Source organism: Molothrus ater, chromosome 17 (assembly GCF_012460135.2).
Source record: "Molothrus ater isolate BHLD 08-10-18 breed brown headed cowbird chromosome 17, BPBGC_Mater_1.1, whole genome shotgun sequence".
NCBI classification, from domain to species: Eukaryota; Metazoa; Chordata; class Aves; order Passeriformes; family Icteridae; genus Molothrus; species Molothrus ater.
The window spans coordinates 2610232-2661521 of NC_050494.2; the positions used below are offsets into that span (position 1 = coordinate 2610232).

The 51290-nt window shown below is 53.7% G+C and overlaps 3 protein-coding genes across 3 annotated transcripts; 2 read left to right on the plus strand and 1 right to left on the minus strand.

The window, feature by feature from the left end:
* Positions 1-3879: 3879 nt before the first annotated feature.
* ZNF341 (zinc finger protein 341) lies at positions 3880-25998 on the minus strand. Its single transcript, XM_036395983.1, has 15 exons — positions 25763-25998; positions 21699-21809; positions 20469-20656; positions 19248-19400; positions 18116-18349; positions 16698-16893; positions 15900-15984; positions 14744-14934; positions 13276-13463; positions 12119-12327; positions 9412-9508; positions 7810-7942; positions 6941-7052; positions 6104-6174; positions 3880-4955 (listed from the first exon to the last, which is right to left on the minus strand). The coding sequence occupies exons 1-15, from the start codon at positions 25791-25793 to the stop codon at positions 4456-4458; spliced, it is 2499 nt and encodes an 832-aa protein (XP_036251876.1). The 5' UTR covers positions 25794-25998; the 3' UTR covers positions 3880-4455.
* Positions 25999-26260: 262 nt separating this feature from the next.
* Positions 26261-35484, plus strand: PXMP4 (peroxisomal membrane protein 4). The gene is made up of 4 exons (XM_036395623.2): positions 26261-26385; positions 26701-26763; positions 27288-27486; positions 29176-35484. Exons 1-4 carry the CDS (start codon positions 26270-26272, stop codon positions 29437-29439), a joined length of 642 nt encoding a protein of 213 aa, XP_036251516.1. The 5' UTR covers positions 26261-26269; the 3' UTR covers positions 29440-35484.
* A 5424-nt stretch (positions 35485-40908) lies between these two features.
* E2F1 (E2F transcription factor 1) lies at positions 40909-45354 on the plus strand. Its single transcript, XM_036395622.2, has 7 exons — positions 40909-41103; positions 41811-41901; positions 42453-42672; positions 42987-43139; positions 43256-43370; positions 44117-44321; positions 44705-45354. The coding sequence occupies exons 1-7, from the start codon at positions 40909-40911 to the stop codon at positions 44971-44973; spliced, it is 1248 nt and encodes a 415-aa protein (XP_036251515.1). The 3' UTR covers positions 44974-45354.
* Positions 45355-51290: the final 5936 nt, after the last annotated feature.

The following is a 51290-nucleotide window of genomic DNA, read 5'->3' on the forward strand; positions in this document are numbered from 1 at the left end:
GCAAATCACACAAAAAATCACTGAGGCTGATGGAAACACTGCCAGGGCAGGAAAGCTCCAGCTGACAGCACAGGAGGCTGAGGAGAACAGGGGAGGGATGGCTTTTACATGCTTTGCTTCCTCCCACACAAGTGTCACTGCTGTCACCTTTGCTCTGATCCACTTCTCCCCAGGCTTGGCTCTGGTGCTGGGGTTCTCCTGGGAACTTCCAGAAAATGCCAAGATGCTTCTAGAGCTGGGTTTGTAAAGAAAACAGCAGTGCCTAGGTGTGGAAACCCAGGGCACCACTGGGAATATTTCTGTGTCTGCTCTGGGGTGCCCTGACCCCCAGGGCAGCACTGACTTTGACCCTCATCCATGGAGAAAGTTTCCCAGACTTCAAGATAGACTGGAATCCACAAAAGTGTGAAATAGATTGTAGAGAGCAGTGTAGGTGTGTCACTTGGTGAGAAATTGAGGGTTTGGGATTTTTAGTGAGTTGTGGATGGAAGCAAGATGGATGGCACAGGGTGTTGTCCTGGGCTTCTTCTTCATGCTTCTTCTTCCTTCTTCTCCATGGGTTTGGGTGGCATTTTGTAATTGGGCAGAAAAGTCTGCATTGGGGGCTCTTGGGGATCAGTTATTGGGTTAAAAGGGAAAATAATCCAGGTGTCAGTTCTTAATTGGACAGTTTAGTCTTAAAAGACCTTGGAACAAGAGATTGTTGGCCATTTTGTGCCTTCTAATGACAAGCTGCTGAACTCACAGCGGTGAGACTGTTTTACTGATAAGAAATAATAAACACCTGAGTCCCAACATGAATTACTGCCTCAAGTGCCTTCAATCCAGACCCAGAGAAACCCACAACTGGGACCCCCACACCCAGGACACAGGGAGAAAACCAGTGCCCTGAGCACCTCTGATCCACCTAGCCAGTGGGCAGGGCTGTGCCAGGGAAACAGAAACAGAGGGAATTTGGGCAGAAATCTTCCCTGCAGCAAATGGAAGAGCCTGTAGACATCTGAGTTTGCAGGAGCTGAGGCAGCTGGACAAGAGCAGGGCAGGGAGGACAGTCACTCCAAGGTTTACTCCAAGAGGACAATCATTTTGTCCAGGATAAAACTTGTTGTGGTTCAACACCACCCCATGTGCAAACACCTATCAAACACCCAGGGTGGCATCTCTGAGCCCTGGTGTGCCACAGGTGTCCCACAGTCATGTCAGGGGAAGTCCCCAGCCTTGTACTCCTCAGCAGCCACACTCAGCTGGGTGGCTCTGCTCCCATCCCCAGTGTGGCCAGCTGGGTTCCAGCATCCCACTGAGCTGGGGGAAAGCAGCATTTGGGAAGGGCAGGCCAGGTCTCCAGACAGATCCTTCCCCTGAAGCCAGTGCACCCTGTGGCAGTGCAAAAGCAGAGGCACTTTCCAACACTTCCATTGCCCTGCCAATGGAATTTTCAGTTTCTGGGTTTCCTGCTCCCATGCTGGCTTTGGGACTCCTGCTTAGGAAATCACAGAAGCCAAGAGGACAACAAATGTCCCAGTGACACCAGCCCAGACAGGGCTTCTGAGCTGGAGGAGCTGCACCCACACATCAGCACCCCAAAATAGACCTGAGTGCACAGGACACATAATGACACCGACAGCGTGGGACAGAGGGCAGGGAAATAGGACAAGTAAATTTAGCCAACTGTTTCCTGATCCTGTTCCCTTCCTGGGAGAGCAGGGTAAAACAAACACTGTGGGTAAATAAACTGCCCTTCAAAGCAGACAGGAGCTTTCACAGAAGCACAGGCACACCTAAGGAGGAAGGACCACCTGGATGTCCCCAGCCCAGTCAGCTCATGCCAAGCATATCCACCCAGGGCAGGACAACCTGTGCAAATTGGTAATGAGGTCTCAGGACCTCTCTGCAGCCTCCTTCCTTATACTGAGTCAGATGATGGAATCAAGGAGTGGTTTGGGTTGGAAGGGACCCCAAAAATTATCTCATTCCACCCCTGCCATGGCAGGGACACCTTCCACTGTCCCAGGCTGCTCCCAGCCCTGTCCAGCCTGGCCTTGGGCACTGCCAGGGATCCAGGGGCAGCCCCAGCTGCTCTGGGCACCTGTGCCAGGGCCTCAGCACCTTGACAGGGAAGAATTTCTTCCTAATACCACATTTTAATCTTCCATCAGCTTGAGGCCATTCCCCCTTGTCCTGTCACTCCAGGCCCTTGTGAAAAGTCCCTCTCCAGCCTTCTTGTAATCCCCTTTAAGTACTGGAAGTTGCCATGTTTCAACACATCCCTGTCACCTCTCTTCCCATCCCTGTGCACCCCTGCAGCCTGGCTCCACCTTCTCCACCCTCTTCTATGAGGCAGGGGCAAGACTTCTCCTTAGGCTCATGTAAATCCTCTATAACCCTTTCTCCCAGCCTCCCCTGGAAGCCCTGAGCTCCAATTCCTCCCACCCACCAACAAGAGGAGCACAAACAGCATCAAAAAAGTGAAATGAGCAGAAAGTAACTCAGGAAGTGAGGGAGCAAAGTGATCTGATGGCAGACCCATGCAGACTGTCAGTGTGTGACAGTGTCCCAGGAGTGACAGTGTAAGCCATCATTACACAGAGCAGACAGGGAGCACAGTGTACACTCCTCTGCAAGCTGCTGGTTTCAAGATTTTAAAAATTAAATGAGACAAGAACACCTTGAGGTCAAAAATGGGTTGGATCAGACCAGTCAGACCAGTAATGCTGGGCTGACTGCTGCAGTGGCCAGAACAGCCACAGAGTCCCAGACACAGCCAGGATTTCCATAGCCAGGACTGCCTGAACCCTGCCAGGATTTCCATAGCCAGGACTGACTGAACCCTGCCAGGATTTCCAGACCCAGGACTGATTGAACCCTGCCAGGATCTCCATAGCCAGGACTGACTGAACCCTGCCAGGATTTCCATAGCCAGGACTGCCTGAACCCTGCCAGGATCTCCATAGCCAGGACTGACTGAACCCTGCCAGGATTTCCATAGCCAGGACTGATTGAACCCTGCCAGGATCTCCATAGCCAGGACTGACTGAACCCTGCCAGGATTTCCATAGCCAGGACTGACTGAACCCTGCCAGGATTTCCATAGCTAGAACTGACTGAACCCTGCCAGGATTTGCAGACCCAGGACTCACTGAATTCTGGATAACCAGGCTGGGAATGCAGCACTTTGCAGCCACAGACACCTCAGCAGCTCATCACACAAACTCACCTGGGAAAGCTCAGCTTGGCTTGCCCTCCCCTTGGAGCAGGGAGAAAGTGTGGGAGAGCAGAGCATGGGGACACAAATCCCAGCAGGCAGCAGGGATGAGCAGCTCTGGGTGCAGATCCTTCCCCTAAAGCCAGTGCATCCTGTGGCAGTGCAAAAGCAGAGGCTGAGGGCAGCACTGGAGCAGGCAGCAGCACCCCTGCCCCTGTGGCTCCAGACCCACCCCTGCACAATGGGAATTTTCAGTTTCTGGCTTTGGAGCTCCTGCTTAGGAAATCAGAGAAGCCAAGAGGACAACAAATGTCCCAGTGACACCAGACTTCCTTGCTGCTGAACCACACCAGCTCCCACTGAAACTGCTGACAAGCACTGAGCTGAGGGAACGTAGAGGCTGGGAAGCAGCTGCCAGAGCTTCTCTGCAGCACCTGGCCCAGAGCTGACACTGGAACATTGGCTCCTGGAGGCATCACAGGTCCAGGTCACCTCACCCAGCCCTTGGTGAACAGAGGGGTCACATTGAACTGTTCCCAGGGATTGACTCATTGATGTTAAAGGCACTCAGAAATCCCTGGATCTGGGGAAAAACCATGAGCAAACACTGTGGAGAGAACAGTACCCAGGTTCCCACCCACACACACACACAGGTTCCCACACACTGACTCCACAGGTGAGGTCCAGGGTGTTTATAACTTGTAGTACAGACACGGTGATCTTTCTACTGAGACAGACAGAGAGAAGATACCAGACAGAAGTCTATTGGGATATTTCTGAACAGTGTTCCCAAAGGATCTCAGGATGAACTTGCTTCCACTAGGAAGGATGTTTGCTCTCAGAAGGGCCACCCAAATACTGGGCAATACAGTTTTTAGGCCAGAAAAACCACAGATGGGACAGGCTGTGATTTGCAAAGCCACCTGATTTCAGCAGCTCTGTTTGTTGCAAGTCTGCATGGTCCTTCTTCTTCCCTGATTCAGGGATCTTTGTCTTTCTTGCCCTAAGCTGACCCGTGGTACAGAGGGACAAGAAATAAGGGAGCCACCCTCTCCAGTGCCTTGTAGGCATCAGTGGCCTCCAAGCAGTCCTCTGCCCAAGGATGGGAAGAACCAGTGGAGATGGAAGCCATTCCCTCCCATATCCATCTACCTCCCCAGAAGAGCTTTGGTCTTTTCCACAGGGATAAACTTGAGCACCAAGTGGGACAGTGCCAGCAGCAGCCCCCAGCCACACAGTGGCTCTGGGCATTGTCACTCAGAGGTCTGGATGTACACAGGCACAGCCAGCATGGTGCAGGGCCCATCTGAGGCTGTCTGCAGCTCTGCCAGGGCCAGGTTGGAGCCCATGCTGTTGGGCTGCCCTGGAACTAGCTCAGGGTCCGCAGCTCCTGACCCACCAACCACGATGGACAGGACAGCGTCTGACTCCTGGAAGGGCTCCTTGGCGGGGCCCCCCTCGGGGGAGCTGTCCCCAGCAGCGCCGTCCTTGAGCTCGGGCAGCCCCAGCGGCAGCCCCGCCTTGCGGCCCCGCGCCGCCCGCTTCTTCTGGGCCTTCCTGAGCTGCAGCTCCTTGTCCTTGGGCGAGCCCAGGCGGCACTTGTGCTCCCTCATGTACTTGTGGCGGGTGAAGCCCTTGCTGCACGTGGGACAGCGGTATTTGTAGTTGCCGGTGTGCGAGCGCTGGTGCTCCACCATGTGGGCGCGGCGGCTGAAGGACTTGTTACAGTACTGGCACTTGTGGATCTTCATCCCTGCACACAGAGGGAGTCGAGTTACAGCCAGCCATGCCCCAGGGAGAGCAGGACAGCTCTGGGTGCCACACAGGCTGTGCCACACACAGTAAATAAAGCTCGGTGGCTACAGCTTCAATGTCTGTGTTTAACCATAACCACTCGTGACTTTGTAAAGTCAAAACATGTCCTGGGCTGGGAGGGACCCCCAGGATCACCCATGGCAGCCCCAGCCCTGCCCAGACACCCCAACAGCCCCAGCCTGGGCATCCCTGGCAGCTCCTGGAGCTCTGGCAGCCTCGGGGCCGTGCCCATTCCCTGGGGAGCCTGGGCAGTGCCAGCACCCTCTGGGGAAGAGCCTTTCCCTGGTATCCAACCTAAACCCCTCTGACATAGCTCCAGCCATTCCCTGGGTCCTGTCACTGTCACAGAGGGCAGTGCCTGTCCCTTCATTGTCCCTCAGGAGGAAGCTGCAGTCTGCAAATAAATATTCTTGCCTCAAGTAAGAGCATTAAAATATCACCAGAAAAACATGTCAAGTTAATTGTGATGAAAATGCAAAACAATCTTGAAGTACTGTTTTTTCCAAGTGTATTTAGTAAATAAATATTCACTTTTTTCCCCCTCCAAAATATGGGAATGTACAGTCTGAAAGAACCCATGACTGCACTATCAGCCCATCCCATCTGATCCCACTCTGCAGGGCTTTGGGCACAAGGAAAGATGCCCAGTTTTACCCCAAGAGATCAAAGTCTGATTGTTCCCTTGGGGCCTAGGAATAATTATTGTCTTTATAAGAATTGGGAGCATCATTTTTAGAACACAAGAAGGGAATCAAATCCCGTGAGATTTTCTTTTGCATGTGAGAAGGGACTGGGGAGGAGTGGACAGAGCACTCTGAATGTTCACTTGATAGCAAGCAGACCAAATAATGCAGCTCAGCTCCTGACTCTCATCTGCAGGTCCTGCCTACAGATTAGATTGTCTTAGAAACCAGCCCAAAGTTTAGACATAATCCTGAATAGACACTCACTTAAACAGGCCTGCAGCAAAACAAAGAGAAAAAATCTAAAGCTAGTAAATGATTCCTATTTCTCAGACTTAGTCCTTCTGTCACATGCTCCTACAGCACCACAGGGAATCCCAGTGACTGCATTCCCATCACTCACCTGAATGGGACAGAATGTGAGCCTTCAGCTTGTCAGGCCTGTTGAATTCTTTATTGCAGCCTGTGTGGCTTCTGCAACAACAACAAATGCTGGTGAGGTGTGGGAACCAGCTGAGGAGCAATGTACAGACAGACCCCAGATCATAAGGACATCCATGACCCCCCTCCTCAGCAGCACCTAGATGTTCCTCTTGGTGCAGCCTCAGCAGGAGTTCCACTATCTCAGCCTTTCTGGGGAGGAGCAAGGACTAAACAGGCTGCCACGGGGACATGTGGCTTTTCCTAAACTACACATGGTCTGTGTCTCACTATGAATGCTCTAAAATGCAGCAGGTTCAAGATCCCAGGTGGAGATAGAAGCATTTTGGAAGGAGGCATGAGGTTGGTTGGAGCAGGGAGAAGCCAGTCAGCCTTGGCTCTCTCAGAAAGTCCATGGATTTGGGACTGCACCTGCCAAAACTCGGCTCCTCTGGCTTGGACATTAGGTCCTAGGTTGTCACATGCTCTTGGATGTGACAAAATCATGTCACATGATTTTGTGACAGTGAGTGAGAGCTCATCATCCAGGGAATATCTGTGGTCAAATAATGCTCCTTCTCTCTCTAGTGCCCCCCCCCCAAGCCTCCCATGAAGGTAGCAGTTATTTTACAGAGCTGATAAAGCAATAAAATGTGGCCCTACAGGAAGTCAGTGACAAAGAATTGAGACTCTTGGGTTCCCAGTTAACAGCACACAACATTCCAACCTCCCCAGGCAGCCTGGGAGGTGCCACAGTGTCCCCTAGGACACCTGCAGGACACATTCCCCCCTCCCAACCCCAGTCAGACATGCTACATACGAGAAGGGACATTTGTATTTCTTGAAGGGCTCGTGGATGAGCATGTGGCGCTTGAGCTTGTCCTTGCGATTGAACGCTGCCTCACACACCGAGCACTTGAAGGGCTTCTCACCTGGGGAGGAACAGAGCACGCCTCAGGGACACTGCAGCCACACAGGCTGCTCTGGCCAGGGACAGGCCAGCTGTGCCACACTAGAAACTTCCCTGCCCTATGGATAAATCACACAGAATTTGGTTGGAAAAGACCTTTGGGATAGAGTCCAACTTATAATCTGTAACACCACCTTGTCAACTAGACCATGGCACTGAGTGCCACATCCAGGCTTTTCTCAAACACCTCCAGGGATGGTGACTCCACCACTTCCCTGAGCCCATTCCAGTGCTCCATCACCCTTTCTGTGAAATTCTTCATATGTCCAGCCTAAACTTCCCCTGGTCAAGCTGGCACAGCTTTATGCTGTGTCCTCCTGTCCTGTTGCTGGTTGCCTGGGAGAGGAGACCGACCCCTACCTGGCTACACCCTCCTGTCAGGGAGGTGTAGACAGTGATAAGGTCTCCCCTGAGCCTCCTTTTCTCCAGGCCAAACAACCCAAACTCCCTCGGCTGCTTCTCAATAAAATAACAAATGGATGGGCACAATCTGTGCTGCACACTGCTCCTGCTCTCCAGGGCCAGACTCCTTAGCTCTGCCAGCACAGCAAGTGGGAAAGCTCCCTGTGTCCCCCCTTTCTAACGAGTGCAGTGCTGAACCAAACCCACTGATCTGAAACCACATTACAACAAACAACTCTGTCACTCCTGCTGCCAGGGCACAGGGCAGCCAGGGCTGTGGCACAGAGTGAGGAGCACTGGCAGCAGGGCAGGCGTACCCGAGTGGATGTGGGCGTGCAGCTTGAGGTAGTGCTCCCGCCGGAAGAACTTCTTACAGATCTGGCACTTGAACTTGCTGCCCCCGCCATGTGTGGGGATGTGGCGGCGCAGGTACCGCTCACAGGGGAACACCTGGAACACACACACACACACAGAGATCAGGGGACAGCTGGAACACACACACACACAGATCAGGGGACAGCTGGAACACACACACACACACAGAGATCAGGGGACAGCTGGAACACACACACACAGAGCTCAGGGAACACCTGGAACACACACACACACACAGAGCTCAGGGGACAGCTGGAACACACACACACACACACACACACACACACACACAGAGATCAGGGGACAGCTGGAACACACACACACACACAGAGCTCAGGGAACACCTGGAACACACACACACAGAGATCAGGGGGACACCTGGAACACACACACAGACAGATCAGGGAACACCTGGAACACACCCACACACCTGCAACATATAAACATAGAGCTCAGGGGAACACCTGGAACACACACACACAGAGATCAGGGGACAGCTGGAACACACACACACACAGAGCTCAGGGAACACCTGGAACACACACACAAACACACACAGAGATCAAGGGACACCTGGAACACACACACACAGAGCTCAGGGAAACACCTGGAACACACACACACACAGAGATCAGAGGACAGCTGGAACACACACACACACAGAGCTCAGGGAACACCTGGAACACACACACACACACAGAGATCAGGGAACACCTGGAACACACACACACATACACACAGAGATCAGGGGAACACCTGGAACACACACACACACCTGCAACACATAAACACAGAGCTCAGGGAACACCTGGAACACACACACCTGCAGCACACACACCCAGGGGGAACACCTGCAACACACACCTGGAACACACAAACACACAGCTCAGAGCCAGCACCACACACAGGACACCACAGAGCTGGCACAGGGGGTGTAGCCAGGATAAAACACGTAAAAATCATGGAATGGTTTGGGTTGGAAGGGATCTTAAAGATCAACCAGTCCTGCTGCTGTAAGCAGGGACACCTTCCACTATCCCAGGCTGCTCCAAGCCCTGGCCAGCCTGGCCTTGGACACTGCCAGGGCTGGGGCAGCCACAGCTTCTCTGGGCAACCTGAGCAAGAAGCTCAGTCACTGCTTTCCCAGGAAGGATGCACTGTGAAAACCTTCAGGACTGTATAATGAAAGTAGAGATAGGGCTTTAAAAATAAGCCAACAAAAATTCAAAACAGAAAAAGCGCCAAAAATTTCTTAAGAAACCCAGAAGCTGAAAGCTTGCTGTCAATTATGTAACACTGTGCTGAGCACCAGCATCTCAGAGGGATGCCCAGTCTGCCACCAAGCCAGCAGCAGGATGGGCTGGGCAAGGATCCCCAGCAATTCCTACCTTCCCCACAGAGTTAACTTCACTTTCTGCTTCATCATCATCTGTTATCCAAGCTCCTACTCATGGAGCTGAGGGTTCCTGTCCCCCTCAGAGCCCTTGCCAGGTGTCCAGGCCTGGCTCAGCAAGCCATGCTGACCATCCATGGTCAGCACTCACCTTCTGGCAGTGAGGGCAGGGGAAGTTGTGCGTTGCTGTCTGCAGATGGTGCTCCAGGGCTTCTGGGGTGGAGTATTTATTGACACACTTCACACACCTGCATGTGGAGAGAAAGGACAGAGCCTGTGAGCAAGGCTACTGCAGCAAACCCCACACCACAGGCACACCTGCCCAGCCCAGCCACCTTCCAGGGTGATCTTTGACAGGACTGATACAGAAAATAACCACTCAGGTGCTCTAAAACCTCAGCAACCCACATGCCAGTTCACACTCACACTTAGCAGCCTTCAGAGAGGGAGATGCTGGAAAAGTGGGTGGAGAAGCCTTTAAATGCTAGTGCACTTGCCACAGGCTGCCATGGGAGCAGCCAGACTTGAGCACATATTCCACACTGCTTCCTTAAGGAGACAAGCCTTAGGTAAGGACTTCACTTTCCTTCAAACACCTCCTTCCATCTTCACTGCTTGAAGGCATCAGCCCCCAGAGAAGGAGCTGAGAGTGGGGACACAGCATGGCAGGGTCACACATGCTGGCAGTGCTTCTGCCAGAGGGCTCTGCCAAAGCTGGCTGACAGCAGGCACTGGGACAGGCACCACCAGCAGTGAGGACAGGAGCACTCACACCCTGCTCCTGCTGTGAAACCCCTTCTCCCTAGGACAGACTAAAACCTCCTCAAGCTCAAGCAGGGCTCTGATCTCAGGGATCTCCACACAGAGATCAGGGAACACCTGGAACACACAAAGCAGTAGAACAAAGCTCTGTAGTGCAAGGATAACTAGAAACCATGGTCTAGGCAAGAATTAGCAGATATTTATTCCATGAAGCTCCCAAGTGACTCCATTGTCTCCTGGGCTTCCTACTCCCCCTGAACATTTCCATGGGCATTCCAAAAGCTATGTGGAGCTCTTTGTGGAACTCCTCACACCTTCCCTCCACAGGAGTAGAAAAGCTTTCCAAGGAACAGACCCTTTTGCAGCAAAGGGATAGGAAACTTTTTTCTGGGCACGGCTTCTAAAACTGTTCCAGAGTGCCAGGCAAGCTGTATTCTATCACCATCTGTGTGGCAGTTCTCTTCTGGTCAGTGGGCAGTTTTCCTTATCTCTTCCACACCCACTCCTCCCTCAGGGGGACACCTGCTATGGAATGTCCCTGCATGGCTGATAAGAACTACAGCATCCCATTGGCAGATGTGAGCCCAGAGGGAGGAGCCAAGCATTCCTACCTGGATAGAATCTGGAGCTTCTGGAACACCAGCACAGCTTCTGCACTGGATTGCCCAGAGGAACAGCAGCTGCCTCTTGCCCTGGATCTTCAGAGGAAGAGACTGCACCTTTCTCCAGGATCCCTGCTCCAGCAGAACCAGCCCTGACACTGCAGGAGGGCTGAGCCACAATTCCAATGGGACTGCTGCCAACAGCCTGACCCACAGGGTGTCAGGCTGGGTTCTGACTCTGGCAGTGTTGTTTTGGTTTATTGCATTGTTTATTTTATCTTTTTATTTTCTTCCCTATTAAAGAACTGTTATTTCCTGCTCCTATATTTTTTGCCTGAGAGCCCCTTAATTTAAAATTTATAGCAATTCAGAGGGGTGGGGAGGGTTTATACTCTCCATTTCAGGGGAGGCTCCTGCCTTCCTTAGTAGACACCTGGCTTTCCAAACCAAGACAACAACCCACAATCCCTTTGCTGCAGGTGAAGAATCAAGGAAAGGCTGGGAAGGGCTTCCCTGGCTCTCTGACCCAGCCCAGGGCAGGTTGAGCTGCGTGTATTTGTCCTGGTTTAGGGTCCTGGTTCCCTGGGAACTTCACTGCCTCAGCCAGCAAAAACTAACTAAATGCAAAGGAAAGCTCTCTCACTGTCCACAGAAAACACTGTCCAGGAGAAGGATTGTGGAGGAGTGAGTGCAGCTTCTGAAAACAAACTGTGCACTACTTCTCTCCCCCCTCCTTGGCTCTCAGAACCAGTCTTAAAGGTGCAAAACTTATTTCTGGGCTAAACAGATGAATGGGGATACAATTCAGCGTCATAAAGTCACCCTAGGACACCATCTCACTCTTGACTGGTGATAAGAGGAGTTGCAGTGACAGGATCTTCCCATATAACCAATTCCAGCTTTTCACTCTCATTCAAAGAGACTCCCTGTAGCCATGATATTTTCTGAAAAATCCCTTTGCCAGGATTTTTCTCCTGAGAAGCTGAGAAGCCTCAGAGGAAAAGAAAACCAATAATTATCTGCTGCTGTGGAATGCAACAGGTGCATCTTTGATTGGTCTCATGTGGTTGTTTCTAATTAATGGCCAATCACAGTCCAGATGTCTCAGACTCTCTGGTCAGTCACAAGATTTTATTATCATTCCATTCACTTCTTTCCTTGCTAGCCTTCTGATGAAATCCTTTCTTCTACTCTTTTAGTATAGTTTTAATATAATATATATCATAAAATAATAAATCAGCCTTCTAAAACATAGAGTCAAGATTCTCATCTCTTCCCTGGTCCTGGGACCCCTGTGAACACCAGCACAACTCCCTGCATTCAAAGTGTTTGGCCTTTGCAGTCTGATGGAGGGAACCCCCCCATGTGCCACCTGGGTGTCCAAAACCACCACAGCCACTGGACACAGGGCCCCCTGTTCCCTCTAAGGTCCCACCAAGCATGCTCTGCACCCACTCACTCCTACAAGCCTTGTGAGCAGCGATTGTACTGTACTTGTACACGGCCATGTCCTTCTTGGGGCTGTGCTGGGGCAGCAGGCTGTGTGAGTACTGGTGCACACCCAGCTCGTACAGCGAGGGGAAGTCCTTGCTGCACAGGTGGCAGCGGTAACTCAGCTCCTCCTGGTGGCTCTTGATGTGCTCAAGGAAGGACTCCAGCTTCTGGAAGGTCTGGGCACAGGTCTTCACCACACATTTGTACACCTGGGGGAAGGGAGAGCAACTGGAGAGGCTCACCATGGAAACAGGCAGGGAAAGCCCTCTGCCAACAGGCAGAACTGCCTTCCTTTCTGGGAAGAAGCACACACTGTCAGGGCACACCCCTGAGAAAGCAAGGTGAGACATAAGGGTGTTGATGTGAGGGCCTGAAATCACTTGAGTGGGTGGGACCACAACACCCCAAAGTGATTGTCCCAGGACCCAAGAGCTGCCACTTACACTGAAAATTTTGGACTTTTACAGAATCACAAAGGTTGGAAAAGACCTCCAAGGTCAGCGAGTCCAATCTTTGACAGAACACCACCTTGTTAACTAAACTACAGCACCAAGTGCAGTCAGTTACTGAACACTTCCAGGGAGAATGACTGCACCAGTTCCCTGGACAGCCCAGTCCAATGCCTGACAACCCTCTCACTAAAGCAATTCCTCCTGATGTCCAACCTGAACCTCCCCTGGCACAGCTTGAGGCTGTTTCCTCTTGTCCTGTCCCTTGTGGGAACTGAGCCTGACTCCCCTCAAGAGTTGTGGAGAATAAGAAGATCCCCTCTGAGCCTCCTTTTCTACAGGCTGAGCCTCCCCAGCTCCCCCAGCCCCTCTCCTCTGCCTTACTCTCTAGAACCCTTCCCCAGCTCCACTGCCCTTCTGTGGGCAGGCTCCAGCACCTCCATGTCTTTCTGGAAGTGAAGGGCCCAGAACTGGACACACTTCACTTCTTTGCTTCCCCTCTAGCCACCCAAACCTGCTTGGCTGAATTTCTCACTCAGTTTTCAAAGGAGTTTCCAAAGCCACTCAGCTACAACCCTGAGAGCTGAGCTGCATGTGAAGAACTGGCAGCTCTGCAGACCAAAAGGCTCAGGTCAGACCCTGATAATGGGTGCATTATATGGAGCCAATCCCAATATTACCACCCAGCCAGGCACCCTCAGTCCCTACCTGCTCATTCTTGTGCTGTGTCATGTGTGACTTGAGCTGGAAGTAGGTGTTGAACTTGCTGGGGCAGAACTGGCACTGGTAGGAGCTGTCAATGAGGACAACCTGCTTGGCCTCCAGCTTGGCTGCCTCGCTCTCCTCCAAGGGGCTCAGCTCCTGGGCCGGGGGCACCGCGTTCCTGGGGGGCAAACCTGGAGAGGGAGAGTCCCAGCCTGCCATGAGACAGCTCTGCAAGCTGCTCTGCAAGCCCTGTGCTGCCAGCACACACCAGGCCAGGCCCTCCTCCCTTTCAAAGACAGCCTTTTCAGATCACATGAATCTCACTAACAGGGTTGTTTAAAATTGGTTGACAGATTATTAAGGGCTCTGACCACTCCATCTTCCCCTCCCTAGCCCATTCTCTTTTTCCAGGGATATAACTGTGCTCTGTGGAGCAGTCAGAACAGGCCTCCTGTCACAGACATGTTTTATGAAAAATCCTTTCCTTAGGATTTTTTCTCCTGAGAAGCCAAGAGGCCTCAAAAACAAAATGTAAACAATAATTATCTGCTGCTGTGGAATGCAACAGGTAGATCTGTAATTAGTCTCATGTAGTTGTTTCTAATTAGTGGCCAATCACAGTCCAGCTGTCTCAGACTGTCTCAGTCAATCACAAACCTTTGTTATCATTCCTTTTCTATTCTTAGCTATCCTTCTGATGAAATCCTTTCTTCTATTCTTTTAGTATAGTTTTAATATAATATATATCATAAAATAATAAATCAAACCTTCTAAAACATAGAGTCAACATTCTTGTCTCTTCCCTCATCCTAAAACCCCTGTGAACACCACCACAGCCTCCACCAGTGAACCAGAACCAGATCTACTCCCACCAGTGGCAGGAGACAGGAGGTAAGATCCAGCCAGTCCATGATGCACACAAACAGAGCTCCAGTTGTTCCTTATCCTAGACATGACATTGCCACTGCATCCCCTCCCCTACCAGGTCTGAGGCCACCAGCAGAAGGGGCATCCAGACACCAGCAAGGAGCTCTCCTCTGCCTCAAGTATTTACAGGAGGGCAGATCCAGCCTGGCACAACCTGCACAGTGCAAAGCCAGAGCACTGGGCTATCCTAAACCAGCAGCTGTGTGTCCCCTGGGCCAGAGCTGCCAGGTGTGGCTTGTGCACTGCCAAAGCTGTACTGCCAGGGAGTGAGAAGGGGAAGACACCTGGCCCTGTTTGTGCACATACTGGGACAGAGTTTGGAGCCACTGTCCCCACCAGCACCTGCACCCACCACAGGGGTATGAAATGATGCAGCTTCCAGCTGGAGCTCAGGAAATGCCACTCTTAGTGTGAGATGCTAAACACTACCAAGGAATGCAGACAGCACACACAGCTCCCCTCCCTCCCTGTGTGGAGGTGCAGAGACCTGCAGCCTCCTCACACCAGTGCTGTGCCCCACACACACCATGCCCAGGCACCACACCTGTGTTCTCCTCGTCCTCAGGCTGGCTGGGGTTCAGGGCCATGACCTGCACAGTGATGGAGTTGCGGGAGATGGTGCAGCCCAGGCCTGGAGGCCACACCTTATGGGTCTGCATGTGCTTCTTCACGTTGGACTTCTGGGCAAAGGCACGGCCACACACAATGCACTGGAAGGGCTTCTCACCTGTGTGACTGAAGGACAAGGCAGCAGGTCAGCAGTGGTGGAGACAGGAGACAGCCCTGCCTGTGGGGGACAAGGACAGTGCTGGGCTGATCACACCTGGACACACCAAACAAGGCTTTGAGACCTGATTCACCAGAGGAGGTGCATTGGGAGAGGCCTGGGGAAATGAGGCTGCTGCACAGACAAAACACCTGTGGTCTGGGAATGACAGGGGATCAAAGGAAGAAGCAGAGAGGAAAACAGCTCTGCAGCAACATCAGGGTCCCTGCACAGACCTTGGGGACCTCATCATTTTCTCAAGGTTACAAGCCTTTCCTTCCCTGTCACCCTTCTCTCTCCGGCACACATCTTTTCTAGTTTGAAGCCCCCAGATCTGCATGAATGTGCTCTCCTTTGTCCATAGCAAAAAGGTCTTTCTACTCTGCCCTTCTGCTTCAAGAAAAAGTAAGAGTCCAGGCTGGGAAGAGGTGCAAAAACCACCACTTGTTCCTTCCCATCTGTTCTGAGTCCAGCTGACTCCACTGGGGGAAAGAACTCTGCAGATTTCAGCTTCCTCCTGCTAGGGAAAAGCTCTGTGATTAGAGCTCCCTGTATAGACACTGAGCTTGCCTTACACTTTGCTAACAGCAGCAAACAGGAAGGCTGCAGCTTGCTAGGGAGGGAGAGGAAAGGGAAGGGCAGAGGCAAGCAGTGGGAATGCTGCTACTCCAGTGATCAGGTGGCAAGAGGTTTGGCTGTCAAGGTCTCATCAGCAAGGAAAATAAGCCTCCAGTCCCAGCACATAATCAGCATGAAGATTACATCCACAATACAGCCTTCACTCCAGTCTCCTGGGGTGAGAAGAATGAAGAATCCCTCCCATTGCAGCACAGATTCTGGGACATAACAAACTGGGCTGCACAGACTCCCTCAGCAGAGCTGTGCCCTGCCCCAGCCCAGTGACTCTGCTGTGTGCAGGGCAGGGCACTGTTACCTCCTGATGTGCTGCTGCAGATCAAAGTTCTTGGTAAAGGCCTTGTCACAGTATGTGCATTTCAGCTTGGGGGACTTGGGTTTGCCTGAAAGGAAGAGCACACACAAGAATGAGATCACGTGGCACAGCCCTGTCCCCACAGCTCACAGGGCCCTCACCTCAAGACATGACTGCTCAAGACCAATAAAGAGCTTATAGGAAGATAAGATCTGCCTGGCCAGACTGGGAAGTGGTTACAGGCACAAACATTCATTAACACAGCCTGAGACAAATCTACACATCCTGAGCAGTGCAGTCTGCTGGGGAGGGCATCCCCTCAGGCAACAACCACTGCCTTACAGGGACCTACAAAGCACCAGCCTTAAAGGTGCTCTGGGCATTGGGAAAAGACACAGCACGAGTGAGAGGAAGGGCCTCAGCTCTGTCTCTGCTATGAACTCCCCAGGTCATCCACCAATTTCATGCAAGGCCTTGTGTTCCCCTTCCAGAGCTGCACAGCCAATGCCACCCCTCAGGGAGCCCATGGCTCAGCAGCCCAGCTGGGACAAGCCCAGTGACCCTCAGGGCAGGGGTTGGAAGGGACTCACCTTCCTGCAGCCCAGCTGGGACAAACCCAGTGACCCTCAGGGCAGGGGCTGGAAGGGACTCAGGGACTCACCTTCCTGCAGCCCACTCAGGACAAGCCCAGTGACCCTCAGGGCAGGGCTGGAAGGGACTCAGGGACTCACCTTCCTGCAGCCCACTCAGGACAAGCCCAGTGACCCTCAGGGCAGGGCTGGAAGGGACTCAGGGACTCACCTTCCTGCAGCCCACTCTCGTTCTTGCAGCGGCGAGTTTTGGCAGCAGCAGGGGAATCAAAGGCAACCACAGAGCCTCCTCCTGCACTGCTCAGGGGGGTGGGAGCACTGGTGCTCTTGGCCTTGAACCCCTGCTTCCCAGGGCTGTACACAGGGGGAGAGGGGTACACTGGGCTTTCCACACACTGGCTTGGTACCTGTGAGAGGGCAGTTCATCAGTGGAACAGGTTTGCTACAGAGAATTATACCATGCCCTAACTTCCATCTCCACCCACACCAGGCTGCACTTGGGTTGACTTTTCTTCTGCCAAAGTGGATCAAATTTCTGGTTCCCCAGGCTAACAGTGTCTCTCTAACCAAAACTGACACCCTGCACAGTGTGAAACTCTCCTGCTGAACATCAAAAGCATCCAGAAGTTATTACAGCAGGAACAGGGCAGCAAAGAAACACTCTGAGGGAGCTGTCTTGTGCCCCATGTGTGCCTCATGCCTGGAAGAGTCTCTCATCCCTCTGGAGCAGGTTACCAGAAGGGTCACTGCTGACCCTGTGGGTTCACACCAGTCCTGAAGCAGGGATCTCCAGGTCCTGCTGTCTGTCCTGGCAGGACTGCAGAAGGGAAGGAAGGCACAAGGAAACTCCAGGTGCCAAAGCACAGCTGTTTATGTCAGGATCAAAATTAGGAAAGAACACAAGAGACAGAGTGATCAGTCTGGGGTGATAGTTTAAAGGCATTTCTGCTGCCCATCCTGATAAACTAACACAGACCACTATTTATCCAACATCCCCATCCATTCCTGTCCACTGGCACTTCCAGATCAGATTCCAGTTACACAGGTAAGGATGCCACACCCAGCAGCTCCTGTTGTGAAGGGCAGTGCAAATGTAGAGACTGCAAACAGCTGATCCACCAGTAAATCCACACCCTCCCTGTGCCAATCTTTAGCAAAAGCCACCTTGACAAGCTCATTGAGATTTAGACTGGATTCTTCTCTCCACCTAAGCTGAAGTGTGCAGTGTGATGCTCTGTGCTTCTACAGAAGGTGAGGCCCTCACCTCTACTCCCTCTCACTCCCAACATATGCAGGTATCCCTTGGCCAGAAACAAATGTCCAGGTCTCCTAAGCCTGTCCTCTGTCTCTCTTAGCTGTTTCTCCTGTTCTCAGAATCCTCATCATCTTACTGATCTCCTTCTGTTTGCTGCCTTCTCCCAGAGAAAATAATTGTTGTCAAATAACCCAGCCCATCTTCCCACACTGTAATTCCACACTCCTCAAGGCCAGATTGGATGAGGCTTGGATCAAGTTGATCCAGTGGGAGGTGTCCATCCCAAAGGCAGGGGATGAGTTTTAAGGTCCCTTCAACCCAAGCCATTGTGTGATTCTCTGAGGACACATCCTTAGGAGCAGCCCTGGCCTTACCTCCATGGGCGGGTACGGCTGCATGCCCAGGCTCTGGATCTCCACGGTGCTGGATGCTGCCATGGGAGCAGGGCCACTGTACACCTCCACCACGCCGCTGCCGCCGCCGGGCTGCCCGGGAGCCGCCAGGCTGGGCGGGGGAGGCGGGGGCTGCGGCGGGGGCGGCGGCGGGGGCGGCGGCGGCGGAGGGGGCTGGGACAGGTAGCCAGCCCCGGCGTGCATACTCAGGCTGCTCTGCAAGCACAGAGACACGGCGCGTTGGAAATGCAGCAGCCAGGAGCTGCACACATTCCCCATCCCAATCTGCCTGCGGGAACAGCAGGGATGTCTCAGCACACCACAGCACATCCCCCTGGCAGGTTGGACCACACTGTGCTGTGTGGAGGCCTGGAATGACCTGCAGGCACACACTGCCTCCTCCAAACCCAGCCCTCAAGTGCCACTGCTTTTATTGATTTATTTTTAAAGGTTTTAATCATTCTGGTTACAAGGAATATTTTTAGAGCATGGAGAGTGTGTACAGCCCAGGCAGTCTGGGGAGAGCCCAAAGAAAGCTCCCAGGAGGAGAGGAATCCATGGAGTAAGCTGACAAGGACCCTGGAAGCCAATCATGATATGAGGGCTCAAAAAAGCTGGGGAGACCACATTACAAAGATCTGAGCATCCAGCAACAAACGGGTTTGTGAGCAACACCAAGCTGTGTGCTGCAATCCAAACACTGGAGGGAAGGAATGGGCATCCAGAGGGATCTGGACAGGCTTGAGAGGTGTGTCTGTGTGAACCTCAGGGACTTCAACCAGACCAAATGCAAAGTGCTGCACCTGGATCAGGGCGATCCCAAGCACAGATGGGCAGTGAATGGATTGAGGGCAGCCCCGAGGGGAAAGACTTGGGAGTGTTGGTGCATGAGAAGCCAAAAATGACCCAGCTGTGGGCACTGGCAGCCCTGAAAGCCAACCATGTCCTGGGAGGCATCCTCAGCAGTGTGGGCAGTGTCCCTGGAAGTGGTCAAGGCCAGGCTGGACAGGGCTTGGAGCAACCTGGGACAGTGGAAGGTGCCACTCCCATGGCCAAGGGGCTGGAACTGGGAGAGCTTTACCAGTGACTCCCTGGATGCACACGTGGCCCTTACCTGCACTGGGGGCTGCACTGCTGGCATGGGCTGGTCCAAGGAGGTGAAAGCAGACATGGCTGACATCAGCACCTCATCACTGACCAAGATGTTCCCCTGCACCAGGGTCTGAATCAAAGGTGATGGGGGAACTGTGATGTACGTAGAGATTTGCTGAAAGAAAAGAAAGATACACTGTTAACCAGCAACAGGACAAAACAATACCCAAAAAACAATGACACTGCTTTTTCCTGAGCCTCAGGGTCTCTGCTTTCACTGCCTCTGGTCAGCAGTGAGCCACAGTAATTATCTGCAGCTTCCTGCTGAGTCCGTGGGAGTTTTTAGATCCACAAATGTTCTTCAGAAAGGAGGAAAAAAATATCACAGTGGCTCAGAAAGTGGCCACTGGCTGCAAGTCAAATCAGGGGTTATTAAACAAGATCTGCAGGACAAACTGGTCATGGACAAGTTCAGGCCTCTCCTGAGTGCTTGCCCCAGCAAGGGAAGGTGGAAAACTCAGGGAGGCTGCTCTGGCTCAGGCAGTGAATGTCAGGCTCATCTCTCCAGACTGGACTCAGGTTATAGGAGGGGAGGGAGGCTGTTGAATTTCTTGGCAGTAAATAACCTGTGTTTACAGCCCTGTGAAGAAGCACCATCCACTGGGACTACATTAATTTGCAAAAAAGCAGCTGGTTTGAAAGCACTTTGGAAGCCACAACTGCAGGCACATTACATGTCATGCACCAGGTACTCCCACTGGAGGATTCTCTAGGGAATGAGAATTACTTCAGAGGGGATATTCCCCCAGCACTCATCACACTACATTATGTGGGCATATTGCAAGAGTGAGAGAGAAGGGATGCAGGAACAAAGCTGCTCCACTTCTGCCCACGAGCCAGACCACAGCCCAGGGGACAGCAAGAGCACTGTGAGAGCGCACCCAGGCTTGTGGCCAGGCTCTGACACTGGGGCTGCTCAGTAAAGCCAAGGTCTGGCTGCAGCACAGCCAGAACATGAAACCCCTTGTGTCCTGTCCTGAAAAAAGGCTGTCAGACTCTTCTGCTGTGTCACCACATTGCAGAGGGCCCCACTTTAACCACGAGGTGAAAAGCCAACAAAGGGACAACAGCTGAGCCTCCTAGAAAAGAGCTCAGTCATGAGACACCAGTGGATCTAAACCCATCACCCCCATGCCCCCCAGCCCCAAATCCCAGCAGCAGAAGCTGTGCCTGAGCACGGTACCTGGCGGGCAGCACTGGGAGCCTGCTGCACTGAGGTGATGGACGGGGTGTACACACTGTTGGTGGCCAGAGACACTGAGGAGAGCGATGGGGCACTGCCCTGGCACTGCTCTCTCTTGTGGGTCATGAAGGCAGGCAGGGAGTTGAACTGCTTCTTACACTTCCCACACAGGAACACGTCTTCATCATCTGCAGTGAGGAAGAGCAGAGCTTCAGGCCTTCTCCTGCATTCCCCAGTGCTCCACCCAGCACTCACCTTTGGATCTCAGCACCTTGAGAACATCCTTGTCAGGAGAGAGCAGCTGCAAGGGCCAAGCTGTCCCTCCTCCCCTCCCTAAAGCCAGGTGATGTGACTGAGCCCATCTTAGCCCTGCTCCCACACACAAACCCCACTGTCTACCTGGGACACACTAATCCCACTGTCTGTCTTCTCATCCCAAATACAGGAACAACCAACCTTGCTCCCATAGCACCCTCTGCTTTTAGTCAAAGCAGTTCCTTCCAAAACATCAGCATTATGCTGGCTGAGGCAGATTTTATTACCCAGACTGCACAAAGCACAAGAAGTACCTTGGATAAGGGCACAGAGTCACTGTCAGCTTGTGTCCTAACACCCCTCCACAACACTGCTGGGTTTTGGCACCTATGCCTGACATTAGAAGCAGAAAGAAGACAACCCAGTTACATGTCCCAGCTGAAATCTGCAGCGTTAGCAAACCACACACCATTTGCACTCCATCCAGGCAGACTCACAAGGCTGTTCCCTGCCTAAGTCACAGCCTGAAGTTGATCTTTTTTGGGGACACAGACTGTAACTCCTTGGGGGATAACTCCCCATCCACCCAACACATTCTAGGCCAGCACTGTGAGGGTCCACATGCACATAAATGACCAGTTTCCATAGCCATTACCACAGAGATGTTCCAGGACTGGAGCACTTGAGCATCTCTAGAGGAGGAGTGGATATTAAATAAAAAACATGAACAGTAACAGGCACTAGATGTGGGGACAGTGGCTTCTCCCTCCCTTTGTGTCTTTATTGGAAGCTCATGGTCAAGTCTGTTGCCATGACTCTCTCCAAAAACATCACTGCTCGCTTGGGCACTTGTCCCTTCCTCCTGCTCCGTCTGGTCCTGCTGAGGGCTCCCAACACTCACAGCAGTACCCTACACACCCAGCTGCTGTGCAGCCCTCCTGCCCTGGCCTCTGTCCCAGTGCCAGCAGGACTCACCCATGGGCTGGATGGCGGCAGAGGAGTTGACATTGGCAGCAGACGGGTCCGTGACACCTCCTTGCCCATCCAGTAAGGACTGCACAGCCAGCACTGTCTGGTTATCCATCCCTGAAAGGAGACACAAGCATGGGTGGTGAACTGAACACAGCCACACTGGGCTGTTTGGGCACTGGGACACCCTGCAGCTGCTGCTCCCTCCTCCCTGAGCCACTGTCACCCTGTCACCCTCTACCCCACAGCACCAACTCCCACACAACAGCAACACCTCCACCTGTCTGCAGGAGTCCTTTGGTGCAAAAAGAGAAGGCAAGAAGGGCAGGGAAAGCCAACAGGGGGTTTGGTTTCAGGCACTTGCTGCAGAAAGGAAGGATGTTTATAACCCTGGGTATGAGAAGAGCTGAGAAGGTCACAGGGCAGAAGCCTGTGTGGAACTGCCTGGGGATGCAGCACAGACACCAAGCTCAGGGCACACAAAATCCTTGTGCTCTCCTCCTGCTCTCCCAGCAGCAGTGTCACAAATGCCTCCCTGCTCCCAAGGGCAGCACTCCCAGTTCTGATCAGACACAGGGCACACACACCCAGCCTGATTTGTTGTTAGAGTCAGCTTACTTGCTTTGGCACAAACATTTTTCACTACAGCTAAAATATTTTCAAATATTCCAGATAAATACAGAAGATTGGGACTGCTCATCTAGGGAGACAACCTGGCCAGCAGCATGGGATTGTGGATTAAGCATGACACACTCTATTTAGAAATTGGATGTAAAGACACAAAGGACAACCTGATTTTGGGAGAAAAAGAGCAAAAAGGGGTGATTTTTACCACTCCTTCCTATCACTCTTTTATGACACAGAACTCACAAAGGAAGCAAATGGAACAGCAAGGTTGTATGTTAGATCTTGTGGATTAAGGGAGAGAAGAAAGCTGGGGGGTTCTTAGGTGATTTTTCACTTCCAGATCTTTGCAAAACAAAAGTGCAAAGCTCTGAACTCAGAATTATGTGCCACAGGAAAGGAAAATCAATGGGTTTGATCACTCCTAAGCAGTGAGGTGAGGACTGTGCTGAGATGAGGGGAGGTTGCTCAGCAGACAGCAGCAGGAAAGACAGTGAAACACCACAGCAGACCACAGCATAAGGGATCAGCACAGCAGGAGCATCCACCACCCCAAGTTCCTCTCCCAAAATTTCTCCTGAACAACTGGAATGTTACCTTCCTGGTGGGGAGTACCCATATAAACTACAGCCTTTTAAAGATACCCTAAACACTCATTTCTCCTGTATGTCACATTAAGATTCTGTGAACACCTTTTTCATCCTTTCACTGAGGAGATGCTGCAAGCCCTGCCCGTGTCCCTGAGAGAGAGCAGAGCACCATCCTCCAAGGGCACAAGCAGCTGCTGGGAGGCAGCAGGTCCCAGTACATCACACACTCCCATCAAATTCCCACCATGCCTATGGGAAGCCTTTCACACAGATCAGAGGCACAGCAAAGCTGCAGGTCCAGTTGAGCAAGCCCTGCCTTGCAGGGAGAGCTGGAGGCAGCCCTGCAGCTCAGCCCCGCTGGCAGAACAGTGCTGGGAGGATTCCTCTCTCCAGCCAAAGCCCTGCTCTAAAATTCACCTCCCCTGCACCAAGAACCTCTGGGCAACTGCAAAGGGAGCACTGCAGCCTTAAAGCACACAGTGGCATGGAGCAGCATTTCTGCAGCAAAAATAAGCTAGGGGGGAAAATAAGGATCAAAAATTCAGGTGAAGTATAGTATGGGGATAATTGCTACTGCACAAACAGTGCCACTCTTGGTATGCCTGGCACTGGGTTTCCTTCTGGCACAGTCAGATCCTCCAAGGAAAAAAGCCAAACAATTGCCTTGATGGCACGAAGAGGAAGAAGCTTCAGGAGAGGCCAAGATCTGAACACAATGATGCAGCAACACTGTCAGTGTTGCACTCAGCCTCTTGATGGAGAGAAATGGCCCAGGACAACAGAAATATTTCTTTGGCAATTCAGAGCCCCTGCACTTCACCCAGTAACTGCACAGCACCTCACTTCCCAGGGGGAAACCCCTGAGGACATGGCTAGCAAGGCATGGAGCCAAGCTGGCAGTTACTTGGTTACCTGGATGCCAGTCACAGCCATGCACAGACTCCAGGAGAAAGCTCTGCATCGATCCTGCCCTGCCTACAGGCAGCACCAGCCTGCAGGATGCTCTTCAGCCACGGAACTGAAAAATCCCAGCTCCTCTCTCCTGGCAGCAGCAGGAGCTGAGGTGCCCAGAGCCTGACAAAACCAAAGTGATTTGGGGAAGCCAAGATAAAAGCACAGGACTACTGACTGATCTGCCCTTTTTGTCTTCCCTTTCAAATTTCTCTCAGCTGGAGACGAAGCAGGAGTGTCCATGTCACCCAGGTGCTAATTTACCCCTGTGATAAAGCCTTTTTTTCTGACAGGAGCACCAGGTGCTTTAGTGACAGGTAAAAATGCACCTGTGCCCTACAGCACTCTGAGACCAGGCTGCTCTAAGAATGCCAAGTCACCATCGACTTGTAATCCAATCAACAAGACAAAACAAACAAGCTCAGGCACTAAAAGCTGCCAATTGCTGCGGGCTTAAAAAACCCCCACTCTTTCTCAATTTGCTAAAAAGCTTTGCTGTCCTGAATGCTGCAGGGAAACTAACACAATGAGGAGCCGATTGCAGAGAGGAAATAGGGACCTGATTCTACACGAGGGTGCTGGCAAGTGCACCAAGTAACCTAACAAAATAAGAAAAAAAATATTTATTGTCTGCTCCTCTCTCTGCTGGTGTGGTCACAGGTGATACTCAAAGGCACAGGTAACAATCCCCATGTCACACCTTCCAGGCAGTGGTGGCATGTAAAGGAAAATACTTCTGTAATCCAATTTAGGAAATCAATACCTATGAAATAGTTTCTCTCCAAAGAAAGTAGCCCCTAGCCCAATGTCAGACTGCCACAGCTTGGCACCTCATCCTCAGATGGCACCTGGCTGTAACAGTGTCCCAGCACTAAAGTGAGATGGATCTGAGCACAACCTGTTCACCCACACAACAGGCACTGCCCGGGCTGTGCCAAGAGCACACCCCTCAAAACACACATGCAGGGCAAGCACCCACCCAGGCACTATCCCAGGGGCTGGCACGGAGCATGGCACAGCAGAGGGACGGGCAGAGTGAGCCCTGGGGCATGGGGAGGATGGGGGACCCCAGCATGCAGGGACACGGGAGGTGCAGGGGCGGTGACAGTGCCCTGGGCACTGCTGGTGCTGCTTCCTGGGCACAGAGACAGGGGTGATGGGAATGCCCTGCCTGGTGGGCACAGGAGCAGGGAGGGGGTGAGAGGGCCTGGACCAGCAGGGGCAGGATGGGTATGGAATATCCAGGAGCAGCACGCACAGGATGGGGCTGGAATATCCAGGAGCAGCACGGGCAGGATGGGGATGGAGTGTCCAGGAGCAGCAGGGGCAGGCTGGGGATGGAGTGTCCAGGAGCAGCACGCACGGGATGGGGCTGGAATATCCAGGAGCAGCAGAGGCAGGATGGGGATGGAGTGGCCAGGAGTAGCAGGCACAGGGGCAGGGTGGGGATGAGGTGCCCCAGAGCAGCAGACACAGGGCAAGGAAAGCATAGAATGCCTTGTGCCGTCGGGCACTGGCACAGGGTAGGGATGCGGTGCACCGCGGCGCACAGGCAGGAGGTGGCACAGGGCCGGGGGACCGGAGGTGACAGCGGCGCCGCACGGAGCCGCGGACGGCGTGGCGAGCCCCGGGCTGCGGCGGGGGCTGCCGGCGGGGGCTGCCGGCGGGGGCTGCAGCAGTGCCTGCGGTGCGGGCAGCGGAGCAGCAGCGCGGGAGACAGCGCGGGGCTCCCGGGAGCGCCACACGCCGCGCCGGGCCGGGCCTCACGGGGCAGCCCTGCGGCGGCCCCGCGACCCGCGCGGCAGCGGCGCTGGACAGGGGGAGCTCGGAGGAGCGGGGGTCGCGCACCCCGGCTGTGGCCGCGGCCCGGGAGGTCCCGGCGCGGCCCCGGTCTGGCCCCGTTACCTTCCAGCGCCTCGAAGATCGCCTGCGCCATCTTGGAGCGGCGGCGGCAGCGGCGCCGCCAGGGGGCGCGCGCCGCCCGCTACGGGCCCACAGCGCGGGAGAGGTGGGGGAGGCCCCGGGGGCGGGGGGTCGTGTTCAACTCGGGGCGCGGCGGACCGGCACTGCGACAGCCCGCACAGACCGGGCAGGGACCGCCCGGTGGCCGCCCCTGCCCTCTTGGGGCTCCCGGCGTGGCCGCGGCGGCCACGACCCCCGGCCCATGACCGGGCTGTGCCGTGCCGGGCCGGGCTCACAGCGGCGCCCGCCGCCCTCACGGAGCGGGTGGGCGGGACGCCTCGCTTGGCGCCCATTGGCTGCAGGACAGACTATCCGCACCAATGAGAGAGTGAGGTGGTGCCGCTTATTGGCCGAGAGCCATGATTGACAGCAGTGCCGGCCTATGGGAGCGGCGGGCGGGGCGGCGCCCCCGGAAGCGGCGTGCGGCGGGGCGCTGTGGCCGGCGGGGCCATGGCGGGCGGCGGGGATTCGCTTCGCGCTCTGCTCCGCGCCGCCAACGCGCTCCTGCAGCAGCGCCGCTACCACGCCGCTCTCGCCGTCATCAAGGGCTTCCGAAACGGCGCCGTGTGAGTGCCGGGCCCGGGCCGCGGGGTCTCCATCCCTCCCGGGGTGCTGTGAGGGGGAGGCGGTTCCGCTCCCCTCAGCCGCAGTTGGGGTAGCCTGGGCTGGGTTTAGAGTCCCCTTGGGGCCTGGCTCGCTGAGGTGCGTGTGCTCTTCTCCTTCTGCTCGGCTCCCCCCGCTTTGCTGTGCTGCTGCTGCTGGGCTGGCTTAAAAGTAATAGATACTTGGCTAAATACCCTTTTTTGTCTGTTAGTAGACTAGAAGTACAAGAATTTCGTAGTGTAAAACGAACCCTGAGAAATATTTGTCCACCTTTGCAGTTATGGAGCCAAAATCCGTGCCCCACACGCCCTGGTGATGACTTTCCTGTTCAAGAGTGGAAGGTACAAACGCTAATTCTGTGGTTTTGTGTTGCTGCTTAGAATGTTTTCATCACAGCTGTTCGTTTTCGATGTTTGGAGGGGGTTTAAAAAGCAGAAAAATGTGTGAACCGTGGTTGAGCCTTGTCCTGATAGTGAAGCACACACAAATATATATAATTGAGGGATTGAATCACTCATGCAGTGGTTGATGAGGACAGAGGGAGAATTAACAGATGCCAATAGCAATGTTCTGTCCTGTGTTGAAATAAGGGAATCCAGGCTATAGCAGTGCACGTTATGCCTTTCTCTGAGTGCCAGAGGTTTGTATTTAGCAATAAAAAAGTTTTAAAAGGGCTGTTTGAGTAGTGAGAAAATGAAACACAGTCCACAGTGTGGGCAGGGCTGTGCTCTGATGAGGGAAGCCAGAGCTCCTTCCTAAGACATTCCTGGGGTGCCCAAACCATCAGTGTAGGTGGGGAGTGCAGTGCCTAGCTGTGGGTGCAGGATCTTGCCTTTTCTCTCTTGTGATTGTCTCTTTCCCTCAGTTTCAGGGAGAAGCTGAAGTCCATTGCCCAGGCCACGTACGCTCACTCCCGGAACCTGGCTTATTTTGTGTTCACCTACAAAGGGCTCCTGGCAGCCCAGTCCCGGCTGCAGGGGAAAAAAATCCCATTCCATTCCTTCCTTGCAGCCTGCATTGGGGGCTGGCTGGTGTTTGGTGACAACAATCCCATCAACAGCCAGGTAAAGGCACTTGCTGAAAGTTTCTCTGGCCAGGAAAAACAACAGGTGTGCCAGGAACTGGTTGGGGGCACCTATTTCTGGTGGTTCTGACCAGAAACAGGAGCTCTTTTTTCTTTTTCTCTGCACAAATTGCAGTTTTGACTGCTCTGCACTCAAGTCCCAGCTGTGGCTGTGTGTCTCCAGTTGCAGTGCTGGAAACCCAGGTTTGCCTCCAGAGCTGCACTGGGTTTGTAGGAAGGCAGTCAAATCCAGAGCTGTGGGCTTATCCCCCCTGTCACCTGAGCTGTGCTCACTACCTGTGTGTTCCTGTCTGGCCATCACAGGGTTAAACTCCTCACCTGAAGTGTTGTGAGTGTAGAACTTGATCAGTTAGAGCTGGACTGAACTAAACTGGTTAAAGTGACCACTAAACTGGTTAATCTGACAGCTAAACTGGGTAAACTGACAACTAAACTGGGTAAACTGACCACTAAACTGGTTAATCTGACAGATAAACTGGCCAAACTGACCACTAAACTGGGTAAACTGACAACTAAACTGGCAACTAATCTGACAGCTAAAGTGACAACTAAAATGACAGCTAAACTGGTTAAACTGACAGCTAAACTGATTAATCTGACAGCTAAACTCACCACTAAACTGGTTAAACTCACCACTAAACTGGTTAAACTGATGAGAGCTGCTCAGGGGGTGTTTGATTTAAAGCTGGTTGTTAACACACAGTCACAAACCAGGGAGTGAAACAGCTGCAGATTAATCCCAAGTGCTTGATTTAAGCCAGGCCTGGTGTTAGGCTGTGTCCAGCCTCCTGAGCTCCCATCTGCTTGGCAGGACTGTTCTATCAGCACTGTCTGAGGTGGAATGAGCTGGGCAGAGACAGAAGTTGTGCAAGTGCCCAGCAGTGCTGCATGCAATGCAGCCTGTGATTGCCAAGTCAGAGCAGCAGGCCTTGCAGGAGACACAGAGTTTTGGCAGAGTGCTGATAGGAGCAATGACAGCCTGTTTGCTTTGAAGTGGGGGAGTTGTTCCTGTCCCTCCTGGCTGGATTGTCACTTGTGAAGCCCTGGAGGTGGCTGTGCTCAGTTCTCACCCTGCTCCCTGGGTTTCTCTGTCACCAGCCAGGGGTCTCTGTACAAATCACAGACAGGACAGGACTGCTGGAACGTGCCTTGAGCTGTTTTATTTTTCAGCATCACTCTCATTACATGGTTATGACAATGGGAAGATGCCACCAGCTCACATCCCAGGCAGCAGACACAGAACTTAGTGTTACAACTCACTTTATAAGTTTTTTGACCAATCACACAAAGCAAAAGCCCATTGACAGCAGTTCTGTCCAACCACTATAAGCACAGGTACCTTTGGTTAAAACAATGCTTGCTTATTTCAAATACAATACCTGCTTGTGAGCCTTAAAGCACAGTGCACAGAGCTCCATTATTAAGCTTCAAACTCCCTAATATCTCACTAGATAAACTTTTCTGTAGCTTAGGGAGTTATTCTAGACAAGTGTTAATACACAGACCATTGTTCTATTTGTCCTTGCTTTTCTACTTTTTAAATAATTTTTCTGCTGACCAATCTCATGGCTGCTGCTTAGCTCTAATCACAGTTCTGCTGTCTCTGAGGCCTTTTGCAGCTTTCCCCAAACCCTCTGATTTTGTGGATCCCCACATTTCTCCTCTGCAGATCATCATGTACCTGCTGTCCCGCATCCTGTTCGGGCTGTCCCGGCTGGCTGTGGAGAAGGGCTACATCCCCCAGCCCAGGCAGGATCCCTTCCCTCTGCTGGCTGCCCTGGTCTGGGGGACAGTCCTGTGGCTCTTTGAATACCACAGGCACACTCTGCAGCCCTCCCTGCAGTCCTCCATGACCTACCTGTACGAGGACAGTGAGGTGTGGCACGACGTGTCTGACTTCCTCATCTACAACAAAAGGACAGACAGCAAGTAGGTGCTTCAGTCTAAACCACCTTGGAATGGGATGGGACCTCCCAGCAGCTGGGGGAAAAGGTTATTCTGTTGCTTTTGACCTGTGATTTTTTAAAATTGCCATCTATCAAGCAGAGTTGGCTCTTGTCTGCAGGGCAGAATGTTCTGATAAGGTTTTTGGCTCCTTTTAGAGCAAGCTCAGCCTCCACAGAAACTTGTTGCAGTCTGTTTTTTATTTTCCCTACAAGTGTGGCATTGGGGTTTGTTCTTTAAAAGCTAAATATATTTATAAAATGACAGCCTGACACTCAGTGGAGAGTATGAAACCATGTTCTAGGGCTCATCTGAATGTTCACAAGTGGTTTTTTCTGTGCTGTTGTGCTCACTGTAGTGTGATTGAGGGTGAAGGGAGTGGGGGACCTGCTGAGCTCTGGGAGCAGGGCCATCATTTCTTCATTGCTGTGGATGGCTGAGAATCCTGCTTAAACTATTATAAGGACAGTTAGGTGCTCCTTGAGAGAGTTCCTCTGCAATTTTCCCTGAGGGAGACAATAAAATGTGTGAGACTAGAACTGTTAGGATTGTCTTGGACCAGCCTGGTAAATCAGGCTTGGAAAGACTATTTTTGCTTGGTTTCTTCCCTGCACTTGGGCTGAATCTGTGCCTCTGTAAAGTGCACTAATGAATACCCTGTAATTATTTTAAACTCATTTGTAAAGCTTTTAAAAGCTGCTTGAACTAAATACCAAAAACAGTTACACAACTTGGGCTCCTCTATGACCAGGCCTCAGATCTCATGCTGGGGATTTTGTGTGTCACAGGGAGCAACATTTCCCAAGCACTTTTATTTATTTTATTTTGGTGGAGCATGAGAAGGGTTTCTCTGAGGTCCAGAGTGTGCTCTCCACAGCAGTGGAAAGTGTTGGCTGTAACCAGATTTGAATCTGATTTTGTACCTGTAGTTTGTGCAGGGTTCATGGATTAATTTAATTGATTAATTTATTCATTATCTTCCTCTCAGAAACACTCTGCTGAGCCCCAGGACAGGGCAGCACACCCTGGGTTATGGCAGAAGATTGACTAGATAGCTGAGAAAGCACAAAAACTGATTTAATTAATCAATTAATAAATTCAAACTCCTCACAGTGCAAGGCACTCACCTGCCATATAACACTACACAGTTCACTCAATGATGTGCATTGAAACAATTCCTGGTTTGATGTGGTGATATTTCCAAGAGAATCATTCAATTCCCTGCTCCCTTTTGGCTCAGCTGGGACTGTTTGGTTCACTTTCCCTGTCTCCACCTGCTTTTCCCTGACCTGCCCGTGGCATTTCATAATCCTGCTGATGCTCTCTTCATCATCCTTGGAACCCTTTACCCTCCAGGCTCTGGCAATTTCTCCTATTCAATGCTACAGCTGAAATGGTACATTTCACTTCAGGGAGCTTCTGATTTTAAAAAAATTCTCAATTTCTTCTTAAGTCATTTTTCCTTGTCCTCCTAACCTCCTTTATTACTGCTGCATATATTCAGAGTCCTCTTTACTCTTTTATTTTCCCACTTTTCTTTGTCCATGCAAATCCATGATGTACATGGTGCCCAAAAACCAAGATACTTCTTTGTCATAATAACTTTCTGTGATCCCTTCAACTTCTAATTTCATTGCTAACTTCTAATTAACTGCTGTTACAGTCTGGACTGAATAATTGAGTTGGAATCCATCAGACCCCATGAAAGCTGTAAAATTAGGAATTTGGTTTGTTTCTTTTAGCTAAATATTTTTCTCTATATACAGCTGAAATGGTACATTTAACTTCAGGGAGCTTCTAATTAAAAAAAAAATTCTCAATTTCTTCTTAAGTCATTTTTCCTTATCCTCCTAAACTCCTTTATTACTGTTGCACATATTCAGAGTGCTGCTTTTCTTTATTTTTCCCCTTTTTTTTTTTGCTTTTCTTTATTTTTCCCTTTTTTTTTTTTGCTTTTCTTTATTTTTCCCCCCTTTTTTTTTTTTGCTTTTCTTTATTTTTCCCCTTTTATTTGTCCATGATGTACATGGTGCCCAAAAACCAAGATACTTCTTTGTCATAATAACTCTCTATGATCCCTTCAACTTCTAATTTCATTGCTAACTTCTAATTAACTGCTGTTACAGTCTGGACTGAATAATTGAATTGAAATCCATCAGACCCCATGAAAGCTGTAAAATTAGGAATTTTGTTTCTTTCTTTTGGTTAAATATTTTTCTCTGTATAGAGAAACATAAAGATTCACTACAGAAAAACTGCTGGAGATACAGGTGAGGTCTGATTACTTTATAAACATCTTTCCACCACTCTTGGCTGTTTGAAGCATCTCAGTTTTTCTGTCAGAAACCTCAGTATTGTTCCAACTAAGAGCATTGATATTCTGCTAAAATTGCTGAATTCCTGCAAGCTTTGATGGGATTTCAGAGAGCTGACAGCTGTGCCTTGGGAATTGCTCCCTAAAACTATTAAACTCACAAATCCTTGACCATGTATAATTATTGCAGCAAAAAAAGCTGTGGGCTGGGTGTCTCTGAGAAGGTTTTGATCTGCTAAATTTGTAGCTTGTGGTTCCCTTAGAGGTGGAATAACCTTCCTCTGCTGGGCATTGGACCACTGTGGCTGCTGGTGGAAGGACCAGTGGCCTTTCCTGACCTTTTCACTGCTCTCTGTCCTCAGGAAAATAAATCCCAGCCAAAAACCAGTGTATGGAATCATGCAATCAGTGACCATGACTTCTCCTTGGTTCAAAACTCCCTTTTTCTCTTGGGAATCTCTGTCTTTGTAAGAAAGCCATGGCTGAGCCTGCAGCCATGTGCAGTGGAGCTGCAGGAGGCAGCTGCCATCCCTGGATCCCAGCTCTGACCTTTTCACACTGCTCTGTGTCCTCTAGAAAGTAAATCCCAGCCAGAAACCAATGTCTCAGTCAGCCTGGCAGCAGTACCATGACTTCTCCTTGGTTCAAAACTCCCTTTTTCTCTTGGCAATCTCTCCTTTTCTGAGGAAGCCATGGCTGAGCCTGCAGCCATGTGCAGTGGAGCTGCAGGGGGCAGCTGCCATCCCTGGAAGGCCAGTTCCTGACTGCTCTGTGTCCTCTCTAGAAAATAAATCCCACCCAAAAACCAATGTCTCAGTCAGCCTGGCAGCAATGACCATGACTTCTTGGTTCAAAACTCCCTTTTTCTCTTGGCAATCTCTCCTTTCTAAGGAAGCCATGGCTGAGCCTGCAGTGGAGCTGCCATCCCAGCTCTGACCTTTTCACACTGCTCTGTGTCCTCTCCAGAAAATAAATCCCAGCCAAAAACCAATGTTTGCAGTCAGCCTGGCAGCAGGGACCATGACTTCTCCTTGGTTCAAAATGCCCTTCTTCTCTTGGCAATCTCTTCCTTTCTAAGGAAGCCATGGCTGAGCCTGCAGCCATGTGCAGTGGAGTTGCCATCCCTGGATCCCAGCTCTGACCTTTTCACACTGCTCTGTGTCCTCTGCAGAAAACAAATCCCAGCCAAAAACCAATGTCTCAGTCAGCCTGGCAGCAGTGACCATGACTTCTCCTTGATCCAAAACTCCTTTTTTCTATTAGAAATCTCTTCCTTTCTCAGAAAGCCATGGCTGAGCCTGCAGTGGAGCTGCCATCCCAGCTCCTGACCTTTTCACACTGTTCTGTGTCCTCTGCAGAAAATAAATCCCAGCCAAAAACCAATGTCTCAGTCAGCCTGGCAGCAGTGACCATGACTTCTCCTTGGTTCAAAACTCCCTTTTTCTCTTGGGTATCTCTAAGGAAGCCCTGGCTGAGCTGCAGGGGGCAGCTGCCATCCCTGGATCCCAGCTCCTGCCGGGATCCCAGCCCCTGGGGCTCTGCTGCCCGTTGGTTTTCCTGCTGGGCTGGGCCAGGACGTTAAGCTGCAAGTCCCTGCTTTCCCCAGGGAAGTAACTGGGACAGCTCCTTAATGACATCAGCCCCCCTGGCTGTTCCTGGGAGCAGATAGCTGGGGATGAGCCCCTTCTGCTGCCAAGGTGTTGGAACAATGCAGGAGTGTCGTGGGGAAGTGAACTAGAAGTAATTTGTCTGAGTCGGACTTTTGGGATATGTAAGTGACACTCCCTGCCCTCCCCCAGGGCATTGTTTGGGGAATGGAGTGCCCTGTTTGGGTTCCTTTTTTATTAGCATTAAAAGCAAAAGAAATAAAGAGACAGTTGGGAAGCCACCTGCATATGGCCAAGTGCTTAGGGATCACAAAGAAGGGTCATTTTCTTCCCCCAGCCCTGACTGGTTTTGAATTTTAAGATGAGCATGGGGTTGTTTGTCTACAACAACTTTATTTTCCCCCTTGTTATTTTTCCCTTGACACCTGACTGATGCTGAGTGTCTCTAAAGAGGAGCAGAGTGTCTCTATCTTTGCTCAGTTTGTCAAAAGCAAGGAACCCTGCATAAAACTGAAGTGTTTAAAATGATGCTTCTCCCTCAGATTTTAAGCCTCTCTTAGAGGCAGTTTTAAAGGTTAATGAATCGAACTGATCAAAAGTTTTCAGCAATCCTGAGCTTATCAAGCAGATTGACTATCCTGGGCTATTAATCATTTATTTTATGAAGGAACAAAGCAGGCTCAAGGTTATTTACTGCTGCTGCCTGCTGCCCTGGCATACCCACTGTGCTTCCCTTGCCTTTGGAGGACAGCTTGTGTGCTGGGCTGGAGAACCCTTTCCGGGACAATTGCATTATTTAACAAAGGTGAAAATGAGACAGCTGCCTGACATTTGGGTTAGGGAAGCTTTTCTGGGCTGTGTTTGATGCTGGCAGTGAAGGAGAGGGTGTTTGAACCTGTGTCTGGCCATTCAGTGCTGCAGAGGAGGGTTTGAGGAGGCTGCTGGGAGCTGTGACCCTGTGTCTGTAGTGGGACAGTGCATTTGTCCTGGCCACCATCCCTGTGTCTGTGCAATACCCAGAGAACTGGCCCTGCTCAGGGCATTTCTCAGAGAATTGTGGGATGGTTCAGGTTGGATGGGACCTTAAAAACCATCCCACCCCTGCCATGGGCAGGGACACCTTCCTCTACCCCAGGTTGCTCCAAACCCCATCCAGCCTGGCCTTGGGCACTGCCAGGGATGGAGCAGCCACAGCTGCTCTGGGCACCCTGTGCCAGGGTGGGGAGGGTGTAGAGCAGCTTTGATATTGGTGCTGTGAGACTTTGCTGCCCTGCTGGAGTAGCTCAGGCTCTGCTTTACACCCAGCTGGGTGTGTGTGGAAGGGCAGAGATGATCCCTGGCTGCTGGAAGGAGCCCTCTGTGCAGAGTGAGCTCTGCAGCTGGCTGGGAGCTGCCATGGAGCCACCAGAACCCTGTGCAGATCCCTCACCAGGAGGAGCTGCTGGGGAGCTCCAGTTCATTTTCCCTGCATCAGCACAAAGGTGACCTTTGGTTACAACCCCAAGCTGGGTGCTGCTCCCTGTTTGTCAGGCTGTGTTTGTCTCCCTGGCTCATGGCAGCCTGAAGCTGGATGTGTTTTCTGATGCTGTTTTTGAAACCCAACAGATAAGGGAGGAGGGAAAATAAGGCATCATGTCTGTCTGCCACTGTTAATATTTTTGGGGTGTTAATCTTGAGTTTTCAACCTGTGTGTTCCTACCAGATTGGTGGAGGAGGTAACTTTTTTCTTTACTTAGAAGAATTTTCATGTCTCTGCTGGTGAGGAGGGAGAAAAAACAAACTAAAAGCTCTATAATACAGGTATTATTACCTCTGCTTTTGAGATATATTTTGTATTCATAATTACTGTGTAATCCAGGCCTTGATTTTCTGACAGCATAGAATAAAATAAAGAACATAAACTCAGGTAACTTATGTGACACTGATCAGAATGCTTGTAGAAATATCTTGGGTTTTGGGTTTAAAACAATAAAAAGAGAGGGCAGGGGGTTATTGATGTGGCTCTATCCACTATGAATCACCTTCTTGTGGCCATTATTTCTGTAGAATCACTCTTTGAATATTACAATACTGTGCTTTGTCTACAAATAAAAATCCTAATTTTTTGTCTTTTTTTTACTGTCCTCATTTTTAAGCTAAAATCTGTGAAGCAATGCTTGATTATTGCATGTCTGTAGTCCTGGATGTAGAGAAGCCATGCACAAGGTGCAGTTTTGGCATGGTTTGGGCTCTGGTGTTACCAGCTTGGAAACAACAGGCAGTGCTGCTTTGACCCCAGCATCAGATTTAATTCCTGCAGGGGTAAGGGTACCAGCTGCAGAAACAAACTGGGATGGCTGACACCCCTTTTTGGTTTTTTAATATGAAAAACAGAGAAAATAAGTAGATCTATGGATGATTTTTCTGCCTTTTCCAAGCTAAAAGTTCAGAGGGAATGTGCTGTAGAGGTCACTCAGTGCTGTGGTGGTGGGGATGAAGCAGTTGCTGAGTGTCTGTAAGACCAAACCTGCAGCTTTGTAGCTGTTGGAATGCTGGAGTGTCCAGCCTGGGCCATGAGAAGCCAAATCAACACCTCCAAACTGATGCCAGTGCTACTTTCAAGTGGTTTTTTTCCTCCTCACAGAGTGTCACACTCTGCCTGAGCCCTTGTTCTGCTCCAGGTGAAGCTCTGGGTGACCTGTAGGTTTTATTCTGACAAAAGCAAAAGTGTTCCAGCGCTTCTGGGTTCTCAGTGCCAGTGACCATGTGGTGGGAAGTGAACCTGGACTGGCTGCAGACACTCAGGAGAGGTAGAAGCCAGAGCCTGGCATATTCCCAAATCACTCCTGGATAAAAGCCCCAGGCTCCCAGAAACACTTCAGCCTCTCTGTTCTTCCATGGGGTTTGAGTGAAGGAAATGCAAGAGCCTTGTGGAATGGAGTGGCTCTCAGTGTTTGTGGTGTTTTGGCTCAGAGGATGAGACAAGGCTGCTCTGGCTGGGTGTGGAGCAGAGCAGGAGGGGAACAGGCTCTGTGCCCATGGCTTCCCTGAGAGACCCTGCCTGATGTGAGCTTTAAAAGCAGATGCCACCACAGGAGAGGAGGAGATGGCACTGCTGAGTCTGGTGTGCCCAGCATCCAGAAGAGGAGCTGACCTGGTGTCCTGTGGAAAGAACTGTGTTATCTTCTGTAAAGATGCAAGGGAACAGGCACTGCCTGGCTTTTGGGACTGGAATCTGAGAGGAGACACCTAAGCCAGGGCTGCTCCCTTCTGCCACAAGCCAGCTTTAGACATTGTTTATGCTTCCAGAAAATTGCTTTGGTTTGCACAGAGCAACAGTGATGGCTCAGGGGGCAGAGCTGAGGGACTGCAGGGTCAGGGCAGCACAACTGGGGGGCTCTGGGCTTTCCCCAGCTGCCTGGTGCCACCACAGGCAGATTGTGCCACACTGCCAATTCACCCTCTTGTGAGCAAACCAGTGACCTGGGAACAGGGGCATTGGCTGGAGACCCCAGGGAAGTCCTACTGTCCTTCCATGTGCCAGCTCAGCACACTCTGTCAGAACCCAGCACATTCCTCTGGCTGCCCTGCAGGACTCGAGACCCTGGCAGGGGCTCAGAGACCTTGGCACGAGTCAAAGACACCCATGCCTTTGATTTTAACCCATGGAAACAATTCCCAACTTTGTGTGAGGATTTACAAGCCACAAGAGTTTGAATAGAATGACTGTGAATTTGTCACAGGGTGAAAAAGTAGAATTTTGGGGTTTTAGAATGGGGGTTCAAGAGGCAAGATGGAGGAATCTGGGCATGTCCTGTTCTTCTTCTTGTCCTCCATCTTCTGCTGTGATGGTGGCACTTCTGGATTGGTTTAGAGTAGAGACAAACTGTCTAACATAGGTGAAAGGTATTGGAAAATTATTGTAAATAAAGCACAGGTAGTTCTTAGTATAAAAAGCCAACACCACCCCAAGGGCAGGGACTGTGCCACAACCTGACCTGCTGGACAGATCTCAGCAGGTCAGAGAAAGAATGTGATAGATAAGAAAAGATAAACAACTTTGAAAAGCAGAACCGACGAATCTCAGCTTCTTCTTCAGTCATGGGGCTGGGAAAAAAGAGACTTTCTGATACCTTGGGGTCATCTCAACCACAGAAACGCAAGAACACTCCATTGTGGGAGCTGCTGGAGGCAGGAGTGTGACGGCAGGGACAGTAACTGTGCTCCTGGGACACCCAATGGGAGCTGCTGGAGGCAGGACAGACTGCCAGGGCAGGGACAGTGACTGAGCCCAGGGCTGTTGCCATCCTGCCAGCTCTCCTCCCCCTGCCCCTGCTGCCAGGTGATTTTCCAGCACAGGTACCAGCTGTGCTCCAGCTGCAGCCTTTCCCCAGCACACACCCCTTGCTCCGAGTCCATCCCACAGTGCCAAACCCACCCAAACTCCCACGGGCTGAATTCTGCTGGGGCACTGAGTGTCTGAGCAGCCTCCTGATGCTCTCCAGGCCGAGCAGGGCTGTGCAGACAGGGCTTTATCTGGGAGCAGCACCTGCCGCACTGCTAATCTTGGGAGCACGTCTGCACTCCTTAGCGGGGCTGCAGTTGTGCAGGAGACAGAATTCATCTGCTTCCCCTCATCCACATGCAAGGAAAGGCCCTGCCCGCCCTTCTCCCACCAGCGTTTGCCTTTCATTTGTCTCCACTGCCAGCCCTTTTCGCGCTGAAAGCCTCGGAGAGGCTCCTGCAGAGGGGGCAGAGCCTGCTCCCCCCGAACAGCTCCTGCATGAATTAGGGGGGGTGAAGGCGGCCTTTGTGAGCCGAGAGGGAGCAGCTGGTGCGGCAGCTGTGTCCCAAACCCTGCCTCATCCCAGGAAACGCCGGGCTGGGGCTCCCCAGGGATGGGGAGAGCACCGCCAGCCATGCGCTCCCGCCCGGCTGCTGGGCTTGCCTCTTCCCCCTTCCCCAGATGGAAGAAGCATTAACTGTGTGCAAACATCTGGTCTAACTGTTGCTTATGCTTCCTAGTAATGATGATATTGCAGTGGAAGGGCTCTGGAGAGTGGGGCCTGGAATATTAGAAGGGCCAAGTGTTAATTAACTGTATTAATTTCCTTTAAGCAAGGCAGCGTTTCTATTTGCTCTCTGCTGATGAAGAAATGAGGCACAGCGAGTTGATTTGATTGGTCACGGACATGCACCACGTTCCTGCTGTATTTAAGGATGGAGAGATCCAGGGAAATCACAGCCCTGCTCAGTGCTGGCCATCCCCATGGGAATTGCAACCGCTGCCAAAATATCCAGCATAAAATCCTTTAAAGCCAGAAACCTGTTAGGCCAGCACAGGGGCACTGCATGTCAGGATCTGCTCTGCAGCAGAGGAGTTAACTCATCCCTGCAAATGCCTCCTGCATCCCACGCACTGCTGGGAAAAACAACCCTTCTTTCTCCTGCACAGCCCTTCTCCTGCACAGCCCTTCCTTCTCCTGCATCCCAGGCAGGTCAGGCTTGGCACTGCTGGGAAAAACAGCCTTTCTTTCTCCTGTCCAGCCCTTCTCCTGCACAGCCCTTCTTTCTCCTGCCCAGCCCTTCCTTCTCCTGCATCCCAGGCAGGTCAGGCTTGGCAGCAGGGCTGGGGCAGGAGCCAGCGCTGGCTCCCAGCCCTGCCTGGCAGCACAGCGGGCTGGGGGCCACTGTGCTCCACCATGGGGACACGTGGGACAGCTCCTGGGGGGCACAGAGGGGTGAAACCCTGGGTTGGGTGCCTTGTTCGGAGCCCACTGCACACTTTCCTCATGAGCTTCCCCTGCAAAAGGCCTAATCTTGAAATGCTTTTTAAAAACTATTATTAGCAGGATGTACTTTTTTCCTTTTTAATTTTGCTTCCTCATGCAGCAGGAGGTTATCAGTGTCCTGCAGGCAGGAGATAGTGGCGCTGGGAGCCGCCTGTCCCGTGTCTCGTGGGTGGACTCTCATCTCTCTCAGCATATGGGGCCACTCCCTGCTCCGGCTGCCGTCCCTGTGTCCCTGCCTCTCCCCTGCCACACGGTGCCACGGCCGGAGATAGCGCCTGGCACGGTCAAGTGCAGGTTGTGCTGCCGGCAGAGCTTTTCCTCTGCCCTCTGAGGGGTTATCAGGCAGTCCTGAAGGAGCTGCCGAGATCCGCAGCTGTTTGATGTTTGGAAACACAGAATGCCGTGAATCAGCGGCCGAACGGATGGAGCAGATTGCAGCATCCCGGTGCTCCCCTGGAGCAGCGTGAGCCTGAAACCTCCAGACTTGCCCGACAGCCTCACCCATGGTCTCGGGGCTGCTTTGAACAAGGGCAACCCTGAGCTGAGCCCTGCATCGCTCCAGCACTTTTAGACTAAAATCCTACAGGCGCCTGGCCCTGCAAGACAGGAGAGCTCCCGCCCCAGCACGGCTGAGCACCAGTGATGTCCCCAAAGCAGGGCAGGCTGGGCTGGCTGTCACCCCCGGGCAAGGGGAACACACGGGGACAGCCTGGGACACCCTGCAGAGCCCAAAGCCACCCTCCTCACCAGCAGTGACACCCGTGCATGGGAGGAGCGTGGCTCACAGCGTGCAGGGCACGGAGCGAGCTGAACTTTGCTCGTGGGTGCGTGGCCCGTCCTCCCGGGCAGCCAGGGCGGGGAGCGGCCGCCGCCGGAGCCCATCAGCCCGGCGGGGCTGAGCCCGGGCCGGGACCGGCTCCGCCTGAGCCTGGAACTCCCCACGGGGGAAAACCGGGAGCTGGGGCCGGGGCGGAGCGAGGAATCCGCGGCGGCATACAGGAGGGGACACCCCCGTGGGAGGCACAAAGAGGGACACGGGAGGGGACATCTCCGGGGGGGACACAAAGAGGGACACGGGAGGGGACACCCTCGGGGGGGACACAAACAGGGACACAGGAGGGGACACACATATGGGGGACACAAAGAGGGACACGGGAGGGCACACCCCCGGAGGGACACAAAGAGGGACAGGGGAGGGGACACCCCTATAGGGGACACGGGGGACACAAACAGGGACTTGGGAACACCTCAATGGGCGACGCAAAGAGGGACACAGGAGGGGACACCCCCGGGGGGAACCCGGGAGACACAAACAGGGACAGGGGAGGGGACACACACACAGCGCGCGCCGCACCCACGCGCCGCCCCCGCCGCGTCCCCGAGCCGCGCTCCCATTGGCTGCCGCCCCGGCGCGGCGCCGCTGATTGGTCGCCTGTCAGCGCGGCCCCCGCCCGCCAATGGCCGCGCGGCACCGCCCGCCCCCCCGCTCGCTCCAGCCAATGGCAGCGCGCCCTCGCCTCCCCGCCGCGGCGGACGCAGCCAATGGGCGGGCGGCGGGGCGGCTCGCGCCGCTTTTCGCGGCAAAAAGGATTTGGCGCGCAAAGGCGCGCGGGGCCGGCGCGCCGAACAATCCGGCGGCGGGCGCAGCGGAGCCGGAACCGGAGCCGGAGCGCAGCGGCCCCGCGCCCGCCATGGGCCGCGCCCCTGTCCGCGCCCTGCCCGCTGCGCCGCCCGCCGCACCGGCGGCACCGGCTGCCATGTGAGCCATGGCGGCGGCGGGCGGCGCGGCGGGGCTGGCGGCGCTGCTGGGCAGCGCCTCCCCGCACCTCCTGATCGTCTCCGCCGCCGCCGAGGAGCCCGCGGGCGGCGGCCACCCCGATACCGACCTCCTGCTCTTCGCCACGCCGCAGCCCGCCCGCCCCGGCGCCGCGCCCAGACGGCCCGCGCTGGGCCGCCCGCCGGTAACCCCCGCGAGCGGGATGGGGAGGGGGCGGGGGCCGGGGCCGGGCGGGGGCTCCGGGGACCGGCGGGCCCGGGCTGTGTTCCGGGCTGTGCAGTATTGAGCCTCGAACCGGCCGTGTACCGACCGGGCCGTATACCCGACGGGGTACATGGGGCCGTATACCCGAGCCGGGCTGTACAATGGGCCCGGCTGGATACCGGGCCGTGCTTTGTAGCGAGCCGTGCCGTACCGAGCCGGGCTGTACAGCGAGCCGTGCTGTATCCCGGACAGGGCTCCGGGCCGGGCCGGGCCGGGCCGGGCCGTACATCTCCGTGCTGTGCCCCGTGCCATATGCCGTGCCCCGCTCGGTGTCAGCCCGTGCCCGGTGCTCCCGGCTGTGCCAGGCTGTACGGCCGGGCCGTGCCACGCAGCACCTGCCGGGCCGGCCCTGCCCCGTCGCCGCTCCGGAAGCCGCAGGCCCGGGCGCCGGGCCGTGCTTTCCTCCCCACCCACGGCCCAGGCCGGCTTTGGGGCGCTCCCCGCAGCGTGGCAGGGCCCCCCCGGTAGGGACAGCCCCCTATCCCCGCCGGGGTGCGTGACAGCTCCTGTCCCCCCCTTCCTGCTGGGATCTGGGGTGTCTGTACCCCACGGTGCTGGGGGGGTTCCTCACAGACGCCCTTCGGGAGCCTGGGGGGGCTGTCCCCGTGCTGACCCCGTCCCTTGCAGGTGAAGAGGAAGCTGAACTTGGAGACGGATCACCAGTACATAGCGGAGAGTTTGCCAGTGAGCCGGGGCAAGGCCAGGAACCCTGCTAAAGGTATCAGCTCCACTCCCCCTGGCCCCCTTGCCAGCCCAGCTCAGAGCAGAGCTCCAGCAGCCCCACTCTGCTCTCCCAGGCTCATCCCTGGCAGGTTCTTCCAGGCCCTTTGTGTCGGTGTGGATGTCCCTGGGGCTGTCCACTCTCCACACTCGCTGCTGTGCCCTGTGCTGGTGGCACGGTTGTCCTGCCCTTCTGCTGGGTGTCACACTGGCTCTGTCCCTCCCTGTGGGATGGAGCTGAAGGTGCCAGCATGGTGTCAGTGCAGTGTCCCAGGAGGACCTGCTGCTATCTCCCCCCTCGGTGTCTCAGTCACAGCTGCGGTCACAACAGAGCACAGGTGTCACAGCCTGTGCCAGGTGCTGCAACATCCTTCCTGCAGGGCATTTGGGCAGCTCACCCCATTGCCCTGACAAAACAGATTGGGTTTGGGGTGCCAGTCCTGGTCACTGGTCCATAAGCCACCTGCAAGCAGGTGGCAGGAGTTTTGTGACCTTTCAGCTCTGGCTTTCCCTTGTGGCTGAATGACACTTGTCCTCCACGTCTGGCAGGGGCAAAGTCTCCTGGAGAGAAGTCCCGGTATGAAACCTCCCTGAACCTCACCACCAAGCGCTTCCTGGAGCTGCTGAGCCAGTCCCCAGATGGTGTGGTGGACCTCAACTGGGCAGCCGAGGTGCTGAAGGTGCAGAAGAGGCGCATCTACGACATCACCAACGTCCTGGAGGGCATACAGCTCATCACCAAGAAATCCAAGAACCACATCCAGTGGCTGTATGTCCCTGGCCTCATGGGGTGTGCCTGGGGTGGGGGAGCTGTCTGGGTGGAGGAGGGTCTTACTTGGGTGGAGAATTTCAGGGTGGGGTCACCAGAGCTTCTGCTGCAGGGGAGGGCTGTGCTCAGTGGCACAGGGCTCCTGTGAGTCCCCCTGGGACCCCCAAGTCATCCAGGGCATTGGGTGGGGTGGGCTGCATCCAGCCTTGGGGAGGGCTCTGCTGCTAAAATCCCTGCAGGGCTGCTTCCCTGGCTGTGGGCTGGGGCACAGGAAGCTGTGGGGGCTGGCTGCTGATGGACACGGTGCTCCCCAGGGGCAGCCAGGCCACCGTGGGAGCGCCAGGCCGGCACCGGCTGCTGGAGAAGGAGCTGCGGGAGCTGCAGGCGGCCGAGCGGCAGCTGGATGACCTCATCCAGATGTGCACGGTGCAGCTGCGCCTGCTCACCGAGGACCCCGCCAACCAGCAATATCCTTTGGTTGAGGGGCGGGGCTGGCTGGGTGGTGGCTGTGGTTGAGCCCTGGAGGCACAGGCAGGGCGGTTCTCAGCCCACATCCCCGTGTCCCTTCCTTGACCCGCCCCACCGCAGCCTATGTCACCTGCCAGGACCTCCGCAGCATCGTGGACCCCGCGGAGCAAATGGTGATGGTGATCAAAGCCCCCCCAGAGACCCAGCTGCAGGTGTCAGACCCTGCAGAGGTGAGTTGGGGTCACGCTCTGCTCCTCCTGTGCCCTCCCTGAGCTGCCCAGTGTTCTCTGCTGTCAGAGTGTCGGGGGGTGATGGTCAGGACAGACGGACACGAGAGATCTCTGCAGCCAGGGCTGGAACTTGGGGGTTATTGCAAAGGGCCTGGGGGCAGAGCCCTGCTGGGAGCTGCCAGACACAGCCCAGAGCAGGACTGAGAGAAGAGAGGGGGAGAGAGGATGAGACGGTAAGAGAGTAAAAGGGTAAGGGAGTAAAAAAGGTAAGAGAGTAAAAAGGGTAAGAGAGCAAGGTTCCTGTTACAATACCATAAATCTTCTTCTGTGTTGAATATTCTCATTCTCACTAACCAATCTAGTACAAGATACAAATCCTATAGCATTTACGTACAGCCTGTAAGAATCATTACATTACCATACTGTGTTACATTTTAAACCCTAAGAACTCCTCTTTGGGCCCCTTCTGCCAACCCAGTGGGGTCTGCTCTGAGCCTTGGGCCTGTCTGCAAGCAGAGGGTGTTGTTCCATCAAAAGGGGATCACCTTCAGCCAGCCACACCATTGTTTTCCAGTTGTTAGTAACTGAGGGATCTCAAAGCTGCTTTCATTTCAATCTTGCTTATAGTTTCTATATTCTCAAAATCTTTTGCCAGGCAATCATATTGATAAAGCTTTCCTGTTTCATCTTCCCCAACACTCCGCGTGTCCCTGTGCCACCTTATGTCACTCCTGTCCCCTCCCCAGGCGTTCCAGGTCTCTGTGAGAAGCACTCAGGGCCCCATTGATGTGTTCCTGTGCCCCGAGGACAGCTCGGGGGTCTGCAGCCCTGTCAAGAGCCCCTTCAAAGCCCCTGCTGAGGACTCTCCTCCCAGCCATTCACAGCCCAGAGCCCCCCTGCTCCTGCATCCTGCCCAGGATGTGAACATGCCTCTGCTGCCTGGAGAGCAAGGTGGGGCTGGGGACACGAGGGAGCAGGGAACACGAGCTGGGGACATGAGGAAGGGGGCTGGGGACATGAGAGAGCTGGGGACACAAGGAGGCTCTGGACAAGAGGGGGCTGGGGGACACGAGAGACTTGGGAACACAAGGGAGCTGGGGACACAAAGAGGCTGGGGACAGGAGGGAGGAGCTGGGGACACGAGGGAGGAGCTGGTGGGATGTCACGGTGGCTCTCAGCCCCTCGGAAGTGGCCCAAGCAAGGAGCTGGCATGCTGCTAAGGCACCCCAACAAGGCAGGGAGGTGGGAAGGCAGGATCTCCCTAGCCAAAAAAGCTTTTTGGGGGGTTTCTTTGGAGAGTATTATGGGATTTACAGCTGTTGCCATGCCCACAGAAGCACTGCTGCCAGGGCCGAGCGCGCTGCCCAGCAAGGGCCCAGAGGAGGAGGAGGAGGAGGAAGAGGAGGTGAGCCTGTCTCCCCTGGCCTCCATGGACATGCTGCTGGAGCAGAGCAGGGAGGACCTGGCGGGTTTCCTGCCCGATGAGTTCATCAACCTGTCGCCACCCCAGGCACAGGACTATCACTTTGGGCTGGAGGAGGGCGAGGGCATCAGCGAGCTCTTCGACTGCAACTTTGGGGACTTCACCCCCTTGGACTTCTGAGGCTGAGCCCACCTGGGTGTTTGGGGCAGTGCCAGGGGAGGGGCAGCCCTGGCAGGGCAGGGCAGGGCAGCCCCTCTGGCTCCAGTGCTCCCTGTTCTCCCCCATCCCTTTTTGCAATATTTTCTCGTTATCCCTCCAGCCCGGTGGCATCCCCAGCTCCAGCCCCACCAGGAGGATGCCAGGGTGGGGTTCCCAACTTGGGGGACCCCCCCCATAGGGCCCTGATCAGGGGCACTGCCCAGGGCAGAGCCACTGTCCCCCAGGAGCCCATTCCAGAGCTTTAAGCAGTCCTGTGTATAGATTAATGTTTTGATTAATTTATTATTGTCCCCTGGGGACAGCGTTTCATTTCCATGGGGGTTTGGGGGGCTGTACAGCAGAGTGGGGGTGCTGAGAGTTTTTGTTGTGCTGGGAGGGGGTGGTGGAGGTGTGGGGGTGCTGGCTTAGGGCTGTCCCCCTGCCTGGGGGCTGCCCACAGCCTGGCTGAGCGTGGGGTATTTATTTATTATTTATGGCATGTGGAGCTCTCCCAGGACATGGAGGGGGCAGGAGGGAGCAGGAGGACGGTGCTGGTGGGACATGGAGGGTGTGACCAGGGTCTCACCAGCACATCCTGGCTTTGCTTGTGTCCAGAAGGGGGCTGGCAAGGCCACGGCTGTGGCAGGTGGCAGTGGGGACGGGGCTGGGGGGGCTGGTGGCCCTGGGACCGTGTGCTTGTCCCCTCAGGGGACACAGAGGTGGCCAGGGGGAGCGTCTCTGCAGGTGAGCACCCAACGCTGTCTCCAGGCTTTCCTTCCCCTCCCTGTGCAGCCCTTTGGCTCTGGCTCCCCAAGCCCAGGCCACTGGGGCTGGGAGAGGAGGGGAGGGGGATCCTGGGGTCCCCCTGGGCCGAGCTGGAGACGCACTTTCACTTTTACTGCCATTTAACAAGCTTGTGTTCCTCTGAGCTTTGTGTTTAATAAAGGTTTCTACTGACTCTGCCCTTTGGCTGTGTTCAGGTGCCTGGGGCTGGGAGGGGTGGTGGGGAACCTCAGCTGTAAAACCGAGATGTTTGGGGTTGTTCTGTGCTCTGTTCTCCACTTTGAACTTGAAATCCATGACCAGGTATGTCCACACCTGGGGCTGCCAAAGGTGCTTTGGTGCTGGGTCCCACACAGGGTGGGATCTGGGCCTGATCCTGCCCTCCCTGCTCCTCCAAAGAGGCTGAGCTGCAGGAGGATGGGGGTGATGGGTCTGGATGGGGTTTGCTTTCCTTTCAGCAGCTCCTGTCCCCACTTGGCTCCTCTCCTGCCTGGCTGTGACTGTGTTCATAGGGGTCTGAGGATGAGGGAAGAGATGAGGATCTGACTCCATGTTTCAGAAGGCTGATTTATTATTTGTTGATATATATTTCATTAAAACTATACTAAAAGAATAGGAGAAAGGATTTCATCAGAAGGCTGGCTAAGAATAGAATAAGAAAGAATGATAACAAAGGTTTGTGGCTCGGCTCTCTGTCCAAGCCAGCTGGGCTGTGATTGGCCATTAATTAGAAACAACCACATGAGACCAATCCCAGATCCCCCTGTTGCATTCCACAGCAGCAGATAACCATTGGTTACATTTTGTTCCTGAGGCCTCTCAGCTTCTCAGGAGGAAAAATCCTAAGGAAAGGATTTCTCATAAAAGATGTCTGTGACACCTGGTTCCCTCCCCACCTTCACCCTGGTTTTGGGGCAGCATTTTCCTGCAGCGTGGGGCCAGTGTGAAGCCACTCCATCCACTGAGTTCCCAGCTTTCCCTGTTCACCCAGCTCTTGCTGCTGCCTCAAGGCACCTGCTGGCACAGGTTTCTGGCCCAAAGTTCGAGGTCCCCATGTCCTTGCTGGCTGGGGACTCACTGCCAGCAGCAGCAGCCCTGCCCTGCCTGCCCTGATCCCTCTGCAGCACTGAGGGGCACTGGGCACCCCAGGGAGGGTGCTTGGAGCTCCCAGGGGCTCCTGGCAGCCAGGATGGGGCTCAGGGGCTCCCTAGTGGCAGCCAGGGCTGTGCTACTTCCTGCCCCTGTTTGTGCCCTTTCTCCCCTCCTCCTGCCTGGTTTTCCTTTAAACAGCCTGATAAATATTTCACCCTGAGCGCGTTGTGTAAACTCCCCCTGCTCCTGCAGCAGCAGGCAATGGGATCCCACGTCAGGACAGGCTGCTGGGTGGCACAGAGAGCCCTTCACACTGCCTGGCATCCTGCCTGCATCCTTGTGCCTCTCTTCCCACACCTTCTTCTTCTTGGCTTTGGGTGGCTTTTTGTAATTGGGCAGAAAAGTCCCCATTGTAGGCTCTGTGGGATCAGTTATTGGGTTAAAAGGGAAAATAATCCAGGTGTCAGCTCTTAATTGGATAGTTTAGTCTTAAAAGATCTTGGAACCAGAGATTGTTGGCCACTTTTGTGGTGCTTTTCCAGCGTGCTGAGCCTGGTGTGGGCAGCATGCAAAACTCTAGATAAGATAACAATAAACAAGAACCTGAAGACCAAAAAGATCCAGTGCATCTCTCTTTCCTGACACAGAACCACCCCAGGAGGGTCTCCCCTGACAGGGGAGCCCCCAGGGAGGGCCCAGCCATAACCCAGAAGTCGGGGAATCGGCAACAGATACCCTGACACTGCAGGGTGCCCAGCCCAGCCCACGCCAGCTCCTCCCCAGCCATCCCCCCCTCCTCTGCTCAGTCCCGTGGGGATGGATGGTGATGCTGATGCTGATGGTGACCTGCAGTGCTGCAAAGGGGAGAGACCCCAGTGTTGGAAACAGGAAAGCCTTATCAATATGATTGTCTGGCAAAAGATTTTGAGAATATGGAAACTATAAGTGAGATTGAAATGAAAGCAGCTTTGAGATACCTCAGTTACTGAACAACTGGAAAACAATGGTGTGGCCAGCTGAAGGGGATCCCCTTTTGATGGAACAACACCCTCTGCTTGCAGACAGGCCCAAGGCTCAGAGCAGACCCCACTGGCTTGGCAGAAGGGGCCCAAAGAGGAGTTTTTAGGGTTTAAAATGTAACACAGTGTGGTAATGTAATGATTCTTATAGGCTGTATGGAAATGCTGTAGGATTTGTATCTTGTATTAGATTGGTTAGTGAGAATCAGAATATTCAACACAGAAGAAGATTTATGGTATTGTAACAGGAACCTTGCTCTCTTGCTCTCTTATCCTCTCTTTTACTCATCCTCTCACTCTCTTTTACTCTTTTTCTCTCTCTCATCCTCTTTACCACGCTCTTGCTCTCTCTCTTTACCTCTCTCCCTCTCTCAGGCCTGCTCTGGGCTGTGTTTGGCAGCTCCCAGCAGGGCCCTGCCCCCAGGCCCTTTGCAATAACCCCAAGTTCCAGCCCTGGCTGCAGAGATCTCTCATGTCCGTCTGTCCTGACCATCCTACCCCCATTGCTCCTACACCCCGGCACAGGGAATGGTTTTATGGAGGGGGCACAAGGAGAGGGAGAGGATTTGCACTGCCATCCCCAGCTCCACGGGGTGCTCCCACAGCCAGCCCAGCCCCAGCACAGCTCTGCCCCTTTCCCCCGAGAGAAGGCAAAGTGCCACAGACATATTTTATGAAAAATCCTTTTGCCAGGATCTTTTCTCCTGAGAAGCTTCAGCTTCTCCATGTTTTGCTGCTTTGGAATGTGATTTGGAGAATTGTTTACCCAGCATGGGAAATTGTTTTTACTTGATGACCAATGACAGCCACCTGTGTCGAGGCTGTGAGCAGTCACAAAATTTTATTATCATTCCATTCCTTTTATTCCTTTCAAGCCTTTTGATGAAATCCTTTCTTCTATTCTTTTAGTATAGTTATAATCTATCATTTTCTTTTAATATAATATATATCATAAAATAATAAATCAGCCTTCTGAAACATGGAGTCAAGATTCTCATCTCTTCCCTCGTCCTGGGACCCCTGTGAGCACCACCACAGGGACAGGGCTGTGTCCCCCTGGGGGCTGCACTGCCAGCTCCACGTGAGCCACGTAAAAATAACCACTGTGCCTCCCAGGATGATTCATGATGCAGCTCAAGGGCTTCCCTCTGCTATTTCGGGTGCCTGGAGAGGGAGCTGATGGTAGAAGAGCACATGGCAGCATTGGGAAGCAGCCCCAGGCACTGCCTGGTTTGATTTTTCTGCTGCAAAGCTGCTTTTCTCTGGCAGGTGAAGGCAGCAGGTCAGGGGATGGGCACCTTGCACTCATCCTTGGGCTCTCATTGCCAGGAGTGTCACCCCACAGGGACAATGTCCAACCAGCCTGGGGCTGCAGTGGTGACCCCCTGGCATTGGAAAATGCTGGGCAGGATGTGGCCACGGTGCTGAGCCCAGGCAGCCCCGGGGTGCCCTGGCCCTGGGCTGTAGGGTTGGGATCTGGGGGGTCAGGGGAGCTCCATAGTGGGGTGAGCTCCAGGACAGGCTGGCAGTGGCATTAATGCCCCCCATAAGGGGTTTGTATCTTCAACCTGATCCCCCTCAGAGGGTCCTTGGGGGCTTTGGGGTCTCTCTAGGCAGGGGTGTCCTGCCCCACCTCTGCATCCCACCCTACCCTTCCCTATTTCCACTTCCAAAAATCCCTCCTGTTTCCTGCAAAGGAGGGAGCTCAGGGAGCTGAAGAGCAGCATTGTTTATTCCTGGGATGCTGTTGAGTGGCTGCTCCCTTTAATCCCTCCCCCCTGAGGTGCCGGGGAGCAGAGCAGAGCCCTGGTGTCCCCCACAGCTGGGCCATGTCCCCCTTCCCTGCCGTGGCTTTCTGGGATTGGGAGCGCCTGTCACCTCCTGCCATCAGCCTGAACTTCACCCTCACTCTCAAGCTGCTCCTTCCCACTTGGACACCCATGGTGACTCCCAGGGATCCCACTGGGCACCCAGTGTGGATTTTTGGGGCAGAGGGGAGTGTGGGAAGCCCTTCCAAGGGGGGGATTTTGATCCAGGGCAGAGCCTCACCATCACCCAAGACCCTTCCATGCTCCCTGGCAAGGTGAGCCCCTGTCCCTGCTGCACCCCTGGCCTGTGTTCTGTTCCTGCTCCCATTTCAGATGGATTTGATGATGGCCATGCTCAGCAGCTCCAGCCCTTGGAGCTCTGTGCCTCCCTGGGGACAGGGACAGCCCCGTGCCAAGGGCAGGGAGTGCACGAGCACCCTGGAGCCCTTGGATGCCCCTGCCAGGGCCCAGCTGTGCTTTTTCCACCTCTTTTGCTTTGCACACACCTGGAACAGCTGGGAGATGGTAAAAATAGCTGAGCTTGGAGCACATTGTCCCAGGGGGAGCAGGAGGTGAGCGAGCTCCACGTGCTGCAGTGGGTCACGTTGGGGTGGGGAAGGAGCTGGGATCTGAGACCTGGCCCAAGCAGAGCTGAGCTCAGCAGTCAGGGTGTCCTGCAGAGCTCCAGGTGAAAGCAGAGGTGGTGCTGAGGGAGGCAAAGCCTGCCTGGGATTCTGAAAAACCCAAGCAAAACTGGTTCATGGCCCTTTCTCATAAAGTGAAATCCTGGAATGGAGGCACAAACCCCCAAGTGCCTGTGCCAGGCAAGGGATGGGGACAGCTGCTCTTCCTCCTCCCCCTCCTCCTCCTCCTCCTCCTGTCCCCCAGCCTGCTGAGGCAGGGGGGGTTCCCATCTCTGGAGGTACCAGGATCCTGGCATGTTGCTCCAGAGGGAAGCAGCTCAGAGCAAAGGCTGCCTGGCACTGGAGGAGCTGGCACCACCAGGCACTCATTTGGAGCCACCCTGGGATCTAGGGCCACCAAAACCACAGTGGCACTAGCTGTGGTCAAACTGGGGCCAACCCAGGGCCAACTGAGGGAACCAGGACTTTCCCAGTGCCATCCGTGTCCATGTTGGGACCACCTGTGGTCAAACTGGGACCAACTGGGGCAATCAGGGCTATCCCAAAGCCAACAGTGACTGCACTGGGACCGCCTGTGGACAAACTGGGACAACTGGAGCCACAGTGGGACAAACAAAGCCATGCTAGGACCAGCCATGACCCCACTATGACCACCCATGGTCAAACTGGGGCAGACCCAGGGCCATCTGGGGCAGACCAGAGCTACCCTGGGGCCAACAGCAACCACACTGGGACCACCCACAGTCAAACTGGGACCACCTGGGGCCTCGCTTAGGGCACCCAGGGCTACGGTGGGGTCAACAACGACCACACTGGGACCATCCATCACCAGACTAGAGCCACCCCAGGGCCAGCTGAGGCACCCAGTGCTACTGTGGGGCCAGCAGTGACCACACTGAGACCACCTGTGGCCACCCCAGGGCCAGCTGAGGCACCCAGGACTGCTGTGGGAC

Excerpts from the sequence above, each read along its gene's own strand:
- ZNF341 (XM_036395983.1), bottom strand. The coding sequence starts at position 25,793 with ATGGCGCAGGCGATCTTCGAGGCGCTGGAAG. Across the intron at positions 7,943-9,411 it reads CCTGCCCTCACTGCCAGAAG|GTGTTCCCCTGTGAGCGGTA; the intron begins GTGAGTGCTGAC and ends TGTGTGTTCCAG. Across the intron at positions 7,053-7,809 it reads GCACGCCCACATCCACTCGG|GTGAGAAGCCCTTCAAGTGC; the intron begins GTACGCCTGCCC and ends GTTCCTCCCCAG.
- PXMP4 (XM_036395623.2), top strand. The coding sequence starts at position 26,270 with ATGGCGGGCGGCGGGGATTCGCTTCGCGCTCTGCTCCGCGCCGCCAAC. Across the intron at positions 26,386-26,700 it reads GGCTTCCGAAACGGCGCCGT|TTATGGAGCCAAAATCCGTG; the intron begins GTGAGTGCCGGG and ends CCACCTTTGCAG. Across the intron at positions 27,487-29,175 it reads ACAATCCCATCAACAGCCAG|ATCATCATGTACCTGCTGTC; the intron begins GTAAAGGCACTT and ends TCTCCTCTGCAG.
- E2F1 (XM_036395622.2), top strand. The coding sequence starts at position 40,909 with ATGGCGGCGGCGGGCGGCGCGGCGGGGCTGGCGGCGCTGCTGGGCAGC. Across the intron at positions 43,371-44,116 it reads AGGTGTCAGACCCTGCAGAG|GCGTTCCAGGTCTCTGTGAG; the intron begins GTGAGTTGGGGT and ends TCCCCTCCCCAG. Across the intron at positions 44,322-44,704 it reads TCTGCTGCCTGGAGAGCAAG|AAGCACTGCTGCCAGGGCCG; the intron begins GTGGGGCTGGGG and ends CCATGCCCACAG.